Below are 72,089 nucleotides of genomic sequence, written 5' to 3'. Positions count from 1 at the left end.
TTTTTTTCTTTTCTATTCAAGAGCCTAATTACAAAATTAGGAAAATAGACTTGAGGGTTTAAGGAGACTCTGAACCATAAGGATTGAAGTCAAAGTGTCTCAGATAAATCCTCAGCTATAAGAATATATGAGCTCTAGTGCTCAAATGGGCTGATGTTTGGACTTGTACTGCTGAACTATGAAGAGGAAGAAGCACGCACAATTTCACACAATCAAATTAGAATCAGTGACATTTAAAAATTTTCAAGTATTTCTTTGCGTAGTAAATTGTTTCTATCTTCATAGATAAACTATATTAGGATATTTTCATAATAAAAATTATTTTTCTTCTAAAATTTGGGATTAAAATATTTAATGCAATATATTTTATATTTATAAAGCTATTCAGAACTCATGCAGCACTGATATTATTCTAACATTTTGTCATATAATATTTTATAATTATATAAATTATATATAATATTATATGTCATATAATATTTTATAATTATATAAATTATATAAATTATTTACTGGATTCCAGTAAATACGTGTGTAAATCTCAAAGTAGCTGAGTGCTTCAATAAATAGTGCTATCCTTTGAGTATGGCAATGCAGAAATGCTCAGATTTCATGTATATTTCCTTGTCTGTTATGTTTGTATGTGTGGGTGCATGTGAATGCTGTCAGTACGTGTAATCTACTGTACTTTCATTTTGACATGTCTCATTTATTTAAGGAAGGGAAACTCTTTCGGCCTCTTTGCAAAAGTTCCTTTGTCTGGGGCTATGTTCCTGAATTTGTAGTTAAAAAATACGGTATTTTTACTTCAAAATGTGCCATGTGCAATGGTCTAGGCCCTCCTGATCTGTTCCCATCAAGTATGTACTGGAGAATTGGTCTCTTTTGCTCTTTTTTTTCTTTTGGTCACATAAAATGAAGGCATGTGATACATTAGCATTACTGACACAACAGTTTGTGTATTTTTTCAAGTTGTATTTTTTTATGTAATGCTGCCATCTTGTGGCCACTCGATCAATTTAAAAAAATTCTGTTCCTGGGCAGTGTTTTCAGAATGACTCCCAAAACATTACATATTATATCTTGCAGCATCATGGAAGATATTTACTCTTATAAACAATATCCTCTTAACTATCTCTCAATAAATAAGTCATGCTAGTTATTTTTTGGCATTTGAACGTTTTATATAATTTACCTAAGATTCCCTTCCTTCATTTGATATTAAATTCTATGCAAATCGATATTAACATATGCTTAGAAAAAGAAGAAAACACTTTTAAATGCTGTCTTTATACTTTTAAGTACTGTCTTCACACAAATATATTTTATCATGTATGTTTTATCGTGTGCCTGTGTAAAATAAAATCAAGTATATTAATAAGTTAAACAATTTCACATTCTTAGAATGGACATACAAGGTAAAGAAAAATGATGTCTGGATGTAGAGATATGTGGTGCCTGTCGTTATTACATGCTCTAGGTTATAAAGTAATTAAGAGATTTGGCTAAATTTCCTAATTGACTATAGAGCCTACAATTAAGAAAGAGTTTAATCCTATTTTTCCCTAGATTAGGCTTTGCATAGGCCGGCCCGACCCCACCATGAACACCCTCCCCAATGTCCATGTCCTCTGGAAGAGTGGGACATTTGTGATAACAGATGGATCTACATTAACACATCATTGTCACCCAAAGTCCATAATTTACATCAGGTTCACTCCTGGTGCTGTACATTCGATGGGTTTGGACAGATGTATAATAACATGTATCCACCATTATGAGATCATACAGAATATTTCCCTGGCCCCAAATCTCTGTGCTCTACCGATTCATCCATTTCTTCATCTTCACTCCTGGCAACTGATGATCTTTTTGCTGTCTCCGTAGTTTCGCCGTTTTCATTTTTCTTTCATATTACAAGCCAGATATTACACACCGTAGTTAGCAGAGCGCCTCTTCGTCACTTCATCCCTGAGACGGCACATGGAGCAGACGGCAACTTTGAGCCCAGACTCGGCTCTTCTGAAACGCCCGACGCCGCTACAGATCGTGACTTTGTTCACCTAGATTCTGGCTGCCCATGCCTCGCTCTCCATCAGGATGGCTGTTCAGTCACACCCCGGTTCAGTCCCTGGTTGGGTTTCGCATCTTTCTCCTACAATGAAGGGGCACCTCGTGGGAGATTCAGCTTCAACGTTAGTTCCGTCTTTATTGCCTCCCAGTTCTTCCAAGAGGAAGCATAAGAATAATGGGCTGGTTTTGTCACATTTCTCAAAACGTTTCTAGAAGCTTCTGCTTTTCATTCCGTCAAATATGCTTCTAAACCCAACAATATATATATTTTAAAAACACGGCATAACACTTAGTTAATTGCGGTCAACAGGATCATAGATGATTAATTATGCTTTATTTGGTAAGCATCGGTACAGTTGGTGGAGAGCCAATAAAACAGAGGAGAAAGAGGGGTGCCTGGGTGGCTCAGTCGGTTGAGCCGCCGACTTCAGCTCAGGTCATGATCTCTCGGTCTGTGAGTTTGAGCCCCGCGTCGGGCTCTGTGCTGACAGCTCAGAGCCTGGAACCTGTTTCAGATTCTGTGTCTCCCTGCCTCTGACCCTCCCCCATTCATGCTGTGTCTCTCTCTGTCTCAAAATTAAATAAACGTTAAAAAAAATTTAAAAAAAAAACGGGAGAAAGAAATCGCTAAATAGAGATCTGGTTACAGATATGCATACACACACACACACACATATATATATGCTCATGATGCAAATATTAATACTGAAAAATAGATAACAGCATACTTAAAATTCGGAACATATTAAGCATTAGGAACATATTAAAAAGTATTCCACTGTAACTTACCAATAGGTAAAAAGATATAATGTACTTGAATTAAAACAAACAAAAAGGGGCTCTGGGGCGGCTCGGTCAAAGCCTCGAACTCTTGATTTCGGCTGAAGTCATAATCTCACGGTTGGTGAGATCAAGACCCACACTGGGCTCTGTGCTGACAGAATGAACCTGCGTGGGGTTCTCTCTCTCCCTGTTTCTCTGCCCCTCCCCTACTCACACACATGCTCTCTCTCAAAAATAAATAAATATTAACAAACAAATAAAACACAGATGAGTTTACCGAACTATGTTCAGACTTTTGTCCTTCCTTAGTAGAAGTACAATAATTTTTCATTATAGAATGAAATTGTTCTGAAAGCAGACTTTTTCCAATTTGTGCTATTCAAGTTCAACTTCAGGGATGCCTGGGTGACTCAGCTGGTTGGACGTTTGACTCTTGATTTCGGTTCAGGTTATGATCTCTCAGTTTGTGGGTTGGAGCCCCAGGTCGGGCTCTGCACTGACAGTGTGGATCCTGCTTGGGATTCTCTCTCTCCCTCTCTCTCTGCTCCCCCCCCCCCCACTCATGTGTGTGCGTGCTTTCCCTCTCTCTCTCTCTCTTAAGATTAACAAACATTAAAAAGCATGTTTGATCAGTCCCTGATCATGACAAGGTGTGGCTAGTTACCACCGGCGTTCACTTGTATCTTGCTGTTTCTTGCTCTGAGAACGTAGCAAGTGAGGTTACTGTCCCCAGTACCTTAGGATTAGGCAAGACATGACCAATGGGTTCTAGACAGGCGGCTTGTCACATTTCAGGTCTGAAACACTGAAGCTCAACATGAGGTCTATGCTGCTACTGTTTCCTCTGCTGTATCGACCGAGGGTGTCACATCTTCCACCCGCTACAGTTTCAATGTGTTTGCTTGGATCCTCGCGTGGAGGCAGGGAAATCCAAGGCCATGGGGCATCGCCTGAACGAAAGAGAACTTTGAGTCAGCCCAAAACAAAACTCTGTGAGGTAAAGCCACTAAGACGTGGGAGTATTCTCTTCTTATAATGTAGCCTGCCGTGACTTACACAAAAGACTGAAAATTCATACATTTGTACCTATTTCCTTAACCATTCTTTACACAGTTTGACGCAAACCGACATTAAGATAAAATGATTCTGTTCTCCTCTCTCCACTGAGAATTTAGCACAAAGTATGATTTATTAGGGCCTTCCTACTCAGTAGTTATGTGATTTGCTCATTAAACACAGTGGCAATCGGGGGCATCAGAAAAGAAAGGATTCAGACTTTGAGAGAATAAAGGGACACTCACAAAGGGTATAGACATAAGAATGACAGCAGGAGGAAAGGACCCGGAGTCTTAGGCTGCCTCTCCATTTCCTCACCTCATTCAGACGTAAGGAATCATCCTTCCCCTGAGATCCTGCAGTGTTTCTGATGCCCAGGACCTGAGATAAATAGCTTTGGTTCTGGGATTACTCACAATTAATTACTTTTTTTTTCCTCTTTCAGTAGGTCTCCCTTGCTCCTGAATGAACTTTTCCTTATCAACAAGGATAGTTGACCTATTTTCCTCTCTTGGACACTCCCGGAAGTTCATGAGACCTAATCTGGCCTAGCCATGAACTCTGAATATAAAAACAGCAATTATAAGTGCTGGTATTTAATATGCTATTAAATTCTGGCACATCATTAGGGCACCATCGGTTGAGCAGAGACTTATTAAGGCTGATGTTGAAGAGACGGTCCTTCTCAGTAACAATAGCAAATTGAACAATTTAACTTAGCCTCAATGAGAATGTTTTCTCACTAGTAAACTTGTAATATAATATATGTTGCTGGCATAATACCCATAACTCCTGTGTTGCACAACTCCAAGGGATACCCATTACACTGCAGTCTGTATTAATGGCACGCCCTGGCACTCAATTCATGTAAGAATACATTTTTGTGACTCATATAGTTATGCCATATGGTGGCCCTAATTACTGGGCACAGAGAAAATACTTGATATGGATGCTTGTTAGTATCTTCATGTTTTCATAGGCTTTTATTTGATGGTGGAGGGACTTATTAATATTTTCTCTTTTGGGGAAAGCAGATACCAACTGGGACATATTTGATACATTCTATGCAATCAAAAAGTTGGCTTGGGGCGCCTAGGTGGTTTAGTCCATTAAGCATTCAACTGTTGGTTTCGGTTCAGGTCATGATCAAGTGGTTTGTGAAATCGAGCCCACACCTAGGGCTCCACGATGACAACGTGGAGCATGCTTGGGATTCTTTCTCACCCTCTCTTTCTCTGACCCACCCCTGCTTACACTCACGCTATCGCTCTAAAATAAATAAATAAATAAATAAATAAACTTTAAAAATTTGCCTCAGTTGTTCTGCTAAGTGCTAATTTGCAATAATTTTTATTCTGTTCTGAAATCTTTTCCAAGTTCATAATATTAGCTCACACGTAACAAAATATATACCAGATGCTGTTTTACTGTATTTATGTATAATAATTTAAAAAGTTGTATATTATTAGTATTGCTGCTTCCTAGATTCTGGAAGTGAGGCACAGAGAAATTAATTGCCCTTTTCAGAATCACAGAGCACATGAGTATTCAAGTTACCATTTGATCTGAGCAGTCTGGCTTCAGAGAGCCTTCCCCTCAGTATAAATGCAATCTTGCTTCTGATATATTTGTCTTGCCAACTGTATTCCTTTTCAAAATTCTTTTGCTGTTAGAAGTTAGTGTTGGAAATGTGGCTATAAGGAAGCAAGTCATTTGGTTTATTTCTCCAAAATAATTAATAAACAGGTTATTCTACCCTTGTTATCATGCATACATGACCCATTAATAGGTCTAAGAAATGCTTTATGAGATTAAATTTGATAAATACATTCAAACATATAAAAATGAACATATTTTCAAATTCTCATGTTTATTTTCACTTCTCTAATCATCTGTGTTTATAAACAGAATGCATTCACTCTCTTTGTTTCCATATGCCTCTAAAATCAAATCCAATCATATGACAATTTCCTCAAAATGTGATGTTTGTACTTTTAATAATAGTAGAATATATTTACTTATAGAGTTTCCTTTTACGACCTGAAGAGATATTTTGTAAAACATTGCCGACAACAAAAACAGACTCAGCTTCGAAGGACTCACCTGCTCGTTTATACTCCAGAGAAAATAACCAGGAAAAGTTCACAGTAGGATATCCCACCAGATATCCTGGTGGGGTCAGACCCACGGCCGTCTCCAAGATTTGACACGCTTGAGATGTGCTCTGTTTTGGTCAAAGGAGGCCTGAAGAGGAGAGTAGAAAAGGGGCCTGAACTCAGTACAGCAGGCCGTTCTTGAGCTCTTGTAAAGTCTTTGCAGAGAAAACAGGAGTCATGGTCCGAGAGTTTCACAAGAAATTTCCAAGACGTTGGGCGTAGAAAGTGTGGCTTTATGTCAAGATTACAAACAGCTGCATTAAGTTAGGGCAGAGATTACTTGTGTCAATACAATTTAGAGTTAAGAGTTGTTGTGGAAACTTGAGATTGAGTGGCTTTGAGGAATATCTAGAGAGAGCACCTTTGGTGGTTGGCATTGAAGTCCATACTCTGAAGGCACACTGCGGGGCGTCATGATGCCAGGGATGGGCTTCCAGAACATCCAGACTTCAAGGAGGAATCCAGAAGAGGAGAAGCAAGTATGGATGTTTGTGGAGTGGTTTGTTGAGGCAGGGGAGGCAGGCATGGGAGTTTCTCAGACACGTTTGGTGAGGTACAGTCTACTGTGGTTAATCCAACATGAAGTCTCATTTTCTTCCCTAGTAGCACAACTCTGATTTTTGGAGTCATATTGCCATTCACAAGAAAAGATTACACTTTTCCTCTTCCTTGCCACTCAATGTGGCCATGTCACCGAATCCTCGTCAATGAAATCTAAGCAGATGATTTTTATGAGGCTTCTGGAAATGCAATTAAATGAACTCATTTCTTTAGGAAGAGGTTTCTGAAATTTCTTCTTTTGGCCTGAAAAATGAACGTCATGGCAGGAATCACACCATTTTGAAATATGAGTTGACCTTGAGAATAAAGGTCAAATACCGACTGTGAACAGAAACTCAGGTTCCCGAGTCTCTGATGAATACGATGTATTTAATCTATCTTTCTTGAGCTGCCTATCTCTGGACTGCTTTTATGGGAGTATATAGACATAATGTCTCCTGATAAATTAGTGTAAAAAACATCTTGGAATTCCTAATGAAACAATTGGAGGACCAAGAATCAATCAGATTAATACAATATCTTGTGTAGCCACAGCCTGACTAAGCATAATAGTGTTTTGACTATGAGTATTATAAACAATAATTAGATTATAAGTCACAAAACTGGCCTGGAGGGGTTATCATTCAAACAACAATTACTAAGAACCTAAGTGATGCCCGATGCAGACATGATAGGTGTGGTCAAAGAAATGAATAAAACGTTGTGCCTGTTCCTAGGGTCACACTATGCACAAGAAAGACATGCATTTTATAAATGACAGAATTTTTTTTTAAACTAAACTTTATTTTTTTAGAGCAGTTTTTGGTTCACAGCAAAATTGAACAGAAAATATAGGGATTTCCCATACACCCCCTGTCCCGACACATGAGTATCATCATTCCCATTATCAACATACCCCCCCAGAGTGGTACATTTGTAACAATCCATGGACCTACACTGACATGTCATTATCACCCAAAGTCTATGGTGTATATTAGGGTTCACTCCTGGTGTTGTACATTCTAAGGGTTTTGACAAATATATAATGGCATGAATCTACCTTTATGATATCAGACAGAGTAGTTGCACTGCCATAAAAATCCTCTGGGTTCCAGCTTTCAAAAATTTTAGAAGTGCTCTCGGTGCACAAAGAAGTTATATAATGGTTGGAGATCTCAAGTGTTGAGATATGCCGGTGATCTCATTTATATAAATGTAGAGTCCGTGATGTGTCCTTGGCCTGTCTTCCTGACAATGTCAAGATAATAGAGTGTCTGCAAGTCTCTAGTTGCACACAAGCCAGGTGCCTTCAAGAATTCATGAAACAGTCTGTAATGCATTCCTTGGGCTAACTCCAGGATATTGTTGGTAATTAGGTAGTCAGTTGATCGACATAACATCTTTGCATTTACTTTCCGGATTTGGATTCCAGACTTGCCCCTTAGAGCCCATCATCCCGTCCAGTGCTCTTTCCTACAGTATGGCGCTGTGATTACTTAAACGGTATCGGTCATATTTGATCTGTGCAGTTCGAAAGAGATGTTAGCAAGCTGCAAAAATGACAGTCATTCTCAGGCACAATTTCTAAACAGATTAATCAATGAATTTTTCTGTGGTATTGGAACACACAAAGAGAGGGAATGATCACTAGAAAGCAACACAAGTTCACTGAGGATAAGACCAAAGTGCATCAATACCCTGTGAGATAAGGTGAATGTTGAAGATGTGCCAGAATGCCATTGGCGGCAGCATATTTTTAGCTTCTCTCTTTTTTTTTATTGTTATTGTTTTTAAGTTTATTTATTTTGAGAGACAGAGAAAGAAAGCACAAGCAGGGGAGGGGCAGAGAGAGAGGGGAGAGCAAGAATCCCGAGCAGGCTCCATGCTGCCAGCACCAATGGAACTGACTGTGAGATCATGACCTCAGCTGGAGTTGGACCCTCGACTCACTGAGCCACCCAGGTGCCCCAGGGTCTTTCTATTCAGTAGCCCACACTGGAAAATCTTAAACTGGATAATGGTACCAACCAGAAAGATTTACATCTAAAGGAATGATTTGCGATTTCTAAGAGACTCATTTCTTTCTGTCTTAGTTGGAAGTTGTCATTTATAGCGATGCATGGACAAGGGATACATTGTGACTAGTGAAGTAGGGGAAAGTATAATGGGAATACAGGTAAACATTTTTCACAAGGAAGGGATGGAAATAGGTAACCACTCACAGGAGTGGTGGACTTGGTTACCTGAGGGTTGAATACAGCAATACTTTTTCAGTGCAATGGTTTCCTGTTATTTGCATATGACTAAATCCGACCAGAGGACTCAAAAGAGAGATATCAAGACATCAAAATCATCTAAAATTATGGTTGTATAATTTTGCCACATCTATGTTTCTGTGTTTCTGAGATGGAATTTGAATCACCAGTGGAATTTAGAATGTGTTACTTGTCCTCAGTCTCATATAACCTCTGTAATGCAGAATTGCGATAGCCATGATTAGGCAATAACAATGGGCAATAACAATTGTTTCTAGGTCTAGATACTTGAGATGAAACTTTACATTTTAAAGAAACAAGCATACTCTTTGACTGATGTATGGGGTCAAAAGCATGCACTTTTCTTGTTAAGGTTAAAGTATTTGAAACTAATCTAAAAAAGCTATTCTTAGTTGAAATTCATTACTGTCTATCTATACCTTTCATTAAAGTATGCTTATTGGAACTTATATAATGTTATATGTCAGTGATATCTCAATAAAGTTGGGGGAAGCAAAAAAGATGTTCGCTGAAGCTTTCAACTTGTCAAACTCAATGTATGTGATTCTCATTGTGGTTACCTTTTGTTCCCCAGCAACATATTCCCTTCATCCCCTTATTAAAACAACAAAGTATTAAAATTGGTTTGTTGTCTCGATTTTATTTTCTCATTTTGCCATTATGGGTAAACTTAACGTTGACCTCTAGTTCATAATAAAAGTTTTCTTTTTTCCTTTCTCATGAGACCTAAGCTATTTTGTTTCCTCCTTATTTCATTTGCTATTTTTGCCTTCTCTTCCCCTCAAAATACAAAAGTAAGTTTTTAAAGTAATCACATGCATATACATTTTTGTCATGTGCGTTTGGGCCAAATTAGGTGTTTTTCTCTTCGTCACCTTTTTGCTTTCCACTCTCCTTCATGGACATACCTCTTACAGGGCACGGCTTTAGTAGGGTAAAAAATTTCTCCAATATACACTATTTATTTATCCCACAGCATTTTGTATGCTATTTATTGTTTCTTAAGCTTATGTTAAATAAGTTTGATAACGAGCAAATTGAAAGGAGCAAAAACTTAAAAAAAATTGCACAACTATTTGAATTTGGAGTTGCATAAAGAGGGGATGAATGTGACTGTGCAATTAGAAGTCATTTTATGATTAACATTTTATATCCAAATGTCTCTTAAAGCCCATGACTTTACATGACATGTAATAAATTCTGTTAGTGTTAGGACTAAAATCAGTTATACCATAAACTGTAACATCAAGAATGAAAGCTTGGGGTGCCTAGATGGCTCAGCAGGTTAAGTGTCTGACTCTTGATTTAGGCTCAGGCCTTGATCTCCCCTTTCATAAGTTTGAGCCCCATGTAGGGCTCTGCACTGACATTGCAGAGCGTGCTTGGGAATCTCTCTCTCTTTCTCTCTCTGCCCCTCCCCTCTCTCAAAAATAAATAAACCTTAAAATAATAATGAATAAATAAATAGCTTAAGAAAAGAATGAAAACTGAGAAATAGGCAGTAAAGTAAGTTCATCGAGAATCAGCATATAATCCAAAGAAATGAAAAATTATTTTCTCACAATCAATACTTTTTTCCAATTATCTTTTTTCTCTCTTTTTTTTCTTCAGTTGTTATCAGGTTTTATTTTATTCTGAAAGTAGTTGTGTGTGAGAGGAGAAATAGGTCTTAACTTCATTAGGAAAAAATTCTTTGTGAAGTTATATATTTTGGTGGAAAAGCTGATAGATCTAAAGTTTATAATAATTTCATTTACACTCTGACTTGAGTAAAAGGTATGTCTCTATAGTTCCTGAGCGCACACTAAATAAACATGTAGGAAAGCTACCAAAATCTGTGTGAATTTTTTCTCCACCTTGTGTCCTCCCTCCATTTAGATTAATGTTTGCAAAGATCAATTTTGCATTTCTTGTAGCATAAAAGATAACGTGTAACCCCTCTGGATGTGACGTTCCTTCTATAATAAGACAATCGGTTATTGTCCCTTCACTCCGCATTTCTGCCTGCCCTTGCTAGGACCTGCTCACACTGACATTTTGGGATGCGTTCACTGCTCAGTTGACTCCAAAAATAACACACACTGCCTGTGCATGAGGTGCGAGGCTTGGCTTTTTCCAGAGGCCTGCATTTCCATGGAAACCAGACAGGCAGAAAAGAAAGGATAAGCACATGAAATCACTCAGCGCTTAGAAACAAAGCTCAAGGCAGACCAACCGCCTCATCTGAATTCAGCCGGTGAAAACGGGAGCCACCTGACCCTGGACTACTAAAGGGAATCATGCCCCATGCTGGCTCCAGTCCATGAGAAACACAGCTCTTCCTTACGCTGGGTATTTTCAAGGCTAGAAAGGCAGGATTTGAAATCCAAAAGCCTGGCTTGTTCCTCCTTTCTGCCCTGCTTTGGTTTTTTGAAGCTCACACATCCATTCTGTAAAATGCAAAACCATAAAAAAAAAATTCTGAATTGCTTATCATTTCAAAAGAATGTTCAAGATTATTTACATCTTAACCTTGATGAACAATGCTGTGAAATCTTCACAAAACCCTGTTTAAAAAAGAAAAAAAAAGATCCTTGCCCTTGGTGGCTTCCTTCAGCCCTGGGTATTTGTCAAATGTCTACGTAGGTCTTGCTAACAGCGAGGGAGAACGTCTTCTATTCAGAAACAAACAGCTATAGATCCAGGAGAAGAAAATTGTGCCTGTCTCTCGTGTCAGCGCTTCCCAGAGGAGTCTGCAATTTTGATTTAGTTTGTACAAAGAATACTACTAAAACGACATGTATGTTGGGAGATGTAAGTTGGTTCTGTCTGTTTGTCAAAAACACCCAACCGTTTCTCTTCATGGGAGAAAAAAATGTGCTATGATGCTGCTGAGTAACTTTTGCCCTTCTTCCCACTTCCACTTGACCCCCACGCCATAGCATTTTGGTCATATCCCTCCAAGGTTAAGAGGAATATTGCTTGCCTGGTGTGTGTGTACTCAGGGCTCCAGAAGAGAAAACACAGATGTGGGTTGGGGTCATTCAGTTTGGGTTTATCTCCGTAGCCATATCTGATTTTGTAGTCCAAAGATTAGTTGAGAGCCTATTAAATGTATTAATCTGTGTTGTACAAGTATAAACTATTCTTCTTTGTTGGGGGATAGAAGTATGGGTGTATCGAGGCTATTTCGCCACCACAGAATTTAAATGTCACATCCATGAGTGACAAGGAGGCCACTAGCCTCAGGTGGCTCTAATGTCATGGCTCCCTACATAAGCAAACCGTAATCTAAGTCTGTAGAAGCATCAGGGTTATGAAATCAAAATGGTTAAGGCAACCAATCACAAACAGCCAACTGGGCTTTAAGTTGAACCCAAGCAAATAATTTCCTTTTTTTTTTGCTTCCATACCTTCTTTATGTATCTTTTCCCTGGCTCACCTCAGTGGAGCTCTCCTAACCACGTCAGGCTCGGCATTGCCTGGTTGGAATAACTTTTTGCTCAAATAAACACTTAAAAGTTTTAATATGCCTTAGTTTATCTTTCTAACAGCCAGCAAGTAAATAGGTCTAGTATCTGACATGATGAAATTCACCTCTAAAAGGAAAAAGTCAACGGAGACAAATGTGGCCCAAGAACAATGGATAATTTGAGTAGACCTTGGTATGTGCCACTCACATACATACTCCAAATTGGAGTCCAGTTTTCCTAGACTCATGGAAGGTTCTTACATATTGGAGGTTATAGTAAAGAATGAGACATAAAAAAACAACTTAAAACAAAACTTTAAATATAGAGCAGGGACGCCTGGGTGGCTCAGTCAGTTAAGTGGCCCACTCAGCTCAGTCATGATCTCAGGGATCATGAGTTCCAGCCCTGTGTCGGGCTCTGTGCTGACAGCTCAGAGCTTGGAGCCTGCTTTGGATTCTGTGTCTCCCTCACCGCCCCTCCCCTGCTCTGTCTCTCTCTCTCTCTCTTTCAAAGGTAAATAAACATTTAAAAAAATTAAAAAATAGAGCACAAGGCGTGCCTGGGTGGCTCAGTCAGTTAAGTATTTGACTATTGATCTCAGCTCAGGTCTTTTTTTTTTAGTATATGAAATTTATTGTCAAATTGGTTTCCATACAACACCCAGTGCTCATCCCAAAAGATGCCCTCTTCAATGCCCATCACCTACCCTTCCCTTCCTCCCACCCCGCCATCAACCCTCAGTTTGTTCTCAGTTTTTAAGAGTTTCTTATGCTTTGGCTCTCTCCCACTCTAACCTCTTTTTTTTTTTTCCTTCCCCTCCCCCATGGGTTTCTGTTAAGTTTCTCAGGATCCACATAAGAGTGAAAACATACGGTATCTGTCTTTCTCTGTATGGCTTATTTCACTTAGCATCACACTCTCCAGTTCCATTCACGTTGCTACAAAGGGCCATATTTCATTCTTTCTCATTGCCACGTAGTACTCCATTGTGTATATCAACCACAATTTCTTTATCCATTCATCAGTTGATGGACACTTAGGCTCTTTCCATAATTTGGCTATTGTTGAGAGTGCTGCTATTAACATTGGGGTACAAGTGCCCCTATGCATCAGCACTCCTGTATCCTTTGGGTAAATTCCTAGCAGTGCTATTGCTGGGTCATAGGGTAGGTCTATTTTTAATTTTTTGAGGAACCTCCACACTTTTCCAGAGTGGCTGCACCAATTTGCACTCCCACCAACAGTGCAATAGGGTTCCCGTTTCTCCACATCCTCGCCAGCATCTATAGTCTCCTGATTTGTTCATTTTGGCCACTCTGACTGGCGTGAGGTGATATCTGAGTGTGGTTTTGATTTGTATTTCCCTGATGAGGAGCGATGTTGTCAGCTCAGGTGTTGATCTCAGAGTTGTGATCTCAAGCCCTGCATTGGCCTCCATGCTGGGCATGAAGCCTACTTAAAACAAACAAATGAACAAACAAGAAATAAATAATAAGAGGGAGCACAAGTTTTGAGGAGAGAAGGTAACATAAGTTGGAGTAGAAAGCATTTTTCCAATTAATCATGTGATTCTGTAATATATTAGAGAATAATAGCTCCAGAGAGAAACCTCATATGTGATATTTCAGAGACAACAACTGCAGTGAAAACAAAATGCATGTCAATATCAGATGGGGAGGGCAGTATATGGGTACTTTTAGAATACACCTACAAGATATTCTAGAAATCACAACTAATTAGAAGGTAAGGATTTGGACCCGAGGTCCCTGAATTCTCTGGGTACAGGAGATAATCTTTTGTTATTTTTACCCTTGCTACAGTGATAGGACATTATGAATTATTTGTTGTTGTTCTCTCAACCCCTGTGAATCTTTAACTCTCTTACAACCCACCTCTCCATGGGAAACTATCAAGTCGGCTAGAGAGCAAAAACATAAAACCATTGTATTTTAAACTTTAATAAAATTTAGCTCACTTGTAAAACAGATCTAGAAGGAATACATGTTAAGGCATAGCCATCATCCCTCTCTTCTATGCCCCACCTCCAACATAGCTGGGAAGAAAATCCACAGAAAAGTGGGGAGATCAGTGGTTCTTTGAAAAGGGTCTTTGTACCTGGGTTCACACCTGACGCTAGATCCAACAGGTAGGGAAAATGGAAGCTTCACATAGTTTGGAGACGTGAAATGATAGGAGGTCTGTGTTCTACTTCCTGTCTTGCCCTAGGAGGCAATTCCCATGGACTGTTTATTGTTTTACCATGGCATGGAAACGGAGCATAGACGGAGGCATATGGATACCTGGTTTGGGGGGGCTACATTCCATACAAATGACATTTGACATTTGACAGAATGCACACACACACACGCACACACACACAAATGACATTGAGAGGCTGATGACCTAAAGGACTCTTGTGATCTTCCCAATAGACAGCAGCAGTTACAAGATAATGGCACTAGAGACAGGTAGGGGTGGGATGGGCAGAGTGGCTTCTGTGATGCCAGCATGAATAAATATACGTCGACCTCCAAGGACTGATGGGGCTGTTTACCTTGGGAAACTATAGAGGCAGTATATTGTAGTGACTGAGTTCAGTATTGGGAGCCCATTCTAGCTGTAGCATGTTATGCAAGTAACTTAATCTTTTGTACCTCAGATTCCTTTGGTCTAAAATCTAAGGAAAATTAGACAAATTGATACATAATAAAATGTGCAGAACGGTATCTGGCATAGAGACTTTAGATATAGAAACAAATATTACTGATGACCCAAAATGACATGGCCACTTAGGATAGAGGATCACTGCTACCTCCAGAAGCCTTGTTACAACCTCAGTTTCTCAACTCATGCTATGATATTGTATAGACTCTCAGAAATGGACTCTGACTGGGGCGCCTGGGTGGCTTGGTTGGTTGGATGGCCGACTTCAGCTCAGGTCATGATCTCACGGTTTGTGAGTTTGAGCCCCGTGTCGGGCTCTGTGCTGACAGCTCAGAGCCTGGAGCACGCTTCAGATTCTGTGTCTCCCTCTCTCTCTCTTTGCTTCTCCCCTGTTCATGTCTCTCTTAAAGATGAATAAACATTAAAAAAATTAAAAAAATTTTTAAAAAAAGAAAAGACATTGACTGATCTCTGAGGGAAAGGAAGAAGCAAGGGGATGGGAAAATCCAAATATACTGTGTTCATCTGGAGTTGATTTGGATTAATACAGTCTCTCTTTTAGAGAGATTAAGATGATTTATAGAAAGGTAGTCATATTATTTAATAAGTTTGGGTTCATAAAATATGCAATGGTAGATTTGATCTTCTAGGTAGTGACAAAACTCAAAATCAATACAAAATGGTTCCAAATGTGGTCTACAGGCTTAGAGGAGATTGGTCAATACAAGGTGAAAATCATGATCTATGCATTGCTGCTGGGGCCTCGGCCCGTGTGACTGACCTCAGTCACTCAGATTCCGGCCTCGTTTCCTCTCTCCCAGGATCCCAAAACTTGAACAGAATAGCACTTTTATCAGAAATTACATCAACAGGATAAACTTGTTTGGTCAGACAGATACAGCTTATCTCAAACCCTCAAGCATATAGAAATATTCTTATTAAACAGAAAAATCCAAGGGCTCATAGGTTACCTCTTAGGAGCTGGTCAAGGTCTAGTTCTGCTTTGCATATTCAAAAGTTTGAGCAACTGAGATCTGTTGAGTCAACAGTTTCCTGTCCACTTCTGAATCTACAAATATATTTGTATCTACATCATTGGTTCTTTCTTCCTTATGCTGCAGTGGAAGCTATGCCTCTTGAGTTATGATCCAATTTTCCACTTAATTATTTTGCTTTTGCTTTGTCACAGAATGTACTAGCATGTTCAAATGTTATCAATGCATGTGCAACTGTAACAGCGTCCCTGAGCATCAGAGCCAGAAACTGCATTGATGTTTGTATATTGGTTAAGAACACGACGTAAAGATCAATGAGTTTTCTATTTACCTTCAAACAAATCAAAAGAAAATTTCCGTGTTACTAAGATCATGATACTATTGATACACAGCTTTTCATAAAATCATCTATTCTTTATTGATAAGAGCAATAAAATATTAGATACATAATTTGGCTGGATTCTTATATAATTGCTTCCATAGTTTAAAATCACAAACATGCGCCAAAACCTAATATCAAACCCATGCTAACGGAGTGTTCTAGAATAGCTTTAAATATTTAAGATAATATTATAAAAAGAAAACGGTGAGTTAAGCATTAAAAAGATTTTTAAAAATACTTGACAACTTTATTTTCCAATTAAAGAATATAAATGATTGTCCCAAGGTCATGACACACTATTTTAAGTGATGAATTATAACAGCTCTATTTTTGACACATGCCAAATGTTACCAGTGTCTTCCTTCCTCCCTTTCTTTCTTTCTTTCTTTTTCTTTTTTTTTCATTTTTGAGAAAGAGAGAGAGCAGGGAAGAAAGGCAGAGAGGGAGTTTCCCAAGCAGACTCCAGGATCAGTGCAGAGCCCGATGCAGGGCTTGATCCTATGATCCTGGGATCATGACCTGAGCCAAAATCAAGAGTCATCAAGAGTCAGACACTCAATCGAGTGAGCCACCCAGGAGACCCAAATACAATATTTAAAAGTTTTTATTAATCTGGGGGACCTGGGTGGCTCAGTCGGGGTTAAACATCTGACTCTTGATTTTGGCTTAGGTCAAGACCTCACAGTTTTGTGAGTTCAAGCCCTGCCTTGGGCTTTGTGCTGACAGTGCAAAGCCTTCTTGAAATTCTCTCTCTCTCTCTCTCTCTCTCTCTCTCTCTCTCTCTGTCTCTGCCCTTCCCTCACTTGTGCTGTTTCTGTCTCTCTCAAAATAAATAAATAAACAAAAAAAGTTTGTATTAATCTGTACACTTTGCTAGCATTAAAAACATTTTGTACTTTTCGACTTAACATTGACCCATGCCATATATTTATTATGTGTTCATTTAGCTAATATACATATTTTATGAATAACTTGTAGTTTTTAGAATTTTTTTCAAATGTTTTTTTGTAATTTCTTTCTAAACTTGTTTTCACTGCTACCGTTTTTCATTGTTCCCCATCAGAATTCTTCTAATCTTGCTTGCTCTCATAAATACGACTTTTAGGTCTCATTTTTTCTCCAACTTTCTTGAGTCTATTATGTACTCAGTGCTCACTGTCAGCACCTCCTTTCATAAGAAATCTTTTTTTTTTTAATTCTTAAAGTTATCTTCCCTTAAGTTGAATTTTGTAAAAGTGGAGACCAAGAGATAGTAACATTGACAGCCCGCGTTGGCAGTAATTTATATTTTGTGATGTGTCGACACAATAAGTTGTCTTGTTCAGCCAGTTATTCTGCCATATTTAACTAAGTAATACCTAATTTTCTGATTTTAAATCTCAAATTTAATTCTGTACGGAGACTCGGGAAATTTTTTTTTCTTTCTGTTTTTCAGATACTTTCTCCTTTTATATTTTTTGCTGAAAGAAGACTTTGGTTGTTCAGTAGATGTCACTAGAAGGCTGCTGTACTGTCATTTTGTGCTCTTATCATAACAAAGCAGATCAACAGATAGGTATTTCCAATTGCTTTAATATTAAGAATATTTGGATGTCGTAACTTTCACTGAACATAGAAGAATAGCCTTTAAATAAAAATAATTATTTAAGATAATGAGATACGTATTATTTGTACATTTTCATATGGTGTATTTTTAGATGGCATTGAATATGTATTAACATATGGCAAGTTCCTGTTAAACTATCGTACAGACTCAGGTTGATGAATCAAACTTAAATGGTGAGAGGAGATCTGATGGCTTGTTCTCTGTTGTTATCTATGTAAAGGTTTGGTATTAAAGAAAACTGCGTGGCTATAGTCACTATTTCTCTGCTCTTGTCATAAGAAAGGAACATGTCTTTATATTGTAAATTCTGTTTAAGAACAAGAAGTTTATGCAAAGAGCAAGTTGACGCCATGGACCTTTTCCTTCAGAAAATTCCTTTCAGACTTTAATTTTTACACTGTGACCTCCATTCTTTAATCACCATTATCTAAGGTTTCCATACATCTCTCAGTCAATGAGTATCTTCTGTGTGATCCCAGTCCTCTTACTTTTAGCAACATTGAAACACACGTTCACTTTTGGGAACGTTCCTTCCAATGCTTCATGAAATGGCTCCCCAGTCAAGACATTCTCAATACCTGATTTCTTCCTTTATTATTATTAGCTTTAGTCTCTCTCTCCCTTTTTTTTTTTAATATGAAATTTATTGTCAAATTGGTTTCCATACAACACCCAGTGCTCATCCCCACAGGTGCCCTCCTCCATGCCCATCACCCACTTTCCCTCCCTCCCACCCGCCATCAACCCTCAGTTCGTTCTCAGTTTTTAAGAGTCTCTTATGTTTTTGTTCCCTCCTTTTTTTTTTTTTAATCTAGTTCCTACAGGGTGAGTTTAAATTGAAATGATTTACTGCCCAATGCAAATATTCTTTGTCTGATATCTATTCTGGGCAACTTTACCCCACGATTCAAGGCTCCTTCCATCCTGACACAATCGCTCTCAACAACTGGCCCCAAACTCGCCAGTGTCGGGAAGGGAAAAGAGGGAAGGTGGGTCAGATAGTGAACCATCTTGACCATCTCCCTTGTGACATCCTTTCACATTTGGCCAGAAAATATCAAACACCTCCAAGTGAAGTAAGAGAGCCAAGAAATGCAATAAGACTTACGGTTTTCCTCTTCATGACTTCTATACCGCCATGTTATAAAATATGCATTCAAAAAGCAATGTTCAGCTTTCCTCACCGCACTTTAAAAGCTACCCACTGTGCTATCGAAATTTTGTACAAAAATCATAGATTTTATACTACCATTTATAAGATTTTAAGATTTAAACATTAGCTCCAGAATGTTAAAAAATAATGGTAATTATCAAAATGCAATATTCCAGAGATGTAATGTTAAAATATATTAATGTAGATGATTCTTATGTATTGATATCTTTTATAAAATACAAAGTGAAATTACACTGAAATAAATTTCTCTGGTAGGCCGAGAAGTAGTTTTTGGTTAGAAATGGGATAATATGGTGGTGATTTATGTCTATTATGATAATCATGCTGATTTTGCTGGGGCACAATTTTGTCAGCAATTACTTCTTAAGCAATATTTTTCCAAGTCATTCAGCTTCCCCTTGGCCACACCGAGACCGATTTTACTTCATGTTAACTTCTAAAATTTTATATACTTTTGTCTCCTTTGTAGATTATTAGTACATGTACTGGAATTTGACTGTAATATTTAACTTCATTAAAAAGTAGGTTAAATTTGTTATATTAGAAGCCAAAATATATAAAGTAATGCTTAGTATCATTTAAAATAAATTAATTTGATAGTTACGTCAATCGTGTAATTTTGAAATTCTATGTTATCTTGACAGAACAAGAATAGAATGCTGGAAGTAAAATATAAATTCATGGAAATTATTTAACTCCAAATATATTTTAATTTTTTTATGTTTATTTACTTAAAAAATTAATATGAAATTTATTGTCAAACAAGGTGCCCTCCTCAATGCCCATCACCCACTTATTTACTTTTGAGAGAGAGGGAGAGAGAACATGAGCAGGGCAGGGGCAGAGAGGGAGACAGAATCTGAAGCAGGCTCTAGGCTCTAGCTGTCAGCACAGATCCTGATACGGGGCTCAAAGTCACAAACCGTGAGATCATGACCCGAGCTGAAGTTGGATGCTTGACTCACTGAGGCATCCAGGCGCCCCCCAAATATATTTTAAAATATGCAGTCCTATGCATCTATTTAAGATGCTTGACTATGTATGTATATGTGCATAACTAAAAAACAGCAACTAACTAACTAACCTAAGGTAGTCGGTTTCCCAGATAATTAAGTAGCAGAATCCATTCTTATTGTTTTATCTGTATGTGTGTGTGTGTGTGTGTGTGTGTGTGTGTGTGTGTGTCTTTGTCAGCAATAGGGTCAAGACATTGCTTAGCGCACTCTATGTGCCATAAAAGAAACTGGCAAAAATTTCTCAAGTTTCTTACCCCTAGTTCAGGAACACAAAACAATTTATAAACTATTATCTCTATGATGAGAAATGAAATGAAGTGTTTGTTCTGTCTGGCTTTTAGCTGATTGTAGCTTAAGTGTATATTATATTGCTGATGTTGAACAGAAGACACTTTCTGTAACTGCTCTCACTTGGATAGTCTCCAAAAAAGGATGCAAATATTTCCCAAGAGTATTCCAGGAGGCAGAAGAAAAATGTAAAGGAAAACAAAGAAAACAAAATATTTAAGGCATGTGATTTTCTCTCTCGTCCACGACTCCTCTGTCCCCAGGATACTGCACTGATCTGGTCCTGGCAATGGCGTAGCGACTGCCAGGCTCTCCTGACCTCTTGTTGCCATGCAGCTGGTAAGACGGTGCTGAGCTGTGTTGTCTCTTTGAGGCAGTGAGACCTTCCTTTGGTTCGTGGTACAGATATGTGTTCTTTTGAAACGGATGTAGCCAGAGTACAGAAAATGAGCTCTTTTGACCACAGTCACAAACTCTAAGTTTATGTATAAAGAGTACTTTTGAAGTTTCTCTCTCCATAATATTTGCACAGATATAGACATAAGAGATATGCGGTGAAGATATATATTTGATAATAAAGGAATTGTTTAAAAACTGGTGTGATCCTTATACATTTTCATATTTGCTTTTCATATAAACTTGCTGAGTTGGGCAACTTAGTATGCCTATTCGATTGATGAAAAGAACGAAGATCAGATCCCCAAGACCACAGAATTTATAAGCGAGAGAAATGGTCAGTTACTTCCGTGCCATATACTTTTGGACTGAAGGGGATTCGGTAGTGTTACTTTCTATTCTGTGAACACACTGGGAAACCCCAGGGTTTCCTGTGCACTTAGGAAAAGCATTGTATCTCTGGGGGCATGTCCATTCATGACTAATCACTCATGGGTGGGGGGGGGGTGGACAAATTTGAAACCTGATGGATAGCACTGAGTTTTATACCCTTTTCTCTAAAGCAAAACACAAGGAGAAACTTGAAAAGTTATAACACTCCAGTGTCACTTCTGAAATTACCTCTTCCAGAGGCAAACATATCTGTAATGTAAAAAAAACACAGTAGTGTCGTCCAGAGGGAGTTGTTTTAGGTCACTGAAGCTAGTAAAAACATTTGACTTTGTACATCTACATACTCTTTTATATTTGGGATGACCGCATTCAAACTTTGGGTTTAATTAAAAATAAATGGTTGTAATAAATGTAATCTAAAAATTCATCTATTATATTGCCTTTTCAACCTGTGTTTAAAATATACATATACAGTATATATTATGTTTATTAAATGAATGAATAAATATTTTTAGCCATTTTATTGAATTTTAGAGATCAGAAAACAGCATTAGACATATAATCAGTGATCTTTTATCTTCTAAGGTGTTTTTTTACTTAATATTACTTTACATATCTTATGTTTCTAGTTGCATTTCAATAAAGAAGGAATTAATATTATGTGTACTCTTCAACAGAGATTAATAATAATAGACGAATGTGGGCAGTGTCTGTTGGTTTTGAGTTATCAGATCCTTAGAAAATGCTAGAGACTCAGGAGACGAATTTGTGGTCGTCGTGTGTCCATATCCTTGAAGTGTTCATCCACTTTGAACCGGAGGGCAGAGAGAGAAAAAGAAAGTTTATGGAGCATTTTCTTGCCTCTTGGTCTCATGGGATGTGAATTTATCTACCATGTATTTATTTTCTTGTCCAGATAAATTGTAGTTCCAAGAAATTTATTATGTTTGTATTTTTAAAAGCATACAAGGTCAGGTTATCTGATTTTGGTATATATCTTTAGAAGTGCATCCAGGCCACCAAATATGCCAGAAATCCAGTCATCAACATTAGTCATAGTATCTAATGAAGTGAAAGAAACTTCTGCAGGGGGTCAGGAACTCAAGCAGGAGAAATGCTCCTGTTAACAGAGACTTGTTAGCAAAGTGACTCAGTTGTCTGTAGGTGTATCCAATTGAACCAACTCCCACCCCCCAAAAAATAGAATACATAATCCTTTATTTCTGTTTTCATAATATTCAGACATTAACTACTGATGTAATATCCTGGCTCTATTATAAATTATTATAAAACATATATACTCTTTAAGCATCGGAACTTATATAATTATTGTCCTCTCTAAGGAGAATACATGAATTTAGTCATTGAAATAAAAAAAAAAACGTTTATATAGTCCACTTTGACAAAATACTGAAAGAACAGCTCTATGTATGGGTGATATAAATGCCTGAGGTCTTTTGAGCAGAAAGATACAGGTTTCATTCATTAGGTAAAACTTGATTGAGCATGGCGAAATCAAAATAATGACACAAAGGGGGTCCTGGTTGGCTCAATAAGCTGGGCATCTGATTCTTGATTTCAGTTCAGTTCATGATCTCAGGGTCGTGGGATTGAGCCCTGAATTGGGCTCCCCACTGAGCATGGAGGCTGCTTAAGATTCTCTCCCTCTCTCTTTCTCTGTCTTTCCCACTACCCCTCTCCTCTCCTCTCTCTCTCTTTCTAAAATAATAATAAAAAAAGAATAATGACATCTAACTCAATGGCTTCTTAAGTGATGTTAACTTGAGTTATTCATGAAAACTACATGGAATATTGGTCAAAAGGCAAATTCATAGTTCTGAGGCAATCTTATTGAATCTAATACTTTAGAAAGGATGGAGATTTGAAATCTGAATATAAAAGAACGTGTCCCATATAATTCTTATTTATTTATTTATTTATTTATTTATCTTTAAGGTTATTTATATATTTTGAGAGAGAGAATGAGAGCACAACTGTGAGCAGAGGAGAGGCACAGAGAGAGGGAGAGAGAGAATTCCAAGCAGGCTCCCCCCGGCAGCTCAGAGCCCAACAGGGGGCTCAATCTCATGAACCCTGAAATCATGACCTGAGCTGAAACCAAGAGTCATATGCTTAACTGACTGAGCCACACAGGTGCCCAATCCCATATCTATATCTATATCTATATCTATATCTATATCTATATCTATATCTATATCTATATCTGTATCTGTATCTGTATCTGTATCTATATATCTATATATCTATATATCTATATATCTATATATCTATATATATATCTCCCTCTCTTTCTTCCTCTTCCCCGCTGTGCTCTTCTCCCTCTCAAAATAAATAAATGAACTTAAAATATGTATATTGGGGAAGGATCCACCCTGTCAGCACAGAGCCTAATGTGGAACTTGAACTTATGAACCCAAGATCATGACCTGAGCAGAAATCAAGAGTCCGGCGTTTAGCCAACTGAGCCACTCAGGCGATCCCCATATAATTCTTATTAATATTAAAGCTTAAGAACCTTTAACTCCTATTGTCTAATATGGCTATAAAATATTAAATGAGATATTGGGAAAATGCTTTGTCTGTTTTATAGCATACATGTGAGATATATGTATATGTAGGTTTTAAATCAAGTCAAAATAAATATAATTGAACTAAAATATAAAAATTAATCATTTTAGATCTGATATAATAATATATATAAAATTATGCTTGCTATGAAATTAGTTAAGGTAAGGCTAAATTATAATTTTAGAGACAGTTGTTTCAAATTTGAATTATTTGGCAAATTATCTCAGAGTCTATATCAAAGACTGATGTAATCCTTATGAGCTAGGTTTTAATAAATATTTGTTGAATAAATGGATAGGACAGAACTGGGCATACTTTGTACTATACCATGTTAAGCCTAAAATACTTTCACATATTTCTATAAAATTTAACTACACGTGCTGTATCCTATTCTATAGCACATTTTTTCGCTGTTGGTAGTGTCTATCATTCTAGTTTGTATTAGGACTATTGTTTAACATCTCCTAGTGAATTAGTATAGGGTGTGCAGCGAATCTGTGATAGAGAATATTGAATTTCCTCCATTGAATTTTTGGGTTTAAAGGGCTTCATTTTTACCTGGGAAAGTGTCTCTAACTTCCAAATGAAGTGCTTTGGGGGGACTGCTAGGGTTTGCCAGAAGGCTGAGATAGCCGCTGGTGTGGTAAGGCTTTGATGACTGAAATAATGCTCATAAGCCTCAAAGACGGGCAAGTACGCTGACTGTGAATTGCGTTCATGTGCCTGCCCACAGGGGAAAATACAGAAATACCATCAGATTCGAGAAGGGTCAGATCCGAATGGTTGTAGTTGATTTTGGGAGCAGGAGCCAGCACCTTGAGACTTTTCTAGAAGAGTGTGTGTTAAGCCCTGGGCCGATTGTTTTCACAGACCAGCGTTCTTATCTGTGGTGCACTTTAAAGAGGAATGAGTATACTTGTCTGCACAGATCCTCCAAAAATTTTTCAAAGTCAGTAACCTGTGGCTCCAAGAGCTGACATTGAAAGACAAAGTGTTTAAGAAAGTATGTTACAGTGCTGAGTTCAAAAAGAAAAACATACTTTGAGTTCCTTCTGTACTAGCATCATTATTTTCAAACTATTTTGCAGGCCATTTATCTACCTGGGCACCAGATTGCTCAAATAATTATAATTCATAATGTGGCCACAGGGTCTTTTAATCTTTTAATTGACTACCCTAGGAATTATACGTACATCAAAGGGTAACATTACAGGGAATAATAATGCATCTTAACATAGAGATTGCATTTTAAAAGATTGTGTTTTCCCCCCCTTGGTGCTTTCTCATTCTGACATCTGAAATTGCTTTTCTCAAATCCGTCGACAAGTTCACATACAACATAGTTAAATGAGTTTCCCAGCATTTGAGGAAATGATGAAGTTCCGTCTGCAATAAGTTATATAACTTTAAAGAAAAAAAATACAGCCAAGAGTCCCATGTTTCATAGTTTTGCTTGAGAATTTTTTAAAGTTTAATCTCAAAAGGTTCCATTTAAATGAAAATAGAGTTAAAAAAAGATTTTTCTCTTGGCTTTTATTCTGTGAACACGTGAAATCATAAAGAAAATTGGAAGCTTCGAGAATTACTACCTGGATATAGTGCTTTACACTACCTTCTTTAGCTTCCATTTTTTTTCGCCCCAGAAAAACCACTTGGTGCAGCTAAATAATCAAGCTGTTCCTGCTTTTCATGACCTTTCTAAAGAGTAAAAAAAATAATGCAACTCTTCTACAAATTCGGGTTCTCTAAAATAGTTAATCCGGAGATGAATTTTGTTAACTAAATCCCAAGATTTTAAATCTTAACCTGTCGGAAACAATTTTCATAGAACTAATGAAGGAAAATCCCGGTGTCTGTATTTGGTTCAACAACCATAAGAAGATTCGATATGAATGTCAGGCTACTTTTCAGCTTTACACAAGATAGCTACACAGTCCTTACACAAAATAGCTATAGACTTCTGAACTCCAAAGGGTTGATATTTTTGTTGCATTTTGTTGCCTTCTTCTTCAGCAGGTGGTCCTTGAATTTCACCAAGGAATCCTGACCCCTTGTCATGGTATTAAATTCAATAGAAAAGTAATCATTTCTTCAAATATTTATGTAAGATTTAAGATTATAGGCATGAACATGTTATATGTAACTGCTTTTGTATTTATCTTGATGAGAATAGCATTTATTTTACAGACTAAAACCTATGATTTATGAACAGAAACTTCCTCGCCAAAAACACATACCCATCTATCTGAATTCATTCAACACAGTATCCATGGTTATGCAAATTTCACTGCAGACCTAATCAAAGCTTGTGATCAACACTGGCAAAGAAGACGAAATATTTTACAATCTGGATGAAGCCATTGTTGTCGAGTGAAAGTTTTAATTTGTCTTTTGATTAGAATTTTACAATTAGAATAGCAATATCAGAAACAAACATCTACATGTTTGCCTGAAGTGAAGAATAAAATTTGGTTTATTTATTTTGCCCCTTAGCTTGTTGTTACATAAAATTTCAAAAATTATCGATATAAAAATGTTAGGAGATTAGAAAGAAAACATAACAACTCTATTTCCAAGTCACTGACTCTTCAGTTCAAAGCATCAGCTTTGAGGTTTATCAAAGGATTATCGCCTTTGACTTGTCTTTGAAGAAACTGTAGTGAAGTACAGTGTAGAAAACTTCGTCAGTATCAGTAGTGAAGCTTGACAGGTGAGAATCTAGAATGTGTAATACTTAACGACCTAAAGTAAAATGATTAATTATTCTGTAACACATATATGTGGTACATTCACGATGCCATGCTTTTGTTGAAACCCCAAACTTCCTAACACAAAAGGTGAAACTTAACCAATGCAAATTAAAAAAAAAATCAACTAGGAGGTCTGGGGAATCCGGGGGTGAAATACAACCTGTGACAAAGTCCTCAACTGGGTTGCAAATGTGACATGACCCTATGGAAGGAGCTAAAGGGAAAAAAAAGTGCTGACAAAAATAACTACTGGTTATAGGCTACTGAGCGAATATTACCTGTTCTTATTCTTCTCTTTCCCATGCTTATTTTAATCCCTGTTATTAAGTGGATACGTATCAAGTGTCTCTTGAATGAATGTTGAATACGACCAATCAGGTATTTGTTAAAAAGTCCTCATCAAGTGAACCTTTAAATGGTACTCTACTGGCATGGCATAAAGAATCCGGCCAATTTGCCCCCAGGCATGACATTCTCAGTGAGTGATTTTCGGCATTTTGGTGAGTAGGACTAGAGGGGCAAAGGAGATATCTGTCTTGGTTCTCATGTTGAGAGTAAAGAACTCAATGTCTCACGACTAAATATAAGGTAAACTGCAGGGTTTTGGGGACACATCTTTTCTTGTGTTAAGAAGGTTAGGTTCTATTGCCAGATTTTTAGTGGTTTTATCACGGATGGAAGTTGAATTTTACCAAATGTTCTTCTGACATGCCTTGTAATTTTGGTTGCTGTTGTTGAGAGCCAGACATGCTCTATGGGGTACTAGATACTAAGGCAATAGTGCTTTCATAAGAGAATTGACGTTAATCTCTGCATGGGTTGCCCTGATTATTTGCTGTGCCCATGGTCTCCAAAGGCATCAAATGTCTATAGTGACTTTGTTTCTTTGTCTTTTTGACATTAGGGATCTCCTTTGTGCTTCTCCGCCAAGACAGTCTATCTGTCACTGCTCTTCTGGCTGTAATTCGCTGTCGTTCTGAAGCCTTATTGGCATGGTCATAAGACGTGGGGAAGGGAAATTAATCTCTAATCTTTTGATTGGTTCTCAGTTTTTGGAGTGCATGGTAGCCTTGTGTCTTGGAGTTGTGACCTTCACAAATGTGTCTGTCCCTCCTTCAGTAGTAGAACTTTTCTGCCATGCCACCTGATTCCTTCCCTGGCTGTGGCACATGTATTTCGATTCTTTCCATCTGGGTCCTTGGAGCCTTTTCTTCTGTGGTTATGTTCTTTCGTCTTCTTTTAATTGAGACGAGAAGGCTGAACAGGGCTGGAGTGTGGCTGGAAAGGTAGTATTTCTTGTGTGCCAGCCAGCATGGGACATTCCTGGTGGCCTCTGATGATGACCTTCCTGAGATTAAATTAAACCCTAGGTCCATGGAAGAAAGGTCTCGGTGAACTTCACAATGGCTGCTCTTTCTATCCCTCTGTTGGAGTCATAGCAGTTAACCTTGCTCCTCACATTGAGAAGCTGAGAATACCTGGTGTTAAAGCCTGTGAAAGCCTCTGGAGAAGGAAGAGTACAACTGTCGCCCTAGAAGACTATCCTGGTTGTGAACACTTGGTTTCCAGAAGTTCATGAACATCTCTACGCTAATGCTCCAACTGGCTCCCAGCGTCCTGTCACTTCTGCATTAGGTAAGCCAAGCTTAGGTCCTTGTGTCTACCTGGAAATAACTTCTCTCTAGATTTCAGGGAGGTGATTTTTTCTGCAACTTCTGTTCTTGGGTGGGTCTAAGAAAATAATGGCTTTTCTGTTTGTCTGACTTTTGTTGTCATTGTTGTAGTAAGGCAGGAATGCTGTATTCAGAGTTCTGTGCGTTGGAAGGGAAACCAGAAATCGTACCAATCCTCCTGGCTGCTCTTACATGTTCTTTTATGAATTTCGTTTATTTAATATGACAAAGTATTTAATGCCCCTCTGCAAAATAGTGACTACTACTTACACCTTGCATTCTGGACAGCTTACTTCATTAATAAAATTCCTATTTAACATTGATTTTTTTTTTTTTTACAACTTGTGCCATATTAGTGTAGTTAGCATATTCTGTGTAATTGGCAAAATAGAAAATGGAGCAGTTAGTCTATGACACTTTGGATGCCTCCCTTGGGAATTGTTACCTCCTGTTATTCAGATAACTGAAAATTGAATCATGAAAGGAGGTCTTGTGAACCTCTAAAACTTGATTTTACTTTATCCACATGAAGACAGAGGTTATGTTATGGCTTATAACAACGACGACAAAAATAATACAACAGGACAGCACACATACTTTAGAATTCTTTTAAAATTTCAAAAGATGAAAAATTATGGTTGCAAAGGTTACAGGGAAGCCGGAGTAAATTAATGGCGAAAGCAGTATAGATCAGCAGGTTTGCAAAAGCATAAATCTGTAAGGTGAGACAAATGCCTAATAGTAATTATAAAATGAAATTTTACATAAAATAAAACAATTTCCATGACTCAGGCCTTAGGAACACAAAGGTATGATTTATTGTCCCGGTGTGGCAGAACGCTGGAGTGAAAAAATGTTCTCCATGGGCTGATGGCTGGTTGAGATGGCCTTCCAAAGGCAGGAAAGTGAGGGTATTGTCCCAAGTTATTCACATTTAAGATGTTCACAATTGGAGAACCGGGACTTTTTTGTTATGTGTCCGGTTTGAGACTCATGAGTGAATGCAGGCGCTGTGAGAGGACTCGTAGTTTTAAAATGACATCCTTGTGTGAACCACCACATGAACCTTTAAAATAAGTCTTAAGCTGCCTTGAGTGGCAGTTGCTCTAGGCAACAAGATTCTCAGTCTCTGCTCTGGGTTTTATATACTTCATAAAAAAGGGCTAATGTGTATTGGCCACAGGATGACCAAGCGTCCCAGTTTCCCTGTGACCGAGAAGTTTCCTCCTCAGGAGTCTTCCAGTGAAGAAAACAGTAATATCACAAGCAACAGGCACAGTTGGTCACCTTACCTGTCACTTACCGCACCCTGGGTATCATTACGTCTCCTCCCACATCAAACCCCCACAAGGCCCACGTGCAGGTTCCAGGAGATTGTAATCCACAAAATTTGCATCTCTGGGCCTGCATCCTTTCTCACGCCTGCACGTGACTCTGCGGTCCTTGCAGTTTGGGTTCTGAATTAGTGGGAAGAACATGACGCTTGTTTGTGTCAGCGGCCAGGGCTATCCCCGTTCCATTTGTCTTGTAGATACGAAACCCAGGAAACTAAGTGGTGAGGGCAAAACAGACAAGGGAGAAAGTCTAGGGGAACATCTACTGATACAGGTAAACAGTGTTTCTCATGAGTAGGGGTCCCTGGGAAGCAGCGTCTCAGGTAGTCAGGGAATTGCCTGGGAACGAATACCTGTGTATGGGAAGGTAAGGGGACAGGTGAGGGGTCTGGGAGAGGGTGGACTACCCTGTGGTGACAGCCAAAAGAGCCCAGCTGACCTCTTGGGTATTTTGAGGCCGACATAGCCTTCACTAATGGTCTACGATAGAGCGAGTCAGGACACTGGTCGTCGGTGAAACCAGATTCATGCTTGCATGGGACCTGTACATGCAGCATATGACTACTCAGTCACTGGACACAGACTGCCCAGGAGGTAGCTACAAGAGGGGAAATAAATTAGGGCTATTTGATGAAGAGAACTGAGCCTCACTAGGGAGACCAACTTCCCTTAAACCGGTGAAGTTGCAAAGATTTCAATTATCAAAGATGATACCGGGTTGGTAGAGTGCTTTTGGTATCCCTATGTCTAAGGAAGGTGCTTGATTCTTTAAACAGGTCAGTGAATGATGGATTAACACATTACTGGGCTTTTGCATCTCTGAAATTTTCGCTTCTGCACAAAACTCACGTCTCTAGTGAGGCGTGTTCTCAAGCCAGAAATTCCACCGAAAGCCTGAATCAACTTGCCGTGTGCGGGGCCCATGCTCTGCAGTGACGCTTCCTGGATCCTCGGGGTTTGATGCTGACTTCATGATCAAAGTGTTCAAATTCCAAACATCTTCAAAGGAACCGGCAGGACTCTGGCTTTGAGTGGCTTGGTCATCCACATCCAGTCACACTCTGCGGGCTCTGTCCCCGAGTCCTGAGCTTTCGGAGCGGTGGCTGTGTTAAAGTTGTTAAATGTGAGAGCAATTTCTAACCCAACACACACACACAAAAAGTGAAAATGTATACTACAGATTTTGGTCACATTCAGCTACCAGTCTAGGTTCGTGAAAACAAAGGTTACCACTGGCGGGTAAAATATATAACGTTGCTAAACGCCAGGACGTGTGGCCCCTCCCAACATCCTTTACTATGTATATTCACTCTTTGAAACATTCTTTCACGTCGTTTTTAACCAAGGGCTTTATAATTACCTAGTGGTACCCTGTGGAATGGAATAATGGTCTTGTATTAATTGTGGTAAAAATTGACTGCTTCATGAGACAGAATGATAGACATGTCATTGCATACACACGCCAATGCGATGACTTATTTCAGAATAATTTCTGGCCTTTAAACAGAGTTGATATGTATTGCAGTATAGGATAGAGTTTATGAACTAGTCCGTCTCTAAATCAAGGTACAGCCAAGAGCAGGTTTGTTTGTTTGTCTGTTTTGGTATGGAACAATTGAACAATTTAGCCTTCATCAAAGTCAATATAAGAAATGCATTACGTATTTTTATGGCTCATTTTGGTTTGTTTTGTTCAACTTTATAAAGAAGCAACTTCCTAGCTTATCACCAATTACTTTCTTTGTGCTTTATACTTATATCCTCTGGAAATACAGCTCTCCTTTACTTTTTTTTTTTTAATATTCAGCATTTAACAAGTGGCAAAATGTGACTAAGTGCTACACATTTGTTAATGAAAATTGTGACTTTTATTTTTCTACCTGTCTAGTTTCCTTGTTTCAAGCAAATTTTATAAATTTGGATTTATAAGTGGATAAAAGAATTTCGGAGCCCTTAGAGAAACCTTTTAACTGCCATTGAAATCATTGAATAAACACTGGTATATAGAGTTGAAAGCAAGCTTGATAGGGCGATTTATCAGAGGCATTTATAGAGAACCCTATTTATTTCCTAAACATTTCCATGGTAAATTTGTAAAGCAATCTGGCAGGTTTTTACTCTTAACTTTCCTCTTGATTCAAATAGTCCATTGATTTGCATAAATTGTAATGCAATAAATGTATTAAATCAATGGTATTTGTAGCCAAAACATTATTTCTGTAATGGTCTTTCATTCAGTTTTAATTGACCTTTTATGATTTTTTAAAACAAATTTTTAATTATTTTTGACAGAGAGACAGAGTGCAAGCAGGGGAGGGGCAGAGAGAGAGGGAGACACAGAATCCAAAGCAGGTTTCAGGCTCTGAGCTGTCAGCACAGAGCACGACGCGGGGCTCAAACCTATGGACCCCGAGATCATGAGCTGAGCCAAAGTCAGATGCTTAAACAGATTGAGCCACCCAGGCGTGCCCTGACCTTGTATGATTTTGAAAACTTTATGCTTTTTCATAAAATGTGTTTCATTTTTGATGGATAAGGAGTAAGTACTTAACAAAATTTTCTTCATTCTTTATGAAAATAAGGACAACTTTGACATGAGCTATGTGTTATTCTCTCTCTCTCTCTCTCTCTCTCTCTCTCTCTCTCTCTCGTTATCTATCTTTCTATATCTATCTATCTAAAACCTATTTGTATGTCAAGAGTATTTCATTTGGTCAGAGTGGTAGTAGAGGTATTTTTATGTTAAATTTTCACATTATTATAATAGTTTTTGTGCTTCATTCCATGTTGTTTTAGGATGGACAGAGAAGCAGCTTATACTGTGTTTTAAAAATATAGAGCATGTTCAATTCTGAACCTGAATGACTTTGATTAATTGCCATATTCTTATTTAGTTTGCCTAATTACTACTTGGCAAGAAATCTAAGGTTTGTATCTCCACGCTGGGAAATATGTTGAAATATTTTGTTTGCTGCAGAAGGTTTAGGGACTTTGGGTTAAATGTATATTTTAGTTGTACAAGTATCATTTGAAAGAACAAGTATCATTATGTTACTCCAAATCCTTACTTTGGGTATACATTGTATTTTCTTCTTAAAACCACAAATCATTTCCACACGTATCATTTCATTTGCTGTCGGATTGTCTTGAATTGAATCCTTTTGTATAATATTCCCTCTGGACCTGCGTAAAAGCTTTCTCTATGTTCTTGTTTTATTGAGCAGAAACATGCATATTTTTCTTTTACTGTAGAAATTACAATTGGAAAGTCTACTTCCTCATATCAATTATCTCACCTTTTGCGGGTTTTGTGATATATTCCTCATTATAGTAATACTCACTAAAAACAACTTAGAAAAGACTAATTTCTCTTTGATCTTTAAAAAATAACATTTAGTGGCTATTTACATTCTGAAATATCTTTATCGACTCTTCATCATCGCAGGGCTGATTTTTTTTTTTCAGAATAAAAATGCAACACTTGTTTATAGATTTTCCCCGATAAAACTCTTTTCCTAATGGATTAGCTATTTCTATTTTAAAAATCTTGTAGCCTCCTTTTATGAACCTTTTATTTTTTTAAGAAAAATGTGGATTATAGTGACTTTTGAGAATGGGTACAGGTGGTAATGGGTACACATGATTGAGACTTAGGCCACTGTTCTTGTCTAATGCACACCTGAGAGCTTTAGTGCATTAATCAGATTGGAAACATCTTTCCTTTTCCCACCCCCCCCCCCAGCTGGATTAAGGTTATGTAGCCCAGATTCTCCCTAGGGTCTTTTAGAGAGCAAATAGCTTCATATAAACTACACATAAATTAATATGATTACACTTGAAATTAATGTGGTCTGTGTCAATTATGCTTAAGAAAAAAGAATTTAAATATACAAAGCAGAATAATAGAAATTAGACATCAGAATTCTAATCTTTGTAACCTTGTCTGATAGTCTGTGTTTATATTTAGTAAAACAACTTCTACACAGTGTAAAAAGAATGAAGGCCATGTAGCTTGTAATATGCAACGTTACTTCTAGAGTGGCTCTCAGGACATTGAAATGCTGGAAATTGTAACTCCCGATGATGCTATAATGACATGTTCTGAGTATTTTAGAGATGCATAGCCTGGAGTAAAACCTTTTTATTTTGCTAGAATCTTATAGGTGGGAGACACAGTGAATGATGCAGATATAAAATTAAAATAATCTTAATCTACAAAAAATCAGATATCGTGTACTTGGAACTAGGTTAAAAGTGTAGCACCAACCTTATAGGAAAAAAAAATATATATACATTACAAAGTTTTCTACCAAATGAACTCCTAAGAATATTCTCTTTACACAGATGTGAAAGGAGGGTTTCATGGTATCTATAATACATTTACCCGTTCCTCTTCTGCATTTGCAGACAACTTGAAACAATTCATTACCAACCTGGTTATCTTTTGATCATAAGAGACTGATTTTGTGGTCTAGATGCCCAATGTTATCCCCCCCTCCACCTTTTTTTAAGGTTAGTCATTTTACTTATCTAGGTTTTTACTGTCACGGAATGATTTTCCTAAATATATAGTGTTCATTCCGAATATGTGAGATCAACTATATTTTTTAAGAAAGTTATTTCACTGTTGACATTACCATTTGATATTTCCCCTTGTGTCAGTTTTCTTTTGTGGTGGTTGATTTTCCGTGCCCTTCTCTTATATCCTTTCTTTCCTCTTAAATCTGTTTAATCTCAGCTCCGTCGTGTTGTATTCGATTTAGTATTTTTTTCACAATTGGTTTTTTTCTTCTCTTTCTAAATCTTTTCTACTGAATCCTAATTCTTTCCCTTTGTCAGTTTCCCTTTTGTGTTCTCATTTGCATGTAATTATTCATAATTACGTTTCTCTCATTGTGATTATACTGTTCTTCACAGCTTCTGTTGTGCTCTCGATTACTTTTAGTTTGTTTTGAAATATTGTATTTTTGGTTTTCATGTTTTTTGAGCATATCTTTCCATTCTCTTCATATTCATTAGGCTGTTGTTCACCTAATTATTATTATTATTATTATTTTTAATCTTTGGGTCAGCTTGAGTCGCACCTTACTGGTATTTCTTCTTTGAACACAATGACTTTTCTACGCATTTACAGGGAGGTTTCTGTGTAGGCGACTGGAGGGGGTGGGCCACATTAAACTTTCTAGCTTCATGATTCTAAGGTTCTTTACTTTGCTGTCACCAAAAAGTTTTTTTTTTTTTTTTTTCCTAAGAATCTTCCCGGAGAAGATGGGTGGCTCAGTCAGTTAAGTGTATGACTTCAGCTCAGGTCATGAGTTCGAGCCCTGTGTGGGGCTCTGTACTGACAGCTCAGAGGGTGGAGCCTACTTCAGATTCTATATTTCCCTCTCTCCCCTACTTGTGTCCTGTCCTTCTCTCTCTCTCAAATATAAATCAACATTAAAAAAAAATAAAAGCAAAAAAAATATCTTCTCTTACCTTTGCTGTTGGTCTTCCTGTCCACAATTCTGGTTCTCCTTGTAGAAGCTTCTCCTCTTTGTTGATCTATGGTTTGGAACAGCACATGAGCTGTTTGCTTTCCTGAGCTCTTTCCTCCTAAGCTAGGCCAGCACCAGTGGCCCTTCTTTACCCGACTCTTCCCAGTTTTAGCTGTTGACCTCAACTGATCCACTAAGATGAAAACTTCTCCCTTTGTTAGGGACTTTAGGGTCCCCTGGGTCTCAGGATGATCTGTGATTTCATCCCACAGAGTTGCTTATATCATGTCTTCATGGTTTCCAAGAGTGGCCTGGCTTCCTAGATTTTGAGGTTTACGAGATTTTGTCACTTTCTTTTTTTGTGGATATTATTTTAAGGTTTTCTTTTTTCTTTTTTTCCCCTAGTTTTTATAGTTGCTTAGTTGTTTTGTTGTCTTCTGAGGGATTTGCGAGATTGAAAAACTATGTTGACATTGCAAACTTGTCCTCAGTCACCTATCCACCCATTCTATGACTTCGTCCCTAACAGGGATTTTAGCAAATATCTAGCAATGTAAAGAATTTTTTAGAGGGAGGAAATGTCTTATGGCTTACATATAGATACATATAGAGATGTCAAAGACCTAGTCATGTATGTCTTTGCTTCCAGTGTCCTGTCCAAAAGTTCTTTACATGAGCTAACTCTGAACACTATTTTTTTTTTCTCAGTTTCATGTTTCTTTACCTCAATCTGATGGAAGCCACCTTGAAGAGATTGAAAAACAATAAATGAGAAGTTTCCCCCTAAATCTGGACTTTACCCTAAGACACATTATTTACCCAAAAATTTTTTCTAGTTTTTGTTGTCACAGTGTTCTGAAATCAGATCCCTCACTGTTTAGGATCTAAAAGCATCCAGTTTTTCCAGTCCTAAAAATGCCCACATTTCTGGATAATTTATTTCCTTTTATTTACACCAAACAAACAGCAAATCATTTCTGGAATCACCTACTCTTGCAATTAATGTCTTCTAGGCCACTGCAGGAAAGAGTTGCTATGACAAAATATTGGCTACTCTACAGAAGAATCATCGCAAGTTTTAAACCTGTGAAATAAGTTACCTTATTAGTCCTCACTGTTTAAGATTTTTTATTTTTATTTAAAAAAATTTGATAGCAGCAGGGGCGCCTGGGTGGCTCAATCAGTTTAGCATCTGACCTCGGTTCAGGTCATGATTTCATGGTGTGTGAGTGCATGCCCCGCGTCGGGCTCTGTGCTGACGACAGCTCAGAGCCTGGAGCCTGCTTCGGATTCTGTGTCTCCCTCTCTCTTTGCCCCTCCCTGCTCATGCTCTGTCTCTCTCAAATATATAAATGTTAAAAAAAATTTTTTTTTTTAAATTGATAGCAGCATCTCTGCTCAAGATACCTCTTTCTGCCCTGGACAGAAGTAAGTAGGAAGAAACAAGTCTCACCAGAAATATCAATGGCTTAATAAAATAAAGGTATATGTCTCACTTGGCTTGCTGTGTGATGCGGGACAGTCAGTTTTTTCCACACTTCTCCTCTAAGCACTGGCTCTGAGATCTGAATTCCTTCCGTTGTGTATACACCTGTGCCCACTATAACAAATAGGTTTTTGGTTACATGGCAGGGGAACAGAGGAGTGTATCTTTTTTAGAAGGACGAGGTTTAGAAGTGACATATCACATCTGACTATATTCCATTGACCAGATCTCAAACATTTGGCTTCAAACTATATTGGAAAGGAACCTTGGCAATGTAATTTTCCTTTATGTTCAGGAAGGTACTAGAGCATGGTGAATATATATATGTAATATTATATAAATATTATATATTTATATATGTAATATAATATAAATTATATTTTAATTATAATATAAATAAATTATATAAATTATATATAATATATAAAATTATATTATATAAATTATATTATAAATTGTAATATAATTTTATATATTATATATAATTTATATAATTTATATTATATATTATTTATATAATTTATATTAATATTAAAATTTATATAATTTATATTAATATTAAAATAATATATAATATTTATATAATTTATAATATAAATTATATAAATTATATATAATATAATATAAATAGTATATATAAATATATAGGTAATAAATATATAAAACATATATATAGGCATATATATACAGGTCATAAGTACCTTTACTTATAATGTAATGAACTCATATGTTTAGGTCATTGCAAATTCATAAAATACTCTCTCTTGTTCATTCTCTGTAATTTTAATAAAACATTTTTCCTAAGTCAGCTCAAAAGTTACTTCAATATCAATTTTTAAAAAAGATTAGATGCTATAAAAGAATACAGTATATGCAGAAAACCCTAACTTGAGGACTGAGAAAGTGGAAGATGGAAGGAAATTAAACGTGTGCAGTACAAAATGATATTTCCAGATAACTTGAAAGCGAAGGCAATAACTAATGCTCAGAATAAGATCTCAAAGTTCTCAATGCGGTAAGAACCAGAGGTAAACTAAATATTTAGCATCAAGCCAGGAATAGAATTTAAATCTTAAGAAATATGTGCCATATATATGTATACTTAAATAGGGCTGAAAGAACAGAAAATGTGACACTTGAGATGAGGCAAAAATACATCCATAGACTAAGTTTGTTTTAGAGCTTTGTCAACCTTCAATAATTTTATACAAAGTGAAACTTATCTTATAGGATAAAATCTAATGAGATTTCAATGATAGAAATTTTATCTCTTATGGTACAGATGCAGAATTTGTCATAAATTAACTTAAAAAAATAACATCAAGAGGAATGCTGCTACTAACATTTGGAGAACAGAAAATTTAGTTAGGAATAGACTCCGTTTTAAAATAGCACACAGATAATGCAGGTGAAATATATTATCCTGCTTTATAAATGTTTACGTCTGGTGAAATTTTATTTTGTGCCACATATCATATGTATGTAGAAGGAAGTATTAAAATGTATTTATGTTTTTAAGAATAACTGTAAAATGAGGGCTGTATAATTAGCATTCAGGTTCAGCAGCAGAAACTTCAGAATCTTTGAAAGTACTTAGGCTTATGATACACTTTCAACCACATCTTCTTTCTCTTTCTTATCTCAGAAAGTATTCTGAATTTTCTGATAATAATTACTTTTGCTTTTAAATACAGGGGCACCTGGGTGCTTCCATTGGTTGAGTCTGACTCTTGATTTTGGCTCAAGTCTTGATCTCGGGTTTTGTGAGTTTGAGCCCTGCATTGGGCTCTGCGCTGAGTGCAGAGCCTGCTTGGGATTTTTCTCTCTCTTCCTCTCTCTCTGCTCTTCTCCTGCTCATGTTCTCTCACTCTCTCCCTTCCCCACTCTCAAAATAAATAAATAAACTTAAAAAAAAAAGAAAAGAAAAAGCAATACCTGTATTAGATATATGTAAAGGTGAATATCTCTTGACTTTATTATAAGACTCCCAGCCCATCATCCCACAGACAATCACTGTATTTTCTTTTGTAAACTTGCGACACACTACATTTTGGTTCAGGAACTAAAGAGGATATAGATGTATTTTTTAGTTTTGCAAAAATGATAATATCATATACAGGGCTCCGTACTTTTCCATCTAATATATTTTGTAATGCTTTATAGGTCACAGCAAATGGATCCACTTCATTCCATCTAAAAGTGAAGTGTTTCATTATAGAGCCAAATGACAATTTATCCGACCCCTGTTTTCAACAACCTCGTTGCTTTCAGGATCTGTGTTTGATTGTTAAGGATGCTGCAATGCACATCCCCATACATACCTCCCTGGCATGCTGATTTTAGAGTACAGTATTCAAATCATTTCCAGCAGTGGACTTTCATAAGCACAAGTTTTAAAAGATTGTTGGATGGAGCATATCAGAATCTCCAGGGAGTTATTTTTAACTGGAAATGGAGCACATTTTTAAGTAAGCACTATCCTCCTGAGCATACACATTTTTAGTAATTGGAGAATTTCCAATGGAAATGGTACCATGTATCTTGTTGGAGATGTAATGTAATACAAAACCTAACAGAATTATATTTTCGTAAATTGGCATGTAAACTAGGGTCATGCTGTCATGGAGAAATAAATAAATTATTATTAGCTCCAATTTAATCTAAAATACTGCATAACTAAAAATACAACTATAAAACTTCCTTAAGTTCTCACAAATAATATACTTTTCTGAAACTTGATGGTTTCCTTAAAATCCACTTTACTATTATGTAATGAAGGCCCAATTAATAGATAACTAAATAAAGCTAATTTTTCATATAAATTCTGATTTCAATGCATGCACCCTTTTTGTACAGAGTAATTAAAATAAATTACTTTCATGGATATCTGCGGAGAAGCCAAGATTTACTCAATATGATTGCATTGTTTTTAATGATCAGGTAACAAACACCAAATGTAATACCCACTGATTTGTTGTTTTTCAGTAATATCATGTTTTTCCAAGGAGTGATACCATCAATAGGAAGAGAGAACCAAGTGATTCAGTGTGTATAATGACCCTTTCAGCTTTCTCTGCTAAACTGAGAGTTTAATATGAAACAAGGTCCTTTACAGATACTAGGCAAATATTCAACACGGGCTAGTCCAAGTAGTTCTAAATCAATTTTGTCTTGTTGGTATTCATCATATTCTGAATCAATGCCCTTCTTGCTCAAGGAGAGAAATGGGAGATTTGTAGATACGGGAGAAATGGAGATAGTTGTTAGAAATGTTCCCCACCAATTAGTGTAGGACAAGAAATATGGCCTGTACATTTCGGGCAATAAATTTTATACTTTCCCTTTCAACAAAAATATAGTTATTTATCTAATGGTGTAGCAAAGAATCATAATAAATAAAGACTTTGAACACACCGAACCTCAATGATGTTGCTGCTAGACTATGGCCCTAAACAATGTTAATCTTTCGGCTGTTGGGTGATTGCAATAAAAAAGTAATGGACATCACTATCCCCCCTTTCAGGGTGCCAAATAACACCTGATATCCCTCTGGTCCTGTTCTGTTCTAAGCAGCATGTTTCCTTCCTTCCTTTCTTCCTTCCTCTCCCTTCGGCCAATTTGATGGTCTGGCCTGTTGATGAACATGAACCACATATAAGACTAGGACTGTGAAAACCTTAGTATATGCTACCAGTCATTACTTTATCTATTTCCAATCTTGATCTTTAAAGGATAGTATACATTTAATCAAATCTCTGTGCTTAATGGATTCTCATCCTGAATAATGATGTTTGATAATGACTTTTTAACGTACTTATGTTGTAGAACCAGAGTGGAGAGTTTAGCACAGTGTGGCAATGGAGAGAAATTTAGAATTCTTTTTCCTTCACGTTTTATCTCTTTTGGTTGTTCGGGGATAAAGCTTAGGTGGATATTTCTCCCGAAGTGTTGTTAATTAATGTTAGCAATCTTGATTCAAGCCAGCTAAAATTTTCTTGATTGTCTTGATGTAAAGGGATGAATCTGAGATTATGCTCAGACACGAGGATAGTTGACTTGTGTTACAATGCTTTTTCAAGAGGTTTATGGAAGCTGTTTTGCCCTCATTTGGAAAATGAATTCTATAAAAATGAAAAATACATGAAAAAAACTCTAAATCTTCATTACCTAAAATCTCAGTGAACATGCTACTTTTTCCAACCTCCCTGCTTCATTTTCTTTTCCCCTTACTATGACCAGTCAGCATCACTTGTATAGATCGCCCATTGTCAAAGGAAGGCTGGATTAGATTTTGTTTTGTTTTGCTCTTTTTTTATTTTTTATTTTTTTAAATTTTTTAATGTTTATTTATTTTTTTTGAGAGAGAAAGAGAGAGACAGAGCATGAACACGTGATTCAGGGGTGGGCAGAGACAGAGGGAGAGAGAATCAATCACAAGCAGGCTCCACATTATCAGCCCAGAGCTGAGATCAAGTCAGATGCTTAACCAACTGAGTGACCCAGGTGACCTGCCTTTATTTTAGATTCTTATTTTCCTACAGAGAATACAAGATTTTTAACCATATCCTATGTAAGGGCGGTAATGGGAGCCTTTGTGCTATAACCTGAAATTGAAAGGATTTAACTGATCTAGTGCACTTATTAAAAGTGTTAACTTCATTAAAACTAACAATATTGCTATCTTTCTTGAGGCTTATTGTTTTCTGGTTTGCTTTTTTCAGCTCTTGAAATTTTTTAAATTTGTAGGGTGAAACAATCAAAGAACAAAATAATAGATTGCTGCAGCTTAAGAAATATGTTTGTGTATTTATTTTACACAGAATGTGGTATAAGCTGTGTGTTTTATAAACATGATGCAGGTTGTGAGTATGACGGTACTTTTTGTTCTGTTTTTAAGCAGAATCAAATTTCACAAGGATGGGATAGCTGGTCACAGACACAGCAATGGCTCAGAGTGGTGTTATCAGCAGAGCCATAGAAATATTAGATGAGGACACTCTGAGGTCATAAGTGAATGGTGGTCGGCATCTTGTAGATAGTGGATGACAACCTCTTTCCCTTCCAATTGATGAAGCTTCCGATTGAAAAGCCCCACATTTAAAAACTTGAATTGCAAATTTCTAATATTTCTATTTGTCAGAATGTAGAGCCTTAGGGGAGGTAAGCGACCATCACTGTAAAAAATGAGATGATGCAAAGGAGCATGGAGATCATAGAAGATCATCACCGGGGGGTGAGAGAGGCAGAAAAGTATGGAACCAAACAACAAACAGAATTTATTCTAATTGCTATGGGACCACCGTCTTACACTAACACAGAAGTAAATTCAAAATGGATTAAAGATCCAAATGTGACAGAGGAAACTCTAAAAATCCTAGAGAAGAATATAAGCAGTAATGTCTTTGACATCTGCCATAGCAACTTCTTTTTTTTTTATTGTTTACTTATTTATTTTGACAGAGACGGTGACAGTGGGGAGGAACAGAGAGAGAGGAAGGCAGAGAATTCCAGGTGGGCTCCTCACTGCCAGCTCAGAGCCTGATGTGGGACTTGATTTCAAGAATGCTGAGATCATGACCTGAGCCGAAATTGAGAGTCAGATGCTTAACTGACTGAGCCATCCAGATGCTCCCACAGTAGCAGCTTCTTACCAGATACGTTTCCCAAGGCAAGGTAAACAAAAGCAGAAATAAACTATTGGGACTTCAAAATAAAAAAAAAAAAAACTTCTTCACAGTAAAGGAAGCAACCAACACAACCAAAAGACAAACGATAGAATGGGAGAAGATATTTGCAAATGACATAATGCAAATGATAAAAGGTTAGTATCCAAAATATAAAAAGAACTTATACAACTCAACACCCCAAAAATGAATAAACCAGTTAAAAATGGGCAGGAGACATGGATAGATATTTTCCCAAAGAAAACATACAGATGGCCAACAGACACATGAAGAGATACCCATCATGACTGATCATCAGGAAATACAAATCAAAACTACAATGAGATATCAATCACCTCACACCCATGAGAATGACTAAAATCAACAACACAAGAAACAACATATGTTGATGAGGATATGGAGACAGGGGAACCCACTTGTATAGTTGGTGGGAATGTAAACTTGTGTAGCCACTGTGGAAAACAGTATAGAGATTCCTCAAAAAGTTAAAAATAGAATTACCCTATAATCCCCTAATCACACTATTATATATTTACCCAAATAATACAAAACTAACTAATTCAGAGGGGTATATGCACTCTGATGTTTATAGCAGCATTATCTACAATAGCCAAATAATGGTAACAGCTCGAGTGTCCATCTACTGACGAAAGGATAAAGACACAGTTGTGTACACACACACACACACACACACACCCAATAGAATCTTACTCAGACATAAAAAAGAGTAAATCTCGCCATTTGCAATGACATGGGTGGAGTTAGTAGGTATTATGCAAGTGAGATGTCAGTCAGAGAAAGGCAAACACCATATGATTTCATTCATATATGGATTTTAAGAAATGAAACATATGAGAAAAGGGAGGGAAGAAAGAGAGTGGCAAACCAAGAAACAGACTCTTAACTGTAGAAAGCCAATGATGGTTATCAGAGGGGAGGTGGGTGGGGAGATGGGTGAAATAAATGATGGGGGTTGAGGAGTGCACTTCTTGTGATGAGCATTGGGTGTTGTATGTAAGTGTTGAATCACTGTGTTGTGCACCTGAAACTAATATTACAACGTATGTTAACTAACTGGAATTTACATAAAAGCTTTAAAAATAATATATTTAGAAAAAAAATTTTAAAAGAATATAATTTTCTTTTTTTAATGTTTTATTTATTTTTGAGAGAGAGAGACACAGAGCACGAGTTGGGGAGAGGCAGAGAGAGAGGAAGACACAGAGTCCAAAGCAGGCTCCAGGCTCTGAGCTGTCTGTCAGCACCGTTCCTGATGCAGGGCTCGAACTCACGAATCGTGAGATCCTGGCCTGAGCCGAAGTCAGATGCTTAGCTCATTAAGCCACCCAGGCACCCCCCAAAAATATAATTTCCATAGTTAGTTGCTTATAATGGCAGTTGGTATGTGAGAACGGATATTTTATCAATGTGAACCCTGTCAGGGCTATCAGTAAGGACTGTTTGGAACGGCTCTGACAGCGATTAAAACTAGATGATTCCAAAGGTCCCCTTGGAATTTCCTGAAGAAAACGTCAGAGTTACAGAGCAGAATCCATTCCAGAAAATCCCCATTCTAAACAACAACGACTATCAGAATTCTATGGATGATGGTATACCTTTATTTTTAAGCAAACACTTCAAAATAACTATATATTAGTTTTAAAAGACAATGTGATAATATTATATATCATTTGAAATCACTGGAAATAAGGGGATGAGAACAATATGACACAGGGTCTGCTGCACGGATCTGGGGCCCAAACCAGGCCATTAGGTTTGAATATTTCCATTTCTTCCATCTGCTCTTTTTCATGTTGGCTTCCTTCCCAGGCAATCCTTCTGTCTCATGACCCCCTGGCAGCTCAAGTGTAATTATCATAGTTCTGAGTCCTAGGCAGTTATAACATTTATGGAATCATTCTAATTGGACCAACTTGGGTCATGCTTCCATCCCCACCACAATCTTTGCAGAGACTAGAGGGATGCAGTGATGAGGACTCGTCACTTCGGGGACAAGTACTTCTCAGCGGAGTGGGGTGCACGCCTCCTCAAACCACATTGACTGAGGATGAAGTAGACAGGTGATTCCTTGTGGATTTGCAGGAACATGTCACCCAGAGAACTGGAAGTGAATAAATGCAAAAACAGTAAATTGCCTACTAAAATTTAACTAGGCAAACAGGGTGGGGGAAGTTTCACGCAGAGGAAACAGCATATGCTGATGCTCTTGAACATGGAAAATACCGAAGAATGAATGAAGGCTAGTAATATTGTCCTTGAGAGACAGCACATAACAGGTACAAGGTAGCCTGCATAATCAAGCAGGTCTCAAATTGTGTAAAGATTTGTCTGGCTCGTGTGAAGGAGACTTGAAAAGAGATGGAAGGATTTTTTTGGAAGGTTGCTTAGCATATTAATTTTAGTATTTTGTTAATGGCGTTTTTCATCAATCACATTATGTGATTATATTTAGAAAATACTTTTGGAAATAGATCGGTTTTGTCTTTAGAAAACAATGGACAGAAAAGTAGTATTCCTATTAATAGTAGTTCTAAATTAGTATGTAATTTTAAATGTAAAACTCAATGTTCCTGTCATATCATTGGAGATAATGGAATGTGATTATATGTTTATAATGTTGATTGTATTCATTTCTCCCAGAATTCTAAGAAAAGTACCTTATAAATGTACCCTTAGATGAAGGAAAATAATATACGTTCTGCCAAATTATTGATTCTGTAGATGGACTTCGTATTCATATATAGTGGCATTTATAGAAACTGGTTTAAATATTATTGGATTGTATTATCAATAAACCATTTGGAAGGAAGAGCTGGGAAAAATGTTAAGAACCCTCAAAATAAAATTCTTCATAAAATTATGAGGATGCTTGATTTTTCTTTTCCAAAGGAAATTCACAACATAAAAATAATAAAAGTGCTTTCCTTGATTTATTTAATATGCTGCAAGTTGAAGCTCAGGACTTTGTTTAATTATGTGACTTGAGATCCAATGTGGTGGCTGCAATGTTTGCTTTAATGCAAGCTTTCTTGAGAAGGCTAATTATTTAAGCTTTACTATAGATAAAGAATAATATCATTTTTTAATTAAAATAATATTGGCTTATTCAGTTAAATCATTTATTCTCTTAAATCTTAATAGCATAGCTTAGAATCTGTGTGAGAATTTACAAGTGACCCAATGGGTAGTTGGAACTTGTAAACAACAGATGTTGCACAGCATCTAGCCATATCATTAGCAGAAATTGCATGAATTTGAAAAAAAATCCCACCTTGGTGCTGGAACAGGTTTTGTTGTGAATAAAGACTTTTACCTAACAATTCAAAATGAAGATGGTGATTTATCATATTATCTTAGTCATCATATTTTACATAAATTATCTAGTAAATATCTATTATGCAGTATGACTTTTAGATGGTGCATAATCAAATAATTATGCTGATTGCGTGTGTCTACAAATTCACAAATGCTTGTGTGAGCTCAATAGGTAAAAGTTCTTCCCCATCAATTCTCGGACTTCCAGAATCTGTAGGATTTCTTTGGCTTATACTCTGGGTGGTCATTAACACTTTCCATCTAATATTTCTGGTTGCCTCCATTCTGGGCAAATGTTGCATTGAGCTTCTCTGCCTCCTTGGGCTTTGGTGGAGCCGTGTGACTAATTCAGGCCACTGCACTGTGAACTGACCAGAGTATTTAATCACTCAGCTGGTGGGAGCCCTTTCGGCATCCCCTCCTTTTCCTGGCTTGGCAATCAGTAATATTCAAGATGATGGCGGCCGCTTCAGCCTGACTGCTTGAATAACAACAATGAGTAAAGACTTCCTCCTGTCAGCTTGTGACAGCTACATTGTGTGGATAGAAATGAAAAATAGCCAAGCCTCTCTGTACTTTTGCAAAAATTAGTACAGAAAGAAGAGCCTTGCCATGAATAAAAACCTCAAACCCATGCCATTGGCTTAGAGGTGAGATTGAAGGTGGTGAGAGCAATGTTATCACTGGCTGAGGGAGAAGGCAATGCGTGCTAGTTTGTAGACGTGAATACAACATAATAGAGAAGTCCACGCGCTGAGGGATGTTGTGGCTTGATGCACAAATGTGGCTTGATGATACAAATGGATGCTTTAAGTAGCAAAGGATATTTAATGTTCAGACTTGCAAGAAAGCATATACTTTCCAATCAAGTGTGGGTGAAGAGGGTGATGACAAAGCAAAAGCCCTAGCGTGAAGCCAAACTTCACAAAGAACAACAGAATATGGAGAAATTCAAGGACAGAAGCACAGGATCAGATGGGATCAGGTATGTTTAAAAATTTTGAGATTTTCAAATTTTACAAACGCAATACGGTGCGTATCATTTTCATTGCATCAGACCATGGAGAGGCGATTGGAACATTACCCTGTCTTCAAACACACACACGCCGTGCGCGCGCGCACACACACACACACACACACACACACAGTTCTACACTTAGACCCATCCATGTTTTCACTAGGTCAGGTTTTGTTGTTAAAGACTTCTGGTTTTTGAGACTTCTGGGAGTTTCGGTATTATGGAAAGAGCTGTGGACATAGAATTCTCCCAGGCAAAGCAGTGGCTAAGACTTGGACAGAGGAAGAGCCAGTAGTGAAAGTGTAAAGCCCCAGATTTTTCACACATGCCAGACAGGTGCGATAATACACCAAGAACTTGATCTCTTCCAACACTGTATTTGCCTGAGCTTAGGACCATCGAGGCAGAGAGGCCTGAGGCAAGGATCATAATTCGATGGCACCTGGGTGAGAAAAAGTACAGCACCTTCCCTCTACATAACTTAGAGTCTTAGGAAATTCTGTTGCGTCTCTTAACGTTCTTAAAACTCAAAAAAGCATGTAAGGACTTTCCTTTAGAATATAAATATACAACTTCAACCCAAATCATTTTCTTTTTTGAATTTTGTCATTAATTTTTTAATGTTTATTTTTGCGATAGAGAGATAGAAAGAGAGACAGAGAGAGAGAGCGAGAGAGAGAGAGCGCGAGAGCATGAGTGGGGGAGGGGCAGAGAGAGAGGGAGACACAGAATCCGAAGCGGGCTCCGTCCTGAGCAAGGAGCTTGACGCTGGGCTCAATCTCATGACTGTGAGACCGTGACCTGAGCTGAAATCAAGAGTCAGCCGCTTCACGGAGCAAGCCACCCAGGCACCTCTCGAATTTTAAAATACATCAGTCAGCATACGGCCAGTAAGGTAACTAGATAAAAAAAAAAAAAAAGAAATGAAATGGAGTTCAAACAAGTGTAAAATCATCAGAAGTAAAACCCCCCAAAAAAGTGTGGAATTAATGAGGGATAAGAGGATTTGTGCAAGGAGAACAGGCGACAGATGACGGAGTGGCAATAGTCGAATGGGGAGAAGAAAACAATCCCGGACAGGTGTAAGTCTCCATTTTGGATAGGTAAACTAACCTCTCTGATTAATAAATGGAAAATGGAACACATTTAGACATACTCTGGAAACTTTCTGTGTTATTTTTGGTAAAGTTTAGGAGGTTAGGTCAGCAATTCTCATACTACTGACCTCAGCAAACTAATGGTTAAGTGTTCAGGAAAACTTTACATTCTTAATGCTGTTAATGATCTGAAAGAACATTTATTTATGTGCATTATGTCTATGGATATTTCTTCTATTAGGAAATAAAATGGAGGTTTAAAATAACAGATTCATTAATTTATTTAAAAATAAAATAATAGATTAGGTACATGTCATAAAAACATACTTTAATAAAAAAAAACCTATATTTTTCTAAAATACAAGTTAGTGAGAAAAGTAATGTAATGTCACATTTTTGCAAATCTCTTTAATGTCTGGCTTATCAGAAGACAGCAGATTTCATGTCTGCTTCCACATTTGATCTGTTACCATACATTATTTTGGTTGAAGTACACGAATAAAAATCTGAGTTCACATAGATTGAATTCGGAAAGGTGAGAGTATTTTCAACCTTTTCAAATAATTGTTGATAGCCTTTATTTGTCACTGTACCACAATTTGACGAGTGATAATTTCTTAAAGGTTAGTTTCTATGTAGAATCTGAATCTGTATCAACGAACATTTTCTTTTTCTCTTCTTTTCTTTTCTCTTCCATTCTTCTTTTCTTTTTGGTAGGGGAAGAGAGAGAGAGAAGGAGAGAGAGAGAGGGAAAGAGAGAAAATTTTAAACAGGTTCCATGCCCAGTGTGGAGCCAGATATGGGGCTTGAACTCATGACCTGGAGATCATGACCTGAGCTGAAATCATGAGTGGGATGCTTAACCAAATGAGCCGCCCAGGTACCCCTCGATGAGCTTTTTGTACTCTTTTACATTGCACAATCATGCACTTTGAATAGATCTTTTATCCAGGCACAGATTTATAACATCACACATTGATCATTTGGAAAATACTTCTTAACTGCAGATTTTCTAAATAGTGACACCATTCATCATACTCTATCAAAACATGCACATACTCACACACACACACACACATCCATTTATGTTTGAACTATCTCTGCCCATTCTTACCGGGGTCACCCGTTTTCCAAAATTATAATTTTCCCCGAAAACTGAAATTTTATTATCATCAGTAAATACAGTCCCTTGTTTCTTTGGCCAAAGGTTCAGGTTTCATAACCAGAGTTTGTATTTCAGGCATTGTCTCAAGTGAAAACAGTGTTCCATGGGAAGAGCATCTCATTCATCTGCCAGCTCACACAGTTGTGTGAGTGGTTTTGCTGGAGGTCACGATTATATTAGTATGAAGTAGAAATGCTTCATGCACATTTCCTGTATTCACACAGAAGAAGACTTTCTGTGTCATTAAGTCGTAAGTCATTAAGAAGACTTATACACAAGGGTGAGTTTGAGAGCATTAGTAATTAGTACTGTTTCCTCAAGGATATTCTTAACTGAACTTGGCCTTTTTTGTCTCCTTGTGAGTGCTTAGCAGTGACCAGTTCAATGCCAATCTGTTCAGTTTGGTGCTCACGTTCTTAAATGCCACTGTTTAATACGAGTGGCATCTTAGTATCATTTGGGAAAATGGTTTGGCCTCACAAACACTCTGAACATATCTTTGGGACCCTCAGTGTTCCATAGACCCCACTCAGAACCATCAGGAGGAAGACATCTTCCCCACCCTAGAGCAAAGTGAAGTTAAATGACACAGTAGTTTATTCATCAACTTATCGGTGTCACCACTGTAATCTGTAAGGGGAATTCTGCTTCCTGAGATAAATCAGGAAGCTGGTTTTTGCCGTATGGTGGTTAACAACATCCTCAAAGAAGTTGTCTTCATGAGCGTGACTGCCACGCTCTCCCTGTTCTAGCTCGTGTGGAGGAAAGAAGGAATCAAGGGAAACCATTTTCTTTGTAAGCACATAAAATGGAGATTGAACACAACTTGCCAACTGTGTTCCATTGTAAGAAACTTGGCTCAGTCTAGTCACTAGCAGAGCTAGAAAACTAGACGCTAGTTAAACAAGCATATGCCCAGGGAAAAGGAAAGGATGGATATTGAGTGTGTGCATGTGTGTGTGTGCACTGGTGTCTTGGTGGAGGAAAGGAATAACATGACAATCTCTCATGATTTTTTTTTTAATTTTAAGTATTTTTTTTATTTGAAGCTTCCAAATAGCTGGAATGATTTATTTATATTTCAAGGAAGTATACTAAAATTGATAGTTCAATAATATGGGTAAGTTACTAGGGAAAAAGGATCATAGAATTTTATAGGCAGATAAATATCATTCACTTGTTGAGTTGGAAGAAAAACTAGAGACTCTAAGTTTTAGTTATCTTGTGTAAGGAAAAAAGCCCTTAAATAAGGTAAAAGAACATTTTGTATAATGATAAAAGACAATTCATTTGAAGGACACATTCCTCATAAAACTGTAAGCACCAAACCCACTTAGCATTCCAAACATAAAGCCCAATCTATTAGAAATGCAGGGATAACTTAATAAAAATAGAATTATACTTAAGGCATGTAATATATCTTTTTCAGAATTAGAAAGGTCTAACAGAAATAAATAAATGAGAACATATAAGCACTGAATACTGTAATAAACTCCACTCAAACATAAATATCTTATTTTGCATTCTATGAATATTGAATATGTATATATTTTATTGGTGTCTGAGGAACATTTATAAAATCGATCATGTACTTGGCTCTAAGGGAAGTCTTAAAGTTTCTTTTTAAGTACATATTTCAAAGGCTATAACCATTGCCATAAGTTCAATAACCTTAGAAATAAATTATAAAGATATAAGAATTTGAACTACTTGAAACGAGAAACATGTCATTAGTAATGTTTAACTCCTGAGGAAATACTCTTGAAATTACAATCTTTAGGAAAGTTGATGAAGGGGAGTATACTTCATAACAACACTGACGGAACACTCACTTGAAAATGTTTTAAATGCCTTCATATTCAAATTGACCAAAAATAATTGGCATAAACCCTCATCCTGTGTTAGCCAGCTTTGCTGCATAACAAATAAACCTAAAATCTTAGTGACTTACAACATCACAGATTTCTTTCTTGCTTGTGTTGCACGAGAGCTGCGTTGATCGTGGCTCTTCTCCAGGCTATTGGACTGAGGTCAGGGACTCAGACTGAGATATCAGTAACTACATGAGGAGTGCTATTTTCATGGCCCAGGAAGCAGCGAGTACCACACAAATGCATTTAAAGAATTTGCTTGCACTTTTCCACTCAGATGTTATTGGCCAAACAAATCACATGGCCAAGCCTGATGACATGGCCAATGAAATACACATTACTTATCCAGAGGCACTGAAGTTCACAGGACAAGGGCAGGGACACATCATCCTTTTGTACAGATAGGAAGGGGAGAGATAATTCTAAAAAAAAATAAAATAATCTTCATATATCTTACATACAAATTTTAAGTAAGCTATTACCAAATGTCAGATTGAGTCAGAATAATTACAATCTATTTTTTTAATGGAATGATAGAGTCAATATTAGAAAAATCATCAATCAAAATAAATTATTATATCATCAAAGCGTATCATCACATTGGTTTAAAAAGTCATGATCCATTAATAGACGCTTAAATGGGGCTTGGCAAAATCCAGGTATCATTCTTAATAACAGTGTTAAGTAGCATAGAGATAGAAGACGTATTACATATTATAATTCTAAACATTATATTAGGCTACTCTTGCAAAATATTTTTGCAAGTTTTATTAAAACTCACTCCAGGGGCACCTGGGTGGCTCAGTTAGTTGAGTGTCCGATGCTTGATCTCAGCTCAGGTCTTTGTCTCATGGTCATGAGTTCAAGCCCTACGTTGGGCTTTATGCTGGTCACGAACCCTACTTAAACAAAACAAAATAAATCAAAACAAACAAAAAAAACCCACTTCACTTCAAATGTCAGTGGCTTCCAACAACCACATTTATTTTTTTACTGTTATGGTTAATTTTCTTGTGTTAATTTGGGTAGGCTATGGTTATTTGGTTGACACTAGCCTAGATTTGCTGTAAAAGTAATTGTAGATGTGATGAACATTTATAATCCCCTGACTTTAAGTAAAGCAGGTTAGTCCCCATAACAGGAGTGGACTTATCCAATCATTTGAAGGCTTTACTAGTGAAGTCAATTCCAAAGAAATAATTCTGCCTCAAAATTGCCATAGAAATCTTGTCTGAGTTTCCAGCCTACAGGCCTGCCCTATAATTTCCATACTTACCAGCACCCACAACCTCTTGAACCAATTATTTACAATAAATTTCTCTCTCTCTTCCTCTGTCTCTGTGTCTGTCTTATATATATCATATAGGTAATTTATATATGCATGTACGTATAAATGATTTTATTACAAAATTATAAAGAATTTCTAAAATATTTAGACTTAAATTCAATAGTAAGTCTAATTGATTTTAAAAAGTATTAATAGTATTGGAAGTCTTAGCCTCTGCAATCAGACAACACAAAGAAATAAAAGGCATCCAAATTGGCCAGGAGGAGGTCAAACTTTCACTCTTCGCAGATGACATGACACTCTATATGGAAAACCCAAAAGATTTCACCAAAAAACTGCTAGAATTGATTCATGAATTCAGCAAAGTGGCAGGATGTAAAATCAATGCACAGAAATAAGTTGCATTCCTATACACCAAATATTGTTAAAATGTCGATACTACTCAAAGCAATCTACATATTCAATGCAAACCCTATCAAAGTAACACCAGCATTCTTCACAGAGCTAGAACAAATAATCCTAAAATTTGTGAGCAACCGGAAAAGACCCCAAATAGCCAAAGCAATCTTGAAAAAGCAAACCAAAGTAGTAGGCTTCACAATCCCAGACTTCAAGCTATACTACAAAGTTGCAATCATCAAGACAGTATGGTAATAGCACAAGAACAGACACTCAGATCAATGCAACAGAATAGAGAACCCAGAAATGGACCACAAACGTATGGCCAACTAATCTTTGACACAGCAGGAAAGAATATCCAATGGAATAAAGACAGTCTCTTTAGCAAGTGGTGCTGGGAACACTGGACAGCGACATGCAGAAGAGTGAACTTGGACCACTTTCTTACACCATACACAAAAATAAACTCAAAATGGATGAAAGACCTCAATGTAGGACAGGAAGCCATCAAAATCCTTGAGGAGAAAGTAGGCAATAACCTCTTTGATCTTGGCCTCAGCAACTTCTTACTCAACACGTCTCCAGAGGCAAGGGAAACAAAAGCAAAAGTGAACTACTGGGACCTCATGAAAATCAAAGCTTCTGCACAGCGAAGGAAACAATCAGCAAAACTAAACAGCAACTGACAAAATGGGAGAAGATATTTGCAAATGACATATCAGATAAAGGGTTAGTATGCAAAATCTATAAAGAACTTCTCAAACTCAACACTCAAAAAATAAATAATTCAGTGAAGAAATGGGCAAGAGACATGAATAGACACTTCTCCAAGGAAGACATCCAGATGGCCAACCGACACATGAAAAAATGCTCCACATCACTCATCATCAGGGAAATACAAATCAAAACCACAATGAGATACCACCTTACACCTGTCAGAATGGCTAACGTTAACAACTCAGACAACAACAGATGTTGGCGAGGATGCGGAGAAAGAGGATCTCTTTTGCATTGTTGGTGGGAATGCAAGCTGGTGCAGCCACTCTGGAAAACAGTGTGGAGGTTCCTCAGAAAACTAAAACTAGAACTACTCTACGACCCAGCAATTGTACTACTAGGCATTTATCCACAGGATACAGGTGTGCTGTTTCGAAGGGACACATGCACCCCCATGTTTATAGCAGCACTATCAACAATAGCCAAAGTATGGAAAGAGCCCAAATGTCCATCAACGGATGAATGGATAAAGAAGACGTGGTGTGTGTGTATATATATATATATATATATATATATATATATATATATATATACACATACTCATACATACAATGGAGTATTACTTAGCAATCAAAAAGAATGAAATCTTGTCATTTGCAACTACATGGATGGAACTGGAGGGTATTATGCTAAGTGAAATTAGTCAGTCAGAGAAAGACAAAAATCATATGACTTCACTTGTATGAGGACTTTAAGAGACAAAACAGATGAACATAAGGGAAGGAAACAAAAATAATATAAAAACAGGGAGGGGGACAAAACAGAAGAGAGTCATAAATATGGAGAACAAAGAGGGTTGATAGAGGGGTTGTGGTAGGGGGAATGGGCTAAATGGGTAAGGGGCATTACGGAATCTACTCCTGAAATCATTGTTTTACTCTATGCTAACTAATTTGGGTGTAAATTTAAAAAAAATAAATAATAAAATTAAAAAAATTATTAAATTTTATTGCAACTGAACAGAATACCTAAACAAGTAAAAATCTAAACCACAATTTTGGAAGGGAAGATTTAATGCACATAAAATATTCAATAATCAGTATATAAGTTAGATCTATGTATTTGACCTATTCTACCTAGCATCTCAAAGTTTATTATTTTATTTATTTATTTATTTATTTATTTATTTATTTATTTATGTTTATTTATTTTTGATAGAGAGAGAGCACAAGTGGTGGATGGGCAGAGAGAGAAGGAGACACAGATTCCAAAGCAGACTCCAGGCTCTGAGCTGTCAGCACAGAGCCCGACGCGGGGCTCAAACCCACAAGCTGCGAGACCATGACCTGAGCCGAAGTTGGATGCTTAACCGACTGAGCCATCCAGGCACCCCATCAAATTTTAAATTAATTAATGATTTCAATTACATCTGGAAATTAACTGGAAAATTGCCAAAAATGTTTTAGAACAAATTACGGTGGAAAGATTTATTTTACTAGGTTAAATTTAGAATAATGAGGATATGATATTAACATTGGCCAAAAGATCTCTAGGATAGAATAGAAATGTTTATGGTGGGGGTAGGCCATATTAAATTTGTTAATATATATTGTCCCTCCTTATTGCCTTGTAACTTTAGGGACAATGTAAGGAGGAATTTAGAAATGCAATGTTTTTTAAATGATAAATGCAAGATATGGAAACAGATACATAATAGAACTACATATTCTTATTATAATTTTTGTAAAATAGAAAATGTCAAGACATTTATGCACTCCTAAAATTAGTTGCATTGGATATATGTGAGTATTGAGAAAGATGCATGATATTGAAAGATTTGGGTTGTGCTAGCTACTTTGATGGACACAGAGAGGATGGAGTTAATCAAAACCAATAGTAATAATTCCTAATGTTCTGAGTAGCTCATTACGTGCAACCATGAAGTGCGGGTGACTAACGAAAGGTAAGGCCACTCACTGAGTTAAGGCCAGGTTGAATAGAACTTTTGAGAGACACCTGTTCCCCATTTAAATATCCTTAACAAACAACTTAGACAGTGAATGGAAATACAAGTTCTCTTCTCAGATTTCCCTTATCCAAGGCTTTCCCAGCTGCCACATAAAACAAGTATCTTTCAATTCAAGTCAGTTCCACTCATGTTCACACTATGTACTGAGGGATCACAATGTTCCAGTCAATGGAGAAAGCATGGGTGATAGAATTTTGAATAAAAGAAGCACAATTCCTGCTACCATGGCATCATTCATATTATAGGATGATAATAATCAGTCAATTATAATCAGCTCTTAGGAAGACTCAAATAGTGCAAATGCAGAGTTCAAAAGCACATATCTCAATTTCAGAGATCAATTTCAGTGGGTCACTGAGGTTTTCCCAGAAAGAGTGGGTCAAATCCAATTCCTAAATGAGACATATCAGTACTCTGGTTATTGAACATGACATCACAAATATTGTTCATGAATAAATACCACAATTGGTGTTTCCCTTTTATTCTAGAGTGAGAAATACATTGATTTCAGGCCATGAAAAAAATACAGAATATCAGAATAAAGTGAAGTCAGGATTCTCATTTCAGGGAAAGACTATAGGTTAAAGACTGATAAATAGAACTTTCAAAGCCTTTGCTTTACCTTATTATAAGAATCAAGTGAATGTGTAATTTAAAACCAAGAAGAAAATTGAAAGTATGAATTCACTTATTGAGGTGAAAGATATACAAATGGGAAGAATTTCTAATATGCAGTAGAAATTAAAAGGTGCCTATTAATGATGGAAATTATAATAGCTACATTAAAATCTTTTATATATTTTAATTATTTAACTATCTCAAAAATCCCATGGGGTACATTATATGTTAGGAAAATCAGAATTCAATAGTAGAATTTAAATATGGGCCAAAAGACCTGGAGACAAATTAACATTACAGAAAAGTTAGTGGAATTTAGTTCAACCTCAGGGTTCTGCTCCCTTTAGGTGAAGTGTAGGACAAAGAAGGAAATAATAAAATAAGTAATTATAATTGCACAGAATGCAGTAAGACATTCCACAAGATGAGGCCAGACAGATGGGACTGAAAAATAATCATATATTTTATAGAAGAAAACTTAAGACACCTGAATTTGGAGAGGAAAGGAATAGTTAAGACAGGAGGAAATATTCTAAAGCTCTATAATAAATAATGTGAATTGTTGAAAACCTGAGACAGAGAACCCTTGAAGCATCTAAATAAGGAACAATCTACACACATGTAGGTATTTATACTTACATATTAACAATAGAGGAAGAGTAATTATTATGTGTCCACTGGTCAGATTTGAGAAGCACACAGAGGCTGGGACCAATTGGTCTCATTTCAAAGTTAATTAAGGCTGCTATCAGCAAGACTGTAAGGAGGAACATTGATCTCAAACACAACCCTTCCTGGCCCCTAGGGTCTCAGTCATTATAATAAGTTGCAGGGGAACCCGTAGGTCTTACTTCAGTCAATCACGTCTGAGGTCAATCTATATTCATTATGACCCAAGGAAGAGTGTTTAGAGACCTGATGATCTTTGGGCCAATGCCAGTAATTATGAAAAATAGGCCAACTAACAACACCTATCCCCAGTGGAAGCGGTCCCTGGATTATTTGCTCTATTATACAAACATAGAACCCAGGATTTGTCATTAAACTTGATTCAATGTTAGGTAGTCAATTTGCTGGGACTAGGTGGAGACAATGCTCCATGTGATATCACCTTTCTGACCACACAAAAAAATGAGCTAACATTTTGCAGAAGTCATAAGTCTGGGATACGGTGGTAGACTTGCATCAGAAATACTGAGTCCTTTACTTTGTGACCAGCCTGGGAAGGGGGCGTGTTGCCATTTCAAGTGTGATGATGGCTTCAGCAAGCAATTGTAGCAAAATGGGCAGGACAGTCATGATCACCACATTGGTTCCAGTTCGTCTCACCTCTATCCACGTATGAGCATCTATGTGAGCCATCCAGACTTCTCAGTCTATAATCCTGGTTATAATCCCACAGAGGGATATTTAAAACTGATGGTCTATAGACTTCCACAGATGTCTGTGAAACTGACCAAACCCCAAGGGTTAATAATATTACCTGCAAGATCTTGAGGAGTTTTCTGTAAGGCAAAGGAAATGGCTGAATTCATCCCATTGTGCTGACTGGCTTTTAGCATAGTCGCATTCCAGAGTTCTCCTTGAGGCTGGATTATTACTACCACCCACATGACAGCAGCAGGCTTTATTGTAACCGCTCCATTAGTCAACCAGGACCAGGTATTTAGGAGGATCTCTATAAATCAAGGACCTCATGGAGCTAATGGTTTTGCTTTAGAAAACTGAGGAAGGGGTAAAGTTTCCCCAAAGACCAAACTGTCACTTGTTCATGTAAAATTGAGATGACGCTAGATCCAGGTTGACTATGCTCTTGAATGTACAATTTCCATTTTACATAAGGACTATTAGTCCTTTCCTTTGTTAGTTACTGAATCGATTTGCCTCGTCACTAAATGGGCTTCTTGAGTCAGGGGATCAGTTTCATAAAGCAGGGTAATAACTGCTTTTTTTGTTGGTTTTTACGCGGCGTACTTGGTGACTTCGTCAAGCAGGTGGTGCTATACTATTGGGGAATGGTTTCTCTGAGTTTTCCCAGCAATTATAGCCTCAAAGTTGTGATTCCTCTTCTCCTTCCTCCCAAGATTCTATGTTGCTTTCGCTGGACCAGCTTGCAGGGAACAGAGATCACCTCTCTACCTGTCTACGTGTGGAAGGCCTTGAGTTGGGAGAATTTCCTCTTCTGCTTAATGGATGGGAAGGGCAAATGTGTCAACAACAGTTAACACATCCTATTATGTTCAAAGTAGCATACAACACAAGTACTTTCAATATGCTTCCAGACTCCACAACAAGACCACTTAAACTTCTCTTCACATTGCAAATCACCATTCATTACATTTGAGCACTTTATCCCTACAAGCACGTAGACCAAATTGTGGAACATACGTGTGAGTTTGGGCTACAGCAAGATGCTAATCCCTTGCCTCGGAATCTGAGGAGAAAAGGATATGCGGAAGGGAACTAAAAGGGTCTCAACCTTTGACTACTTTTTCCTGCCGTTGCATAGGTCACCTCAGCTTTGCCCTGTGGCCTTCAGCCACTCCTGTTCCCTTCAGCCACTCCTGTTCCCAACACTCTCCTTTTACCTGAGACCTGGTGGGAGGGGGACAAAGGAGCCTGAATGTAACAGACACATAAAAGTTTGACTCCTTGCCTTCTCAGTGGATAGCCAGAGGATGTAGGCTTTCAGTTTTCCTCAGAAACAGGGAGATCTTGGCTTAATCATCTTGTGAAATTAGCTGATGTCAATGCAGATGATCAGAGGGAGAGAGTGATTCGATGCTACATTTACTTTATGTTTGGAATGGCTGCTTACCTGGTCTCTACCAAAAGAACGTCTTAGGTATTTTACTCATAGTTCTTTACTGGAAATCATTAATAGTGTTTTTTAATTTTAATGTTTATTTTATTTTATTTTTTATTGTTTTGAGAGAGAAACAGAGTGCTAGTGGGGGAGGGGCAGAGACAGAGGAAGACACAGAATCTGAAGCAGGCTCCAGGCTCTGAGCTGTCAGCACAGAGCCCAATGCGGGGCTTGAACTCATAAACCGTGAGATCATGACCTGCCACAAAGTCGGATGCTTAACCAACTGAGCCACCCAGGCACCCCAATAGTGTTTTCTTTTTTTAAAAGATGAGGTTATTAATGTATATTGAGGATAAATTGTCTTATATGTGTCCCATATGTTCTGGTGAGTTTGAAATTTGTATACGGAGTATCTAACCACTAAAAAAGTTCTAAAGTTTTTTTTTTTTCTTTCCCGGAATACTAGGAGTTTTAGTATTTGGACATTATGAATCAGTTACATTTGAAAGAATATCAGCAGTCTATAATCATTGCAAATATCTTCTATATTTTTGCCTCTTAAATTTTTAAAGTCATTAATTCTAGTCATTAATTCACATGCATCCTAAACACATGACCATGTGTATTTTGCAATTGAAAAATTCCATGAAAGAACTGATTTAATCTGTAATTAAAATGTCTGTTGCTTTTGTTTTTTATTTTTAGCATTGGGTCACATCAAAAACAGAATCTCCAACACTTCAAAAGTAGATACATTACCTCTAGATCAGCTAGTTTCGATTTTTACTTGTTTTTGAAATTCTACTTTATACTTGCTCAATTTCTGTGTAAAAATAAAGGAACATCTAATTACAATTCAACAAAGAAATAAGCACTGTGCACTGATTTCTTCACAGTAGAAAGTGTAAATAGCCCCAATTTTCCTGTAGCCTTTTACAGAACTAGATAAACTTTGGGAAACTTTCAATTTCCATTGTTTGGTATGTATTGAACTCAATAACTAAATTTAAATGCAGAAGCAAAGGCAATAGCTGACATGTAAAGTGAAAATAGCATTGTAAAATAGCAATTTATAGCTAACTTATTCACAAAAAATGCTAATGATGGTTTACCATTTCAGAATCTATTTCTCTGCTTCGCATTGTACCTCACAAGTAACACACATTACCGAATTTCCCATTTGTTGTTTTTTTATAGACTGCAAAATGGATTGCAAAATTATAGGGACATTAATGAAAGAGGGTTAGAAAAAGTCACAATATCAATTTTAAAGAAAACTTCAGTTGAACAGGGCACTTTTATAGGTAAGGCAGACACATAAGCAATGAAAAGCCCATGGTCATTGTCTTCATGAATCTACTAGGAAAACAATGGAATAAAATAAAAAATAGTGAAATATACTAAATGGCACAAAGTGGTAAGTGCTATAAAGAAAAATAAAACTGAAACTCCTAGGAGTAGGTTAATGGAATTGCATGTAAATGGGTGGCCAGAAAAATCCTCATGGACAAGGTGATCTTTGAACGAAGAATGAAAGATGTTAGGTAGTAAGCCATTTAGAAGTGAGGCAAAGCATTCCAGGAAATTCCAACTCTTGGAGGCAAATTGCCCAGCGTTTTGAGGTCAGCAAATGGCTATGGTAGAGTTAGACAAAAGGGTGGGAATTAAAATCAGAAAATAATGGTGGTGTTATTTGCTGATCACTCAGGTAAGTTAAAGAAAAGGAGTGAAGAATGCATTTAAGACATGGCTTGAACAACTAGGGCCGGGTGGTTGCCATAAACTGGGATAAGAAAGATCATGGCAGGGAGCAGAGTTGGAGGCAAAGATCAGGCATTTGGTGTTGAGAACGCCAAGATTAAAAGATGCCTGTTAGATTTGCAAGCAGAGATAGCAAGGGCACAGGTACACATAAAATTTGAAGTTCAGAGACAAGGTATGGGGAGAAGACATATATTTTATTAAATACAGATTTCCATAATAGATTTATTTATTTATTTATTTATTTATTTATTTATTTATTTATATTTTTCCAAGGAGGATTTGGCTCTAAACATTTCATCAAGTCACATATGTTATCTACAATATATCAGGTTATATGAAATATATGTGTGTACATAGGTATATATGTGTCAACGAATATTTTTATATTAGTTTTTGCCTACTAGGAAAGTAATGTATAGCTTTTATTGGGATTCAGTGATGGTTCATTTTAGGGTTCAGTGATGGCTAGGCTATGATTCTCAGCTGTTTGGTCAAACAGTAGTATAGACGTTAATGTGAATGTATTGGATTTATTTTGTATTTGTGATTAGCATCAACAAACAGTTGACTTTTTAAATGTTTATTTATTTATTTTGAGAGAGAGAGAGAGAGAGAGAGAGAGAGAGAGAGTTGAGCTGGGGAAGGGCAAAGAGAGAGGGTGAGAGAATCCCAAGCAGGCTCCACAATCTCAGCTCAGAGGCTGACTTGGGGCTCAATCCCACAAACTGTGAGATCATGACCCTAGCCTAAATCAAGAATCAGATGCTTAAACAACTAAGCCACCCAGGGACTCCATACAATCAGTTGATTTTTAAGGAAAAGAAATTACCCTTGATAATGTGGGTGAGCCTCATCCAAATAGTTGCATGCTTTTAAGAGCAAACACTGAGGTTTCACAGGCCAAGAAAACATTTTGCCTCAAGACTGAAGCATAGAAATTCTGCCTGACTTTCCAGACTGCAATATTTCTGACTCAAAGCTATATCATATCCTGTCTGGGATTCCAGTCTGAGGGTCTGCTCCAAGAGTTTGGACTTGTGACCTCCAGAGCTGTGTGTGAGACACTTCCTTAAAATCTCTTTAAATATGGATACATACATCCTATTGGTTGGGTTCTTCTGGCATTCCATGACAGATACCAGTAAACAAAAAACCTGATTTTTTTTTATTATTTCTTCTATCGCTTTTTTCTTGCATAACGTAATGCCTGATGCATAGTGTGCCTTCAACTTCAACAAGTAGTTGAAGAACACAGGATTGCTTTTAGGAACTGTAAGGATTTATGATGTTGGAGATGCAGAAAAGTCTTACAACTCTACATTGTTATGAGCTTCCAGACTAAGAATAATTCTTCGTATCTCTCAAGCCCTATATAATGTCCAGCATATAGGGTGTACCCAAGAGATATTTTTGAATGCTAAATGTTACTAATAACTTAGCAAGAGAATGATGAGTAATCCTTCTCATTTTGTTTTCTCCTGAGAGCATAACATGTTAAAAAACGAAAGCAAAATTATGCATACATAAAGTCAGGATCATACAACAAACAACAAAACAACAACAACAATATTTATTCGTGTTGTTTTAAATAACAACAACAAAATTTATTCATGGACAACCCCGGTAAAATTGTTCATGAAATATATTCACAGGTAATGTGAGTAATATCACACAATTTACAAAAAAATAAATTACTAAAATGAAATATTTTCCTTATAGTAAATTACTTATTTAATATTAAATATTGTAGTAAGTAATTTTAGGTAAATCCCCTGCTTATATGCTACATAAGTCTGTTGCAAATGTAAATCAGTATCACTCTATCTTATTTAGAATATGATTTTGGAGTAATAATAAGTTTTGAGAGTCGCTGAAATAAATGCATTTTAAATGACCTTTTTAAAAATATATTTTTCCACCATATATTTTGCTGCATTGTTTGAAAATGAGAAACTTAACAGAAGACCACGGAGTAAGGGAAGGAGAAAAAAAGTTACAAACAGAAAGGGAGGCAAACTATAAGAGACTCTTAAATACAGAGAGCAAACTGAGGGTTGATGGGGGGGGAGGGGAAAATGGGTGATGGGCACTGAGGAGGGCACTTGCTGGGATGAGCATTGGGTATTGTATGTAAGTGATGAACCATGGGAATCTACCCCCAAAACCAAGAGCACCTTTACACACTGTATGTTAGCCAATTTGACGATAAATTATATTAAAAAAAAAGAAAATGAATGAGAAACTCCTAGCAACAACATAATACCTATTGAATGTTCCTTTTACCTGGTGTTTTATTCATTTCATTTTTCTTTTTAACCCAAACAATTATATGCCGGCAAATGTTTTCTAAAGTATGTTTAGAAATATTATTGCTCTATCTAAATTAAGTCTGACTGTAACACGTCGCCATGGCACATTAAATCAATTTTAATATTGAATGCTGTATATTCTTTAATATTTACAGTTGGTTTATAGCTTTAATCTTTAAATACTGGATCTATATAGCAAAATAAGCAACTTTTGTTACGATTGTTCTTGAACTTCTTATAAATGGACAGCAGAAATATCCACCTACATTTCTGAGAGAGTAATTTTGAGGGGTATATTTATAGTCAACTATTTTTTTAACATCTTTTCTTTTTATAATTTTTTATGCTTATTTATTTATTTTGAGAGAGAGAGTGCACACCCATGTGGTTGGCAGGGGCGGGGGGGCATCCCAAGCAGGCTCTCTGTCAGTACAGAGCCCTACACAGGGCTCAATCTCATGAATTGAACCATGAGATCATGACCTGAGCTGAAATCAAGGGTTTGTTGCTTAACTGACTGAGACACCCAAGCACCCCACTGACATCTTTTCATTTGCTCCCCATTAATTGTACCATCAACAATAACAAGTTTACAACTTCTGAAAGTATATTTCATTTAAAGATATTTCTTGTGCTACAAAGAAATTTTATTCTAGATTTTAAAAGATTAGATAAAATGAGATTTCACTTTCAAAGTCAGTAACTTAGAAATGGCACGTGTTTCTTTGTGAGCACGTAACAGATTTTATTGTGATAAAATATAAATAAAACTGTGCCTTTTTTTCTATTTGGAAATTACATACTATATTGTATTTTGCATAATATGGGATACTTGATTAAGCTATACCCTTGGTGAAATTTACACCTGATGTGGCTCCTCTATTTTGAGAGGAAACAGCTGTTTTCCTAATGTTCCTGTGGTTTTATGAACACAATGTTTCCTTTACGAGACAAAGTGGATTCAAATGAGCTTTCTCAACTCCCTCCAGAAACAAATTTCTCAAATGTTTTGTAACTTACTATTGCTTGATGAATGTTATAGTGCCGATTATTCTAGGTGTTATGCCTAGGGCTCCTTAAGTGCTGCCATTTGCTTGTTTATTTTCTTCTCAGGCTAGGGAATTGCTTTATGAACTCCAAGTCATAAAGGAGAGCAACAGAGTGGGAAGAAAGACATTTGGTATAACACTTCGTTGACTGAAAAGGAAATTGGATTCTACCTCTTGCAAAGGAGGTCACAAATTTTATTGTTAAATGGGCTCAACTATACTTATTTAATAAGATGTGGGCCTAAAATGGAAGCGTTCTTTAATCCCAGGCCTCCAGCAAATATGCCATAATATATTTTTTCATAGAATTTCCACATTTGGTAACTTAAACTTTCATTATAACTTTGATAGATTGTTTTCCATATTTGTTTTTGACCTTGCTATATGGATAAGGTACACTTGTTTAAAGACAGTAATCCTTATGTGGGAAGTAGAGTTATTTATATTTGACATAGATTCCTGGAAATGATTTATAAGGCAGCTAAAACATATGAAGCCAATGCTGAAAGGGGAATGTAGTTAAACATATGTGCACTGGGCTTGTGGTGGCAGGAATTCCAATGTAGTCTTTGTCTGAACTACTTAAGAACGTCTGTGCTTTAGAGGAATTGCATGGAAAGGGGAGAACAAAAATTTGAAGTTATAATTGCATAATACTTTAGGCAGCATGCGTTTTGAATCCATATCCCTAAATCTAATGAAATAGAATTATCTGGTACCAAACCTGTTTCTTTTAATAGCTATAGAAGCATTATTGCATATGAACTGCCTGTATGTTATGTTATGCACATATTATAGTTCTCTTTACAATTTATTCTAAGTGTTCTGAGATTATATGGAAAAACATAGGAGGAGAAAGAAATTCAGCAGGAAGAATGTCAGGATTTCAGAGTCAATAAGTGAAATGTGTGTAGATATATACCTCAAATTGAAAAAAAAGATAATGAATGTGGCATGACTAACAGTGCCTAGTTCTTAGTGACTTCATGATAAATTATTATAAGAATCAGCTTTTTCTCCTTTAAGAAAGTACGAGAAAGAAGTATGAATGAGAAAATAAGGGTATGGAAGCTGTAAATTTCCATAAATAACGGTGGTGGGTGTGAACACCCTCCTTAATGAAATTCACATGCTGGATCAGGCGACGTTATTTGTCCCGTGAAGGTCTATATAACTGAAGGTGGCCTATGCTGCATTTTTCACAAGCTTTTAACCCACGAGTCACTTGTGGCATCCTTACTTCTGTAACTACATCACAATTTCCAGGAATTCAAAAAACCTGGGAAGTCCAATGGACACATTCTCTATCCTCTTACACTCTGTGCCCCTCTGTTTCGAGCTGTCGATTTTTCAACCAAACCGGAAACTCTTGGAAGAGGATTTGCCTCCATCTGCTTCCATCAAAATCCCTCCCACGGCTTGTTCGTCTACTGTCTTGCGGAAGCTAATTCTTCTCTGCTGCTCCAGCTGCTGTCCTATTCCCTTGGTAAAACCACCACCTCTTTACCAAGCACCTAAAAAAAGCATATTACTACCACACAGCTGTTGTGTGTAACAGGTTTTATTGCAAGTTTGTGTTTACTCCGTGGTAGTTCTGCACAGTTTAGCAAAGAACACCACTCAAAACCGGAATTGCTATCGAGAAATAAACCTGCTATCGAGAAATAAACAGGAGATTTCTCATAGGGGCTGGGATGGTATTCATTTCCTATACAGTGACCTTGATCACTTCCCCTCTTTCTCTCTCTCTCTCTCTCTCTCTCTTTTTAAGTTTATTTATTTTGAGAGAGACAGAGCGTGAGCTGGGGAGGGAGAGAGAGAGAGAGAAAGAGAATCCTAAACAGTTAGCGCAGAGCCCAATGTGCGGCTTGCACTCACAAAACCATGAGATCATGACCTGAGCTGAAATCTCAAGAGTCAGACGCTCAACTCTCTGAGCCCCCAGGCTCCCCAGTTCCCCTCTATCTCTATGAAAACACGCTTTCTCTAAATTCCTCTTCTCTCTGATTCAGTGTCCTGAAACTTTGTTCTTTAAAGCCCGCTTTTGGGAGACACTCAATTTTCATTAATTTCTTTGTTTCCCACTTATACAATGTTTGGGGAAGTCTGTTTATTTCTATCAAAAAGTGTTTTTCTTATTAAAATAGTATTGTCTTCCTACAGATATCAATTAAGACAGTATATTTCTTGTTATACTTATTTATGGATTCATAATTTAATACAATTGAAAAACCAAATGCTAGAGCCAACACGCATAAGGTACTTGTTTGCAAATAAAAAGCAACTATAAAATGTTCAGTAATCTCTATGATAGCATTCATATAAACATCAATAGCAACACCTGTTTGCTGATGTTCATGACTATAAATTTAGGGAAAGTGAGACACTTTGCATATTAACCTTACCTAATCATATCTTTTGTTAACATCATAGTATTTCTTGTAGAGTTCTTGCACCCAATCCCCATGTGGCCAGGAGGTGGGTTCCACCGCTCCCACCCCCCCCCCCCACCCCCACAACAGCAAGCAATTCTTGGACACACCAGCAGGGTGTCGAATAATTCAAATCAATTCTGATGTTATCTGCCTGAGGGTGACATCAGTTCCACAGGTTAAGGGTTCAGTCCTACAAGATTGACTCCCAACCCACCATTTCAGACTTCAGTGACAAGCCCCAGATTATTATTCCCTGTGCTTCTGAACGAGCGGCTACAGATTGGAGGTTACAACAACCTCCTCCTTGGGTTTGATTAATTTATTAGAGCAGCTCACAGAGATCAGGGAAAAATTTATGCTTGCTAGTTTATTAAAGGATATGATGAAGGATGTGAATTGACAGCCAGATGAATAGAGATACATAGGGCAATGTCTCAAACAAAGGAGCCTCTCTTCTCATGGAGGCTTGGTGCTGACTTGGTAGTATGTGGGAGCACTCTGGTTTCCCAAGCAAGGAAGCTTTCCCAAAAGCACCAGGAAACTGTCCTGTGGGGTTTTTATGGAGATTTCATTACGCAGTCATGATTGGCTAAACGGTTGGCCATTGGTTGATTCAACCTCCAGCTCCTCTCCCCTCAGAGGTTAGGGAGTAGGACCTGTTTTAATGACCTGTTTGGTCCTCCACGCCACCAGCCCTTGACCTCAGGTGGGGTTTAAAAGTCACTTTCACTGGGGTGCCTGGGTGACTCCGTAGGTCAAACATCGGATTTGGCTCAGGTCATGATCTCATGATTTGTTGGTTCAAGCCCTGTGTCGGGCTCTGTGCCGACAGCTTAGAGCCTGGAACCTGTTTTGAATTCTGTGTCTCCCTCTCTCTCTGCCTCTCTCCCACTTGCACTTTCTCTCTCTCTCTCTCAAAAATAAACATTAAAAAAAATTAAAAGTCACTTTTATTAATAACAAGACACCATTTACCTTTATGGCTCTGAAGCATTTTCAGAGACTATGGATAAAGACAAAATATATCTGCAAAATATATATTATAAAACATTATATCACAGTATTATTGTGGGTAAACATAATAGGTTCAAAGTTATAGTAATTTTTTATGGCATGTTTTTCATGAATCTAGATATTAATATCAATTACCAAGATTCTTTAATCCTCTAAAAGGTAAGTTGTTTTTAATTCACAAAATGACACTTAGAAGTGCACGGCTTCTCATAGTGCGCAGGGGTGTGACTTTTAATTTTCCTCTTCATAACCCTGGGCCAAATATTCTTGGAAGGCATAACCACACCTCCAAATCTATTTAAGGCCTTTCTGTATTCCAAGTACCATCTATATCAACGTGGGACAAGTACAGCATATCCCATCAGGAGGTGAGAGGGTATCTAATGGAAAGGGACACATATGTAAGGAGATTTTTTTATTGGTTGATTTTGGGCTGCAACTTCCCACAATGGTATTTTAAAAATAAACCTTATTTAAAGAAATAAATCAAAAAAAATAAAAATAAAATAAACTTTATTTTACATTTACAGAAAAATTGAGACGATAGTGCGAAAAGTTCCCATATATGCCATACCCAGTCTTGCCTATTAACATTTTCCTTTAATGTGGTTAATATGCTAGAATTAATAGACCAATATGGGTATATGCCTATTAACTAAAGTCCATTACTCAGGCATATTTCCAGTAGTATTTTTCCTTTTATAAAACATATTTGGAAAAAAAAATATATATATATATTTGAATTTCCGAGGAGTTAAACATACTTAGATTATAATAATGCCACTAATTTTTAAATAAGTTGTTGCCTATATATATATATATATATATATATATATATATATATAATATATATAAATGTATTTTAACCATGTATATTGGGACACCTGGGTGGCTCAGTTGGTTGGGAGTCAAACTTCACCTCAGGTCATGATCTCATGGTTTGTGAGTTTGAGCCCCACATGGGGCTCTGTGCTGACAGCTCAGAGCCTGGAGCCTGCTTCAGATTCTTTGTATCCTTCCCTCTCTGCGCCTCCCCTGCTTGTGCGCGCGCTCTCTCTCTCCCTCTCTTTCTCTGTCTCAAAAATAAATAAGCATTAAAAAAGTGAAAAAAAAAAACATAGTTTGCTCTAAGAAATATTAGGTTATTATGGTAACATGGCACCAGTATTTTATCTTTAAATATGATTTAGAAATGACCATAAAAGATCTTTCAGAATCTGAAAGATAGAAAATGTGAAGGGCATCTTGAGAACTACTATAGAATTTATTTTTAATTCCTCAAAAAGTTATTTTAAAGTGCTTCTGTCTATCAAAAATTTTGTTTCTGGTTTTGTTCTGTCTTAATGTGAGACTGTATCCACAGGAAACACAAACACATGTTATGTGCAGGATAAAAGTGACTCTAAACCACCCCTTATGGAGCCTCGCCCATGATGAGATAGAACGATGCAACGTGGCTGGTCCCCCAGTGGACTCCATGTTTCCATTTGTCACTCCATTTGTCACACTTGCCCTTTCAGAAGTATCCATTATCATAACTTTGGTGATACCCATTTCCTTGCTATTCTGTATCATTTTGTTTCCCTCTGTTTGGGAACTTAATATAAATGTAATAATATTATAGGGTTATCTTTACTTCATTTGTTCAAAGTTTTCTCAGAGACTTTGCTGTGTGACTGCATGCAAAACTTTCTCATTTCTAATATCTGAATATCCCACAATGTTTGAAAATGCAATTTGGTTATGTATCATGCTGTTGATAAACACGTATATTCATGATTATGGCTGCGATTATATCTATGATTATGATTGTGATATATATGATATACATATAATTATGTTGTTGGTGTGTGTGTGTGTATGTATGTGTGTGTTTAGGTTGGAAAGTGGCTTTCTTGCGATCTCTTTCCCTCCAGGAAGGAAAGAAGGCCGATGATACAGCCTTAACTTCATGTAAATATGTTGAAAATAGAAATTCTGAAACACTAATGATTTTGTTCAGTAATGAGTCCTTATGCATGGGATGCTTTTGGCCAGATGTCTCTATGTTAGGATTGCTTGTGTCAACCTAGTATCTGTAGATTTACAAGGCATGGTTCCTGGGAAAATTTTAAAGAACTCTGCAAATATCCATATATAAAATAAAAAAATGTGTCATAGTATCAACTGATTCCTTCTGTGACATGCCTGCTGTGCTCATTTAGACACATCATCTTTCATTCTCAGCAATCAGCATGTGTCTGATGGAGAAACTATCTGGGGAGTTGTGTGGAGTCTTCTGGATCGTTCTCTGCTTCTCCTGGGTCTCTTCATTGCTTGTATCCTAGAAATTATTTGTAAAATGTGTTATTGGGTACGATCTTGGGTTTGTGTGAGTCTGATTGCCACAGTCCTATCTGTTATGCTATCTCAGGAGTAGACACAGCTCCTGGGCCTACACATGTGCATTCCAGCTGCTGTAGAAGTAGCTGAGAGTAGCTCACCGCATCCTGCTCTGTAAAAACCGCCCTTGGCTGGTGAGAGCCACTTTGCTTGGAAACACCTGGATGGCTTTGCATTGTATAGCTACCCCAAAGCTTCTCCCTCACTCTATTCTCTTGAAACTTGACATACCCAGCTTTATAAGCTACCTTCTTTCTTCCTTCTGCCCTTCTCCTAATGACTAGGCAGAGTAAATGAACTTTGATGAATTTGTCCCTTCTTTCCCTGTTCACTGAGCTCCTCATGTCTGTGTCTCATTTTTTATTACATTTTATTTTTTTAAGTTTATTTATTTACTTTGAGGGAGAGAGAGAGAGAGAGAAAGAGGGAGAGAGCACAAGTGGGGGAGGGACAGAGAGAAAAAGGAAAAGAGAATGCCTACTGTCAGCATGGACCCCAATGTGGGGCTTAAACTCAAGAACAGTGAGATCATGGCCTGAATTGAAACCAAGGGCTTGCATGCTTAACTGACTGAGCCACCCAGGGGCCCCTGTTTCTCTATATAAGGCTTGCTTAAACTTTTAAAGTTGCTTCACAAGCAGGTGGTCTTAACTTAGTAAATACCAATAATTGGTGATTGTGCTGATAGTGCAATAGTGGGTTTGGCTTTGGGCTTTGTCTAGCAAGGCCAAGGATGGCAGAAAGGATTACTCAAGACTCCATGCAAGTCAAGAGAGGTGACTGGGAGGCTAAGGGAAGTCTTCCCAAACTGCTCTCAAGCTCCCATATTTATTAAGGATACATTTAGGGAAACATTGCTCAATATGTCAATGGGCTACATGCCAGAAAGAACGTACAGAAAGCTTGCAGAAAAACAAGTTAAGGCATTCCCAAGACTACAAGAGAGAGGACCTTGAAGGCAGGGTGGAAAACAAGATAAGATAAGATAGTCCATAGATAATATTGTCTAAGGAATCCATGAGCACAGGCAGAACCCAACTCCTAGAAACATTAACTAGACGATCAAAGCAGGGCTCTCTGTTTTCAGCAAGGCCAGAAAGCAGTGTTCTGTTTTGCAATGCCTCTCCTGTAATCTCTTACCCAGGACGTAGCTATTTAATTTCCCACAGATAGAAGTTGGTAATAATAATAATTGGTAAATAATTTTTAGTTTTTCATTATAAATGCAATGGCACTATAATTTCTTATTCACGCATTTTGCTAATTTTTCTATTAAGGCCCTATGTTTTCATTAGTTTGTACAAAGTACAAAGTATATGGTAATGACTTTAATTACTATGTTATATATCTCAGAGATACTCCTTCATTCTTTACTTTCAGTGACTGATTTTTAATATGTTACCTCTCTTTCTCTTCCTGTTGTTTTTAACCTATGTAAGCATGTTCAAGTTTGAGTTTATGAGGAAGTATCCCATCAATATCCCTGTGTCCCCTATATTCCCAACCTTCCTTACAATTAAGCTGATCATGAATTTATCCTTGTTAATGGGGTGAGCCAAACTATCAAAAATCACTTCCAGTTGCTTCGCTGGGAGGAGAGCTCTCTGAGATGGTGGAACCACAGAAAACAAGAGGTCCAGGCAGCAGCCCAGGAGAGTTTGGCTTCTATTTGAGTGTTACCTGAATGAGACACATGCAAATACACAAAACTTTCCACTATGCTGAGATTTCAGGAGTCAGTGGCTAAGCAGGTAGCTTCTCATTCAAGCTACAGGTCAAATGTGAATTTTCACAGCTTTTGAGAAATGGCAATGCTTATGAGAATTAGTTGCCTAGATTCTCATTATTCTCACCATATGATTTTATAATATACGTACAACACAGAAATGCATATAAGTGCATTTATTACAGTCCTACTTGTGATATAATGGAAACACAATGAATATGTATCAATTGTTTAAATATGTGTTGATGTTGCAAACTGTGGAATATTACACAACCACTAAAATAATGAATTTGATCTGTAACAGCCGAATAGGAGACATTTTTATGATATTTTAGTAATTGAGAAAATGAAGGCACTAATTTTGCATGTAGAGAAATGCACTACAGTCAAACAAAGTGTGTGTGGTATCTATAGTTGCTGGGTAATAATGCGCTTTTGTGACTATGTGATAAGGATAAAGGGACCGGAGGATGTGCGTCAGATTCCTGAAAGTTGGATGGAAAAGAAGGAAAGGATGAAATTCAGGAGGCGAAAAAAAATAATACTTATTGAGACAACTCTAAATTAGTGCCCAAATAAAAAATAGAAAGGGGGGGAGAGAGAGAGAGAGAAAGAGAGAGAGAGATGGAAACAGTAACTTAGCTCTACATTCCTTGAACCAAATGGTAAGAAACTAAATCACTCATGCAGTTCTGCAAGCTAGGTATTTTATTACTAGTTGGGGGTGATCCAGGGGAATAAAACAATCACTCGACATACAGGAGGGAGAACACAGAGGTGTTTGTAGGAACATACATACACGTCTTCTGAAGGCTCCTTT

Source organism: Acinonyx jubatus, chromosome A1 (genome assembly GCF_027475565.1).
Source record: "Acinonyx jubatus isolate Ajub_Pintada_27869175 chromosome A1, VMU_Ajub_asm_v1.0, whole genome shotgun sequence".
NCBI lineage: Eukaryota > Metazoa > Chordata > Mammalia > Carnivora > Felidae > Acinonyx > Acinonyx jubatus.
This window is presented reverse-complemented; position numbering follows the sequence as displayed.